The sequence below is a fragment of the Cryptotermes secundus genome, unplaced genomic scaffold (assembly GCF_002891405.2).
Source record: "Cryptotermes secundus unplaced genomic scaffold, Csec_1.0 scaffold97, whole genome shotgun sequence".
In the NCBI taxonomy this organism is placed as follows: Eukaryota; Metazoa; Arthropoda; class Insecta; order Blattodea; family Kalotermitidae; genus Cryptotermes; species Cryptotermes secundus.
In genome coordinates this window covers 1,797,187-1,867,186 of record NW_019720561.1, presented here as the reverse complement: position 1 = coordinate 1,867,186, position 70,000 = coordinate 1,797,187, and the positions used below count along the sequence as shown (strand labels likewise).

The 70,000-nt window shown below is 38.3% G+C and overlaps 3 protein-coding genes across 10 annotated transcripts in view; 1 reads left to right on the top strand and 2 right to left on the bottom strand.

Moving 5' to 3' along the window:
• Nucleotides 1-13,818: 13,818 nt before the first annotated feature.
• Nucleotides 13,819-42,258, bottom strand: LOC111868075 (eukaryotic translation initiation factor 3 subunit B). Its single transcript, XM_023858447.2, has 13 exons — nt 42,095-42,258; nt 36,191-36,386; nt 34,684-34,803; nt 33,832-34,018; nt 32,364-32,521; nt 30,607-30,808; nt 28,684-28,826; nt 27,108-27,249; nt 25,200-25,395; nt 23,788-24,005; nt 22,979-23,182; nt 18,755-18,863; nt 13,819-14,174 (listed from the first exon to the last, which is right to left on the bottom strand). Exons 1-13 carry the CDS (start codon nt 42,225-42,227, stop codon nt 14,080-14,082), a joined length of 2,103 nt encoding a protein of 700 aa, XP_023714215.1. The 5' UTR covers nt 42,228-42,258; the 3' UTR covers nt 13,819-14,079.
• A 4,717-nt stretch (nt 42,259-46,975) lies between these two features.
• On the top strand, nt 46,976-57,616 carry LOC111868050. Its single transcript, XM_023858409.2, has 8 exons — nt 46,976-47,207; nt 47,337-47,494; nt 47,821-47,971; nt 48,391-49,047; nt 50,249-50,386; nt 51,577-51,729; nt 53,173-53,281; nt 55,027-57,616. Exons 1-8 carry the CDS (start codon nt 47,126-47,128, stop codon nt 55,193-55,195), a joined length of 1,617 nt encoding a protein of 538 aa, XP_023714177.1. The 5' UTR covers nt 46,976-47,125; the 3' UTR covers nt 55,196-57,616.
• A 3,721-nt stretch (nt 57,617-61,337) lies between these two features.
• Nucleotides 61,338-70,000, bottom strand: part of LOC111868006 (NAD-dependent protein deacylase sirtuin-5, mitochondrial) — a 12,487-nt gene continuing 3,824 nt past the window's right edge. For 7 of the 8 annotated variants that reach the window (XM_023858370.2, XM_023858350.2, XM_023858331.2 and 4 more), the window contains exons 3-6: nt 68,113-68,327; nt 67,487-67,620; nt 64,867-65,017; nt 61,338-61,623 (exon numbers count right to left, since the gene is read on the bottom strand). In XM_023858370.2, coding sequence (XP_023714138.1) covers nt 61,569-61,623; nt 64,867-65,017; nt 67,487-67,620; nt 68,113-68,327 — 555 coding nt within the window. In that variant the 3' untranslated portion in view covers nt 61,338-61,568. Of the gene's footprint in view, nt 61,624-64,862; nt 65,018-67,486; nt 67,621-68,112; nt 68,328-70,000 lie in introns of all 8 variants that reach the window. The other variant, XM_023858384.2, reaches the window with a different exon arrangement.

The window sequence follows — 70,000 nt, the reverse complement described above, 5'->3', positions numbered from 1 at the left end:
GAGGAAGGAAAGTAGCTGGATTTATCGTCGCACTGGGGCTCACATTTCAAGCACCGTGCTCCACGGAGTGATTAAACTGAAGACAGAGCTATGTCCACAAAGCACTCTACCATACATTCGGTAAAGTAAAATAAAAGGTAAAGTTGCTCTGTGCTTAATTAATTAAACAGAACGCCATTAAAACGCATGGGGGAGTGGAGGTATAGCTGCAGTGTTCTTGATCTCCGCACTCGATGGAGGTGAGTGGTGAGTTTCATCCCTTCCTGCTTTATCTCAATTGTCCATTCGATAGCAGGTGGACCCCAAAGCCGATCTGTATTTGGTTGGTATTTACCGTAAATACCGTTGGTATTCACATACCAAGTTTCATGGGGATTAATGTTATTACGTCGACAATTTGAGAGGCTGCAGTGTTGGTGTTACTAATCGATAGGTTGTAGCAAACATTCCGAGAATTTATATGCTTTCAATTTATAATGTTAATTTATTATTGTCGTTTCATATATGCCTATTTGAACCTTTGCTGGTAGACGTCAATTTTTAGTATAACCTCAAATTTAAAAGCAGTCATCAAGCCAATTTGGACATGCGGAACCCAATTCTGGGGATGCGCCAGCAAACCAAATATAGATCTCATCCAAAGAACTCAATCAAAAATTCTTCGTCTCGTCGTAAACGCACCATGGTACGTGTCTAACCACGCCATTCACACCGACTTCAAAACACCATACGTCACAGAAGCCATCAAAGAACACAGCATCAACCACTTCAGCAAATTAGCTAACCACCCAAACCCACTGCTCCAACCACTCTTACTGCATCACAACCACAGAAGAACNTAACCACGCCATTCACACCGACTTCAAAACACCATACGTCACAGAAATCATCAAAGAACACAGCATCAGACACTTCAGCAAAACCCACTGCTCCAACCAATCTTACTGCATCACAACCACAGAAGAATTGGATGAAAGTGGTCAGAAGATCTAAAAAGCTGAGGGACGCGTCGATGGAAGTGACCCACTCAAACCACTGAAGTGTACAATTCTTAACTAACTGTACACAAGACAGCAAATTGACTGAAATATTGTAGTATCTGATTGTCAATAAGAGGAGATAATAAAAAAAATTCTCAAATTTTCTGGAACCTACAGAGGAACAAGACACGACACCTCTAGAATGATGGTCTCTGCATCGACTAAGAAACGAGTGGGGCTCCACCAAGCTGACTTGAATTTTTTTTTCCTTGGCACTAAAGCCCCAGTGGGCATAGGCCTACCTCCATGAACTTCTCCGTTAACTTCGGTTTTTCTAGATCTTACACATTCGGTAGGACATCCTTGGGCGGGTGATCGGCTCATCGCAAGGCCTCTACCTGTACGCAAACACGGAAAAATTCGAACCCACGATCCCGGTTTCCAAGCAAGCGAAGACAGTGCATGCCTTAGACCGCTCGGCTACCGTGACCGGCAGCTGACTTGTATTGTACACTTAAATACATGGAAATTTCAGAGAGGAAATTTTCCTGTAGGAAACCAAGCTAATGACATTTTAATATTTAGTCTTAATTGTCATTCATCTGGTTAGCATCTTGCATTTGGTATGTCATTAACCTGTTCTAATTACACTCTTGTCAGTAATCTGTAGGGCCAAAATGGCTGTAATTGACTTAGAAATTCCCTTCCTAAATGGGAGAAACGCTTTATTTATGCTTAGTTCCTTATAAGCTGCTTCTGAAAATATAAGTTATTTTCATAGGCGTCTTAGGATACCTTGACATAGATGGGAGTGTAATATTAAAACGTAAATAGCGCATCAAGATTAGATTTATGGGATTTGTGGTGGACAAAGTGGCGCTGGGACAGGTTTCCTCCGAGTACTTCGGTTTCCCCTGCCAATCTTCATTTCACCAATTGCTCCACAATCACCCTCACCTATCATCTGGGACTGGTACAATAGGCCAGAAGCGGCCGCAGTATAATGAATGTCCTATTGTTGCGTGCGTTCGCTTCCGTGGGGATATGTTTACCAGGTCGTTGCCTAGCAATGAGTCTATACGTCACAGTATACTTAGGTAATACTGCTATATTATAATGACAGAATAATCAGTTTAGTTCCGGTTTTTCTTGAAACCTGTTCCTCATTCAATAGACTCTGACATTTTAATTTACAGATATCATTAGGATGTACGAGTTCTGTCTCTAACATTTTACCGAATTAGTGAAAGTTTAATGATAAAACAAAAAAACATTCGTTCGTCCATATGCAGTACGATATGCATTAGCCTTCCAACAGTAGATTACATATTTGACGAAAGATGTATACTAATTGTGCAAGAGGTATGCAGAACTGCGAAGAAAATATCTGCAAGACATGCGTTATCCAATTCCAAAAAACATACCTACCCACTCTTGTCAGATGTAATGCTCTCACAGCGATGTTATGAACATAACTGTCTTGGGATATGATGCCATGTCGTCTGGTAGGAGATCCAACATGCTCATCTTCTTGGGTGGGGGGCTACTTATGCCTAAATTTCTGCTACACTACAAGGCATTACATCCCAGAAGGCGGTTATCATCATAGTCACCACCATGTGAACCTCAAATCTCGAATAGTTATCGTTTATGGGAAGGTTATTATACGTGTAAACTTTCAGTTATCGTTCATGATATGCTACTCTACGCCCCTACTATCCCGAAGATTGAGGCATTTCTACTGAAATATCAGTAAACTACCAGACCACACAGTGATGTATCCTGGAAGGCAGTTTTATGTTCTTCTTTATTCAGACATACGCCATTTGTGTCTATTTAGTTTATCTATCTATGACTCTACAGCCCTTTCTTGAGCCTTGTCTTTTTTCAGTTTCTTAATCCTGTACACAGCCGGTAGGATTCCTTGGATGGGGGATAACCCTGTCGCAAGGCCTCTACCTATACACAGGATAACACAAACACAGACATTCATGCCTCTAGTCGCATTGGAACCCACGATCCCAGTGTCCGAGCAGGCGAAGACAGTTCATGCCTTAGACCCCGCGGCCAATGTGGTCGGTGTCTATTCAATTTAAAAATCCATTACAGGGAGAGCAAGAAACAAACAATTGAAAATAATGCTGAAGAGACCCAGGGCCTTTCGTGATCCTAGCACATCACAGTGGAAAGAAAGGGGCTTTCGGCTACGATAGAATACTCACGAAATGAGTGGGAGTGAGAGTTCTAGGCTCAGCCACTTTCTCTGTCTAAATGGCTGCCCAATGTTGCTGGAGATAAGCACTTCAAAGGACGGTAATTGGTTTCTACCTCTTGTGTACAGAGCCGCTGGGGGAAATAATTAGTCAAATGGAGAACAACAGGATGTAGAGGCAATATAAGTTTCATTGCTCCTCTTAAGTTAAATTAATTGATCAACCAATGGGAAAACAGAATGCAATGTTGTGGGGAAACTGTTAATCCCTTATCATCCGACAGCTATCCGGATCTCTGGATGTGCAGAAGGAAACTGAGGAACGATATACCTGTATATAATCTCGGGCGGAAAACTGGCGAGAAATGACGCTGACAGTGACATTTCTTGTTCTTGGGTTCCATTCCTTTCAATGCTTGATATTTTATCGAAATACTGTTATTTCTTTCTATGCAGACAACAAAACACTGGCATATAATTTCCGTCTCCTATATGAAAAAGTAAATGCGAGATTTGAAATTTTCAAGGAGGTACCAGCATTACTGTCTTCTGGGATATGACACCCTGGAATTTGGTAGTCGAATTCCAAAGTTTTAGACGTACAACTGCCTTCGTCTTCAGAGTACATGCGATTGTGTACCGTGAAGATGGAGGCAATAGGTTTCTATCGGTATTTATTTACCAGACTATATGTCGTTACATCAATCGTACATACAACTTATCCATCTAAGTGGATTCTTTATGAAATTCATGAATTCCAAACAGTCAGAACAATTCTGGTAGAATCTGCATTTAAGTGGCCAAACTCTTGTTTGCGTCCGTAATCTTAAGAATGATATTGTCATGTGTAGGGTTGTACCTCGGAACTCAACTAAAAACTCTTCTGGACTCTCAACTGCCCTGAACTAATTCTGTCACTCCCTTCTCTTATAAGTATTCCGCACAGACCCCCACGGAAAACGCAGTCTCTATTGTAGATGACGTCACCGCTTTCATAGCACGGTCCGATATGCGGAAATGTGTCTACCCAGTTGCTCAGAAAATGATACAATTACGACTGTGACGAAATCTAAGCTCCCCCCCCCCAAAATAAATTAATTTTAAATTCACAAGTTTCTTTTCGCACTAAGCAAACGTCAGATACATTGACACTGTTTAACGTATGCTTCAAAGTCGCGTTGTAATAGAGCACCATTTCAAATGAATAAGTTAGATTTCATTATTTAACGCAATAAAAACTCAGTAAAATCTTTCTTGTATATTCTCTTAACTGCCCTTTTTTTTTAGGGAGGACGTAGTTGATTAGTGAATACGCAAGTTCGGAAACGTAGTCATGAATCCAATTTTAACTGTGCCGAACAGAGGAAGAGTTACGATGAAGTTCTGGATAGGAACATTTCTTTCCTCTCTATGGCGTTTGTTAGAAACATTTTTCTGTCGGACAGATATTTAGTGAGATACTTGGAGAAATTCATGTAGGTATTCAAGTAAAGCTATACTGTCCAGACTCATCTGAAATACGTACGACACTGTTCTTTATCTTCTCCAGTATCACACTGTATAAGACTGCGTCTCGTGGTTCTTGAGCTGCTTTATGCGTACATATGGATGGTCGGACGGATAGACAGAACGTAACAGGATCTCTACAAACTTGCTGACATACAAAGTTACTTGCCTGTCGGTCCGATAGGAAGCCTATAAATAACCCTACGTCCTTACAAAGACAAAACAACTCCGTTCAGTGTGACTATTTATGTTTTTACTACTTGAAAACTTAACAACCTTACATGTTTCAGTCCCTATAGACCATCATCAGAGGGACATCGATACTTTTTGGAAACTACTATCACAACGGGTGTTTTGAGTGGTAAAATACATTTACATACAATGTTTGTAATACACAATATATACAAAATCCAACTTGAAAAGTTTTAAAAACTTTAATATACCAAGAAAGCTGCTGTAGTTGTGGAAAAGTTAGATTTTACATATATAAAACTATTAATATCCCTTTATCATCTGTTTCAGGTGTAAGAGATCCTATAGTCTATACTGGCCAAGAAAGCAACCAGATTCGACCTAGCCCTTACTATCAGAGTGTCTTACTTTCTAAACTGACTTACTATGACACAAAACACTCAGATACGAGTACAAATAACTATCGAAACTTTCTAGTGCAGGGCAATGCTTACACATCTGGCTATAGGCGTGTGGGTTGCAAACCTCTTGCATATGACAGATCTCTTCATCATATTTTAGACCCTATAACTCAGCACGTTTGGATTTATCTGGCATTTCTTTGAACCCTGACACATCTAGGCAATTTTATGCTTCACAGTTTCATTCCCATTGGACACTACAAAACCTGGAACATTTCAGCCAGTTCCACACGTCGCGACCAAACCCTCATTACAAGGCAAATGAGCTCATATGACAGTTTAATCATTTCTACAATTCGATTGGAATCATATACAATAACTTTAACGATATTCGCAATGGACCAGTGATTATCCTAGCGAAGTCAAAGGAAAATCCGACCAAGCTTGTAGCTACTTCCGTAGAACAGGGACTCCAAACCTTAGGTAAGTGTTCCAGTTTGTATAAAAGAAATAATAATGCCAGACATTTTATATTGATCGACTAATGGAGGTTAACACGGCCAAGTCAGAAGCATTCATATGACACATATGTGTTTCCTCAGAATGGTGGATTACAAATGTAATGAAGCTATTAGAAAAAAATGTACATAATAAATATCAGTATAATAACAAAACAATGCCAGAATAAACAGCCAGATCATTAGGAAAGTATAACTATACATTCAATCCAAAAGCTGTCATGTCAACATAAACTGAAGGGCAGATAATGTTGGGGATGCTCAACAAGATGAGAGAAGGAACAGTTTCATTCCGATGATATTTCAGGTTTTGATGGCGGTAAGAATTTAGACTGTAATTCACTGGGGATACCAACGTTTCAAAGGAATCTACTGCTTGCATCTTCAAGTCAAAGTTTGTAGTGTCGCGTGAATCCTTGTGAATGAATAGGCCGTGAGCTTAATTCGTAATTTTTTTATTATGAAATCTTTGTGCAGTAATTCTGCGGTTTTCTCGGTAAAAATCTACTCCGCAGACCATGATGGGATAAGAGGGATGCCTACAGACAATATTATATCCTGCAGTGTCGTGATCTACTGCTCAGGTAATTTGCCACCATCTTCCTGGGAAATTCCTTGTGTCAGATTTCCGGACAGGATATCAGAACAGGTCTCATCCGTATCTTGAAATGCGAACCTTCATACGTTAACCTATTTGCAGATACTATCAGGTTGAGCAAACCAAGGAGAACTGGATGGACGATACACATAGCACGCATTAGAGGTGATGAATGTACGCAAAATTTTAGTCAGAAATCCCTAATAGAAGAAGTCACTAGGGAGACCTAGACATAGATAGAAAGATATTTACGTAATTCTTGGAGGTACAAGGTTTGAGGACTTGGAATGGAGTAATCTGGCTCATTAATGAGTTCGGTGGCAGTAATGAAGGCTTGGGTTCCATATGAGGCGGGAAAAATTTGAGCAGCTGAGCTACTATCAGTTTCTGAAGAAGGGTTCTGCTCTATGGAGTCAGTCATGGACGCTTTGAACACAAAAGTCAGCAAGTATATGACAAAGGTAACTGGGGCCAAAACTGTTGCCAACCCTTCTGAGAATTGCAGACGATGTTCCTACGACACTTCCAACTGTGCCACTTTTCCATATCTCCCAGAAATTTTTCGGTAGCTACAAATGGCGTTGAGCTATGCATCAGGAATTTGGGATGCAGAATCCTTAAAACACGTATATTTTTCTGTTTAATAAGTAAATACTTAAGTAACAGCCTGTTTATAATAATTATAAAACTGCTGCTTTCGCACTTTAAAATGGTGCGGGTGGGGGGAGGTGAGACACGAGTCATAATATATCACGTGCAAAAATGTAACGTCTTGCATAAATATAAACATCACTGTCCGGTCTAACTGAAACTAAGCTAGACTGACATGACAATCGAAAATTTCATAAACTACAGCAAAATAAACAAAAGTAAATCCCAGCATTAACATCAATCTTATTTGGATTCTGAGACAGGCCTATTTGCATACATACCTTCTGCAGGAACAACACAAATCTATGACTCCTAGTGTGACAATCTTCATCTGCCTGTTACGTGCCTGTGGAGATTCTTTCTCTATCCAGTAGGGTGTCAGAAGGATCACTATTACTCTGAGCAATATCAAAAACGCCTGCATAATAGGTTCACCCTTCCAACGAAAACCTGTCACGACTTTTCACAGTTCAACACACCCGTTATCATTCGCAAATCGGACACTAATGTTCGCGTTCCACTTCTTTAAAACGAACTCTCTCACCACCGTAGTCACCTTTCCACCCCAAGAAATACAATTTGGCAAAGTCTCTACAGTGCCACGACCCCGACAGTAAACAAGCGAAGTTATCGTACACACGTGAACCACGTAAAGGCGGCTAAACTGTTACTCATAAGTAAAACAAAAGCAGATCGAAAATATCTCGGCAATGAATATCGTTCGTCTACGTCGCGTTGGCGGCACTATGAGTATCTTTGACATTAAAGTTCACCACGGTGGCTGACAGATGCCACCTAGCACGCGCGTTTTTTTTTTACACAGTACAAGAATCGAACATCAGATATCGAGTTAACCTGTTGGTGGGCATTTCTGAGCGATTAGTGGAATGTAGATCTCGAACTACACTTCGCGAACAGCAGCAAATAAACTACTCGATCTCTTGCAGTATTTATTATTTACTTAAAGACCCTGTCAAGAGGCCCATATTATCGATAAATCTTGTATGAAGACTGCTTAAAATATTCAGAATTACTGGGTGTTTGGATTTTGTTCATAGTCCGGTATTATCATTTTTAGAATACCGGACGATTGACAAAGTCCAAAAAGCCATTCATTCTGAGTGTTATACGAGTGCACCATCGTCAGAAATACCAGTATAACAGTACTTGTTATATACCACAAATCCAGCATCAATAAACTTACACGCCAAAATTTTTTCACGCACGAGGGCGGAGGTTGTACCCTCTTTCTCCGATAAATTGAGCAGCATGCCGTGAAGACTTATATACCTTACATGTTCATAACTCAGGCATTGTTAAAGCATCCGCTTTACCCCATACCCACTGGATAAGAGTCTGAACGGCCCCAAGAGCCGGTGTGAATGCCGAGTAGAAAAATAGTTTTGCCCCTGAAGAGAATCGAACTCGGATTTCTTGACAGTCATCTCTTAGCCTAAGCACTACACCGAGAGATTTCCTTGAGTACCCAGAGAATTCAGTGAGTGCATCGTAAGCTAAATTCGCTTTATATATTACATTCATTGCTATTTCTTGCAGCTGCTATTTTATTAACTTATTTATTATTAAATGTCATTCTTGTCCAGAAGTCTAGCTATGGGTATATTCTGGAAGTGGAGGGAAACAAGTGACAATTTCATCAGTAGCTGTACAGCAATAAAAGCCATTCTATTCCATTCACAACTCTGACCCACATTTAATTGTACTATTACCAATGTTATATTTTAGCGTCCTGTTGCACTGATTTAAGTCCATGATTTATTTAATCCGTCTTGCAGTGCATACACTCATTTATTTCCTTCTCTCCCTCGCACTACATGTTTCGGCATAATAATGCCATCTTCAGGTGCTTACTTATCCACGTCAAACCAGTTCATTGCATGCCATGTTCACACATTAAAATAACTAAAATATGTATCTATCATATACATTGTCAAACGTTAAAAATATTAAAATTGTTCAGGATACCACATCGCTACGTCGCCCCTCACTACGTCAGTCACGCCCATTCTCCTTTGTTGGAGCACTCCTTCACTATCTTGTGTGTTGTGCTTTTGTTGTGTCGTGCTCCTGCGACTGCGTGTGTTATACTGTTCAGTATGGGCGTGACTGATGTAGTGAGGGGCGACGTAGCGATGTGGTATCCTGAACAATTTTAATATTTTTAACGTTTGACAATGTATATGATAGATACATATTTTAGTTATTTTAATGTGTGAACATGGCATGCAATGAACTGGTTTGACGTGGATAAGTAAGCACCTGAAGATGGCATTATTATGCCGAAACATGTAGTGCGAGGGAGAGAAGGAAATAAATGAGTGTATGCACTGCAAGACGGATTAAATAAATCATGTACTATTACCACTTGACAAAGCAGTCGCTGCTAACCGGAGGCTACAAATTATTTAGATATTCAGTGGAGTGGATTTCCATCGCATCATCTACAAAAACAAAATACTGATGATCAAGAAAATTATTTTCAATGTGAGTTTAACCCAAAGCATTCAGCTTGAGTGCCTTTTTTTGACTTCTTTAAGTGTTTACCTTTCACCTCCACATAGGTGTCTCAACTAAAGAGCAACGATCCAATGTAATCTTCCGCATAAAAGAATATAAAACATTACACGTTTATCTGATTTTTCATAGATATTCAAATTATTCAATAGCCTGCAGAAGTCAAATTACTCTGGTTTTCATTTACTTATCATCAATGTTTATTCATGTAAAAGGCTGTACTACATTGCACTGGCAAAGAACTGTTGTCCAATGAACTGTTCTGTAGCCATTTCATATTTCTGGCATCATCCAGGTACAATTTTGTGCCTGTTAGAAATAACATAAAAGGCCAAAATGAAAGTAAACAAATATGAATATTATTATAGTCAGTTCAATATTGTTGGGAACGTTTTTAACATTTCAGCTGGAAATTAGGCTAGTTCCAAACAAAAATTCAATATATTTCTTGGGCTGAGTCAAGGCATAACTGACGAAAAGTCTAAGAATAATGTTTTCATGTCATCTCTTATACCTGGCAAGAACAGACATTTCATGGTGGGAAGATTCTTTTAACACATCCAACAATTAATGGCAGGATTACTTAAATGTTGGTCAGTAAGCCATATGCAGCCCTCAAAGAAAATCTAGCATGGGGGAGGACGAAAATTATAGCTGCCAAGTAACAGTTTTACTGTATGAATATAATGCATTAAAATTGTACTCTGCATTTTCCTGCCTGCCTCTTTATTCAGATTTCATGGTTTATAGGTTTCAAAAATGAAGAATAAACATATCTGCACAATTTGAAAATTTGAGAAACACTACTGTAAATTTAAGTCATCATGCAAGGATCCATTTTCATGGCAGCACGCATCGACTGTGGAGACTGGATGTAGAGGAGGCCAAGGCTCACCCAGGGCTGTAGCGCCAAGTGGTAGGTAGGTACTGTAAATTTAATGCCTATTCTGTTTTCTCCCACATGAAGGAAACCAAACACAATACCTCTTCTTGAAGATATCGAAGCCAGCACTGGAATAAGGACAGCATTTCTATTCAATGCTATCAACACCCCAGAATCTTTACAAAAATTACCTATATCAGACTATATCACTCCTTCGGGTATGACAGTGGCACATGCAAATTTGGCAATCCAGGCTCCAAACACATCATTTCTACTTCTGAGTGATGATAATACACCTTCAAGCTCAGATAGAAAGTCTTTATATCAAACATCAAAATTGGCAGCCCTGTAAAGACAGACTGTTATTGTGATTCCTCAGCTCCCCATTCAGCCTGCAGTCCCCCTTGTGCAAACAGGATATTACAACCCACAGTTATTGGTCTCTTACCAATCCCCTGTTCCAACTTACCCCGCAAGAAGTTCCTTTCCATCATCCTCTGTTGCTTCAGAAGCAGCTGTTTCCCAAGCTGCATAAACTGCTTCAGAACACACTCCTCAAAACCCAAACCCCTACCAACCTGCAACTTCATATAATGGAGACACTCCTCAAAATCCACACCTTAACCAAGCTGATACTTCATATTATGCAGGAAACACTGCTCAAAACCCAAATCTTAACCAAACTGAAATTTCATCGACTGCAGGGAACACTGCTCAAAACCTGAACCTCAACCAACCTGCAACTTCATCTATTGCAGGAAACATTGCTCAAATCCTGAACCCCAACCTAGCTGCAACTTCATCTACTGCAGGAAACACTGCTCAAAACCTGAGCCTCAACCAAGTTGCAACTTCCTCTGTGGCAGAAAACAATCCTAGGAGCTCAAACTTCATCAAGCTAAAATCTTCATCGATTTCTGCTTCATCAACTATGGCAAATGGCCTTAATGCCAAGAGAGGCTAAGCCATATCACATTCTTCTGCTGTCTAGCACTGTAAGCACAAACTATATTCCAGTTACAATGAAGGTGCTACTACCAAAATTCATATCTCAGAATGCAATAGGAGAATGAATATGTTTTGTAGAAGAATATGCATTTTTGCATTTACTTAATATGAAGAGTAAACATTTTTTCTAACATAAGCAAGGTGTTTCAAATAGACCTTAACATAACCTTCTTGGGTACAGTAGTTACTTACCATAATGTAAACAAGCTGCTTTCCCAACAGACTGTAATTATGTGTTTTGTATCATTCTTACAATAAACTGTGATGATTTCCTTAATCAGCATTAATTGGTTTATTTTTATAATGGAGGTATAGTGTGTGTCCTGCAAGACAGATACTGAATCTCTGAACATTATTTTGAAGAAATTCACACTTCAGAGGTTAAAATAATGACACACTGACTGCAAGAGAAATAGTCACCTATCATAACGTTATTCATTTTGTCTGCCAGTACAGAAGTGTAGATTAAACTATAGTGTTTAACAATTGCTAATTAAAACACATTTTATGTTACATGCAGTCATTATTGAATTACATCTCTGTAAATGTAATTAACATCCAAAGAAAGTCATTTATATACTCCCAACTCTTTTTTTGTGTGTGTCAGGAAAGAAGGGCAGACATCTAAATACCTTCGAAAAGTATTACAGTTATAGAATCAGTAGGGATAACTTACATACAAACACAGAACACCCATAATAAGCTACACATGCTCAGCATATTTTGCATGTTGCAGATACTAACACCATATGAGCTATACAAATAACACCTCTTAAGTAAACAAATTTCATAATTTGTCAAAATATATAAAATTAATAATAATAAAAATAATTAACACATCACATATTACAGAAATGTTTCTTCCAGGTTCAACCATCGCATGTTTTAGGTTTTATATCCATTTGTGACTTATTTGCTGACTTTCCCTTTTATTCAATTACCTGTCCCCCTTTGGAAGTACATAGACATGGTAACAGTATATATAAAAATGACAGAACCATATTATTACCAGAATGTTTCCACACTCTGTTTTGATGTCTGTGTCTCAATTCTAGAAACTATCTACATTTTACTTTTTTAGTTAATGTCACATATTCATAAATGACAGTACAAACAAGGTTTGTTAAAACTTGATCTATTTGCTATATGACATATTCTATAGTGAACATGAAAGAATTTTCCACAATACATACTAAATTGTATACTCACAGAATGTGGATTAAAAGATATCCAAAAAAGAACAAACAAAAACACTAAGCAAAAATATCTGAAAGTGTTACAATTAATATAGTCATGACCCACCATTTTAGAGGAGTCAAGGAAGATCACAAACTGTACTATATGATTATATGCAGTAAAGAAAATACCAGTTATACCCAATGATTAATAGCCTTTAAGAGACGGGCCATTTTAATTCCGGTAATGGCGGCGGGCCGGAGTTAATTTAAATGCCCGCCATTGTAGAGTATTACAAATTGTAAGCATGTTACTGAAAATGCTGTGATTCCTACAATTTTTGTGATAAACGAACGAAATAAATGCTGCTTTTATCTAGAAAGAATATAGAATCAGATATTGAAATTTACAGATTTTAAAATTTGTAAAAATTGTTACACTGATTCCAAAAAAAAAATTTCCCAATTTTGAGCGTCTGCCCACAAATATGCATACAGTTTCTGCACAAAACGTTTCTGCAGTATAAATGCATGCTGCTGACATCCTGTCTTACTATGTCTTATCTGGCAAAAGGGGAGGAAGTGTGTGTTTGTATTGCACATTCTCCAGTTACATCGGAACCTTTCTGTATGCACGACTATGGTCAAAGTCTTATCGTACTTTGTCCTTCAGAAACTCTGACTGTGTATGTCTTGGACTAGCCACACAGAGGTACTGTTCTTGGAATAGCCCTGCACTGCCCCCTTGCTTCCTTGCCACTTTCAGAGTCGTCTGTACCCGCAGTCTGAATCGGTGTCATTTATACAAGCTGGAAAAATATCCTTCATCCCACGTTCGCCCCACGCACACTCAAGCATGGGAAGTGTATTATCAGCTGCCTCTCAATTTCGGCTTCTTCCATGCGAAATGAGGCCATGGTGGATGGTTGAAATTGCGATGTTTTATAAGCATTACGATTAGAGGAGGCCACTCGACATCACTGACCGACTTCCTCTAATACGAAACTGAGGTGTCGTGTGTGCTCTTTGCGTGGGAAATGGAGTTACATCCGGACAAAGTGCATGAACTGCGAGGTCGGGCTCTGCATTCAGTTAGATGACGCAGGAGGGAAGACTGTCTACTTATAAAGCGGGTGCCCAAAAATAATTTAAGTAGAACAAGAATTTCTATCTTAAAATTAGATTTTAAAACACTGTGCGCACGCATGGACTGTGCGTACCCATACGGTGTCGCACGGCTACTCGGCACAAAAGGTCTCCATACGGTGTTGCTAGGCTCTTAAAGGGTAGTAATATACACTGAAGAATCAGTTTAAAGTTTATTAATAACAGTAATTATATCTGATGTCCTTATTTATTCTCCTATGAAATAACTGCAGAGATTTCCAAGAACAAGTTGAATAACGCTACCACACATTTCCTACGAAATAACTGTTACCTCTTCCTTGATGAAAAATTCAACCACTTCCTCTTCAACATTCTTTGTGTCTGAATCCAGCTCATCTGTGTCAATGTCTGAAAAAGAAGATAATTTACAGTAATTCTCATGAAATACTTATACAGAACATATTCACATAAGTCATAATCTGTAAATGTCTGAAAAAGAAAGATAATTTACAGTAATTCTCAAGAAATACTTATACAGAACATATTCGCATAAAAGTCATAATCTGTAGATCACGTTCAACCAACTAAATACAAGAACTTCAAACCTTTTCTTTATGATAATGTACACAGTATTCATTCATTCTGTACTCCTCCAATGCATACAGGATTCCAAATTGTGTGTCTAATACATATCTGAGATCCTTATTCATACTACTCTTAAATCAGTGTTCTGCCATAATTATATGTTTCATCACAGACTGTCCGCATATGTACCATTCTTACAAAATATCATCAGTATCTGCACTGTAAAGATATTGCACATGAAAATCTACATATAAACTGGCAATATTGTTTCATTTACTATGTCACAAAGTATCTGTTAGTAAGGCCGCGCCATAGCTCAAGCGGTTAGTCACTGGCTTCCCACCGCGGCGGCCCGGGTTTGATCCCGGGTCTGCTCAAGTGGGATTTGTGGTGGACAAAGTGGCACTGGAGTAGGTTTTCTCTGAGTACTTCGGTTTCCCCTGCCAATCTTCATTCCACCAATTGCTCCACAATCACCCTCACCTATCATGTGGGGCTGGTACAAAAGGCCAGAAGTGGCGGCAGTATAAGGGACTTAATCCCACCCCACTAGCAATAAAAATAATAATAATAAAAAAATGTGTTAGTAACATCGATCATTTTTTCACATTTTAAATAAATGAAATATTCTTATGTTTATTGCCATCTGGAGGCAAAGTTGAGATCTGAGTTCTGGAAGGCAGAAATTGGTTTAGTAAATATGAAGATGTACACTTAACATGCACTGTAGTCAGATGCAAGGCAGTGGTAGAACTAACAAAAACAATGTCCACTTGGATTTATACATAATTATCAGTAGAATATGAAATATAAAATATATGACCACCTATAAGAAGTGTATAGGCATACAACAGGAAATTCATTTCTTCCGCTGCTGCTTTTGCAAGAACAAGAATACCATGGTAAAAACATAGAAGGTAAAGTTATCCGTGCTTAACTAATTCAGCACTAAGCCATGAGGGCATGTGGGGGGTGGATGTACAGATCCACGTTTCCTTGACCTCAGCACTAGTTGGAGGTGAGAGGTCAGCTTCACACCCTGGTCACTTTGCCCCTGGTACCCACTGGACAGGAGGTTGGGCAGAACCCAGAACAGGTCTCAACAATGCAGAGAAGTGAAAATTATTGACCTTACCAGGACTCAAACTCCGACCCCTTGGTCATCCAGCCTGTAGCCAGTTGTTATACCAACTATGCTATACAAAGCACAATAGACCACTGTAGGTCGCGGTGCAAGGGCCAAGAAGGCCCACCCCTAATACAATCATTCATACAATTATGCTATCCAAGGCTCCACAAGAATACCATGATAACAAAATAAACATCTGCAGATTGCATTAAGTGGTAAATTTTGGTAATATAAATCTGGGGGGCACTGTTTTATAAATACATTATCTGCACGTTTAGAACTCCAAGAATTATAGTCACAATTATAATTAAATTATAATACATCCCCACACTATATCAAAATGACTTCCTTGTTATTACATATTTTGAAAATAATGAAATTTTATTGCAGATAAAATAATAAGCAAGCAAATACAGCAATCCCTTGCCAACCATGGTTTTCCATCTGTATCCAGTTTTTCCAACTGCAAGACAGTAAACTCGCCACTATATAGTATGCACATAGGTCAGTCAAAAAGTTCCCGGAATTCCCCTGCAGATGGAGAACGAGCAATAAGATAGTGCACACACTGTTGTGGTGGGAAGCTCAGCATGTCTGCTCGCAGGCGCAACAGGTCTGGACAGGTTTCAGTATGCAGTGTCATTACTGTTCCGTTTGAATTAGACGTGAGTGTTGGTCATTCGGCGCAATGTCACAGTTTGAACAGCAACATCAAGTTCATCTGCAAATTGGGAAAATCTGCTTCAGAGACGCTATTGGCCCTGCAGCAAGTTTACGGTGATACTGCACTAAAGAAATCTGCAGTTTACAATTGGTTTTCCCAGTTTAAGAATGGGCAGGAGACGTTAGGGGATGACCAGCACAGCGGAAGACCTTCGACATCCAGAACTGAAGAAATGACCGGAAAGTGCGACAAGTTATTCGATGTGATTGAAGAATGACCATCGCAGAGTTGGCGCAAGAAGTTGGTACTGTTATTGGCCATTTCTACGTGCAAGTTTTGCAGAGGTTGCACAATGCAGTTCAGAGGAAGCAGCGCGACAAGTGGCAGGGACAGCAGTTTCTGCATCACGATAACACACTGAGCCACACATCACTTGTTGTGCAGCAATTCCTCGCCGAGAAAAACATTCCTGTCATCGCTCAACCACTGTACTCTCCAGATCTCGTTCTGAGTGACTTTTGGACGTTCCCTACTCTGAAAATGGGCCTCAAGGGGACACGTTTCCCAACCATGGTGGACATCAAATCAAATGCAACAGCTGAGCTCCGTAAGATTCCAAAAGAAGCCTTCCACCACTGCTTCCAACAATGGCATGATCGATAGAGCAAGTGAGTGCAGTCCAGGCACAAGGGTCCTACTTCGAAGGTGATTCCATAAGCGTTGCCGTATGTCCTACCATTAGAGTGCTGTACCACCATTCCGGGAACTTTTTGACTGACCCTCGTATGTGCAAAGAAGTGTGCCAGTGATGAGAAAAGTTCTTAACCCCCCCCCAAAAAAGAAAACAATGCAAAGTCAAAGTAACACATTTTTGCTTCAGTTCTTGCACAAAAGTTATCCTAGGCAGACTGATGGGTGAAAGACTTCATATATACATACCGTAACACAATCACAAATTCAACCAGCCTCTTTCGTAAAGGCGCCTGAATGAGGGAGGCCAATGGGTAATACCATTTGTGGTAGCTGGGGGAACTACTGTGTGGCAGGTGAATATTTATATGCTACAAATTTGTTTTTTAATAAATTTATAAAGATGCTATCACTTTTTTTTTTTAAATTTTGCTAGTTGAGTGAGTGTTTTACTACCCATTCACCCTTCAATTAACTGGCCCATTAAGAGATCCTGGAGAAAAAAATTGGTCATAATATTTGACTGGTGAGTCAATACTTTTCATTTTTAACAGGTACTTCTGCGGATCACACAAACAAGATACAATTTCCAGAGAATGTTATTACCATAAGCATAAAGCATAAATATGACGATAACCACCTTCTGGGATGAAACAACATTCTACCTGGTAGACAGTTACCAAAGCTGGAGGTACTTGCTACCTCCATCTTCAGGATAGAACCCACCAAAACACTAACAACCATCTAGCAAACAATACAGTATCATATCCCAGAAGACAATAATATTCATATTCACTGAACTGATAACCTCAAATTTCACAAAGGACAAACATGTATATTTCTCCACCCTTCTGTCTGCTTCACAAAAGAATGAAAGAAAGAGCTTTATATTCAGGGTTATGCAAAGAAACTTGTACATTACTTCATGATCATTTAAGTTTCCACAGAATTAGGTCAACAGACTGAATGACAAGACAAGACTAGCAAAAACCTGTATGCAAAAGTCCAGTCTTTCATAAACCCTTGCCACAGACAAGAACTGCTGTCTTGGTTGTTCTTGCAAGTATAGTTCCACCAAAGGACTAAGAGAATTCTCCAGTGTTTAGATACTTACAGACCAGATATATGAATCCACTTTCCTTCCGTAAACTTACAGAAAAATTAAATATGAAAATTAAAATCAGATTTCTTTGTATAATATAGCTATAGAATAAACATCTCTCATGAGTTTTCATTTCATGCATCCTGTTGTGTTATAATATATAATTTCTTTATTAAAACCATCACAACACAACTATATCAAGGTCAGTGCCAAGTCTGGCTCTGCTACATGTTTCGGCTACCAAAAGCCATCATCAGGCAAATACATGGCCAACATACATACACCACTGAACTGCAGTACTAGTAACACTGGATATAATAATATTGATTATCTTAAAATACTTGGCGTTAAGGTACAATAAATTAGATTATATAAAACGAAAGTCATAGTATAAAACAAGATTAAAATTCTTCAAGTGATGCTTTATATCATCGAGTCAGTCATCAGTTTTTGCAATTTTGTTCTGTTCCCATGGACAAATTGGAGTATTCTATATTTTGTGTATATATAATAAACTGTTTTGGAGGCTCGTGATGTAGATGTAGTAATATTAATGTTAATTATTCAGTCAGTGCCTCATCTTACAAAGTATTGTCCATTCTGTAGGGAATGTAAACAACAAGCCAAGTATTTCAATATAATTAATATTATTGTATCCAATTTTACTAGTACTGCATTTCAGTGGTGTATATATGTTGGCCATGTATTTGCCTGATGGCTTTTGGTAGCCAAAACATGTAGCAGAGCCAAACTTGGCACTGACCTTAATATAGCTGTGTTGTGACGGTTTTAATAAAGTGTATGTGCAATTTACTTACTGTTACGTAATTCAAGACGACGTGTCTTCTCTTTATGCCATTGTTCTAGACGCTTTGCCCGGTATTCTTGGAATTCCTTCATCAGCTTCGCACGCTTCTCAATCAATTCCTAAAATACATGAAACATATTCAACATTCTATGCCTATATTTATGAAAGTACTAATACCTCCATGCACGTAAGATGTACTTATGTAACACTTGAAATATTAACAATGATAGCAGGATTCAATGAAGCTGCAACACCCTTCACATTCAAAATAATGTTACTTTACCAGCTATAGGTACATTCTTCCGTCACTCGCACTATTAAAAAATAAAGGTAGATTATAAGTGGGCAATGTCGCAAACTGATAAATTTGGCAACAACAAACATCACCATTTTTACACAATATATACAGAAGACAATCAACCACTTCTTCAATAGGGTTTTATCTTGTACATGTGTGCTGCCATGTAATTATTATTTATAACTGAAGACTGAAAGCTGGCACTTTGTCCTTATATAGTAGACATGTGTAAGAAAGACTTCCAGTTCAGGATGAGACTGAGTTAGTACTGGGAAAAATTCTGAAAACTGAAATCAGAACAAGAATCTTCTCTAGTAAATCAATTTTTTCGCTATAATAATTTATGACACTAGTAATTTTTTCAGTGTGTTACCATATTAAACCAAATGGACGATGACCCTGCAGTATGAAATACATCTCCACAGAAAGAGTAATTTTATACCACTGCTGCAAACATGCAAAAGAAAATAAATAGTAGGAAACATATTACACATGAAATTTAACGAGTCAGCTTCCTTCTTGAGTTCACTAGCCTTTACTTAGCTACATCATCCTCACTCTGCCCACCATTCCTGTTGCCTGTCTCACATTCCCACATTCTTCCACCTCCATTTCATCAGATATACAACATTTCTTAAACCCTTTAACATCATTAATTGTGGGGTGTCTGATGTCATGGCCTTTATCCACTAGCACAGCAGTTCCACAAAGGGCCTCCTACTTCTCCCAGTGGTACTAGAATACAGTCCCTAACCAAATGCAGTTTCAAATGAGTCCTGAAAGGCTTATTCACTAAAACTTGTACTTCTGAAGTCATCCCTCTACAAACAATCACAAGGTCAGTATTTCCTGATTTTAGGTTATTGCAGTGGTTAATTAAATTACTGATGTTAATTCTGCTCTTGGGCTGTTACACTGTGTGGTTGTGGGCGATGTTGCTGATATCTTTAATGTATGTAATGTAATTTTTCAGGTAGAAGTGTGTAGACTGGTGAGTTTGTCTATATGTGGTATTCTGCTAAAGCAATTGGGGAAGTGGGGAGGGGGAAATACAACTGGGCAAGCATGCACAAACACACAGAGGCAATATTACTAGTGGTGATAACATGAGCATCCTTGTAAAATATTAGTTTCCTATATAAGCATTATTCAATAACAATAAAAAATAAATAAATAAATAAAAAGGAAGGAGGAGGAGAATGGTGACAAATTAATGTGTAACAATTAACTGTTTAGTCGCTGCCAATATTCTACGCAACATGTGCTATCAAGCGAAATTTCATGCTAGCTAAACTGATAACAGTAGCAGCGGTCAATGAAGTGTCTGAGCTGCTCAAACAAGTAGCCTCCTTCCCTTTGTTGAAGGTACATTTTAAAATCTCAATCTGCTGTATATGTTACATTCCAAATCAGAATTGTCCTTGCATTTGTGATGCCACTCAAACACCTTGGTCATGGGCCGTGTCTCTTAGCCATACACCACCCAGATCATCTACCATGTTTTGACCACCAATTTCCCAAATGGTAGCAAAATTTTCAATTTCTCCAATTTGAAAACCTGCACATACTGTACTCTGCTCTCCTCTGATAACTATCATATCTGCTAACAAATGAAGAGTTCTGTTAACTGTATGTTAGAGGCATGCATGAACTGGCTCCAGCCCACATTTCACAGTGCCAACGTGTATTCTCTTTGTTCCCACATACAGAAAAAATTTATATACATATCTTCAATGAACATAAAAACCCTATTGAGTAGTATGTTCTGTCAGCTTTAGAAATGTTAGTACAATATGAATATTCAGCATATTAACTCACAAAACCCTTTCAACCTTGGTGTTAATAGCATGACAGGATGTCTGAAGCCCATTAGTTTCAGAAACCAGAGCATGAAACATGTCGGAGGATACCAGGCAATGCCACGTCACCGCCTGTATATCAGTAATCACACAGACAACAGCACAAAATTTCTGGAGGCACTGTAGCCCCTGACAAGGGTGTAAGAGGGAGGAACATGCCAGACCGGGTGAGCAAGCCTGCTGCTACAAAGTGCCTAGGAACCAAAAAGATGAAGCTGGAGAAGATGATAAAGAGGTTACAAAAGGGGGAGCAAGAAGCAAGGGAAGCGAAATGGCTGAATGTAATCACATGCCTAATATAGTCCTCATTGGAACCCACAGAGTAGTCATTTCCAATGAAAGTACAGAGGTATTATGTGCCTAGAACATTTACAGTGTGTGTCACCACAAAAGATTGATGCATATCGTGGTGTCATTACCGGAAAGTTACTAGATCATATTTTCAGCAACCAATGTCTACCAAAAACACAGCACAATACCAAAGATCTTGTTGAACACACAGAATTCTTTACTTTATAATAGCCCACTCAAGGTAACAGTTCTGTAATCAGTACCAAGGGGTTCTTTTTCTACCATGGATTGTATCACTGAATAGGTGTGAGAATTCTGTCACATCCGTACTGTTCACATCATCAGAGAATGTCGTACTCTCAACATCTGACAGATGGCACTGATACAGTTGACTGTTGCTCTGTACAGGCATAAACTGAGAAATATCTATATTGTTTTAAAATAAGATAAATCAAAGTTATATTACACTCCAAAACTAACAAGAGTCTTGTTCTAAGCGTAAGTACGGTATTAATTTTTAATTGCATGTGTCAGTGCAGTATTTTTAGAGATTTACATTTGAAATTTAGAAAGTTTGGCTAAGGTGTGATATTTCCTTCAACTGTTTCAACACAAAGGAAAGGTGGAAGGTAGGGGGACAGGTATGATGCTAGAATGGACAAATAAAAGGGACTGAAACGGAATGACAGAAAAGCAGTAAGGCGACAGAGGTTCAAAAGTCTGTTAAGACTCTGCATTCCATTTTCAACGGGCAATACACTAGTTGTTGCAATACTGAAGACTTGGAGGCCATTCCATCACTCCTATTAACGCAGTTAACTCAACATAAGGTGAAAACATCACACCCCAAACTGTATTCCTTTCTGACACAGTTATCTCAGAGACCTTGCTCTAAACATTCCCTGTCTATTTGCAATGCTTACTGTGAAATTAAGGAACATGTGTATACTCTTCCCTTCCAACATTCTGATGCAGTAACTGTAATACTCAGAAAAGATTAAGCCATAATTGCCACCACATGTAATGTCTGGGCAAAATAAGTTGCTCATCATCGCACTACAGTATATTGCACTTATCTGAAGAGCCAGACGCTTGAGAGCAAATCTCATTCCAATGCAATCACAATAATCACACAAAGAAAGAGCATGTGATGATTCATATGTTATGAACTACAGGGTGAATCGTATAGAACCGGCCCAATGAATTTGCTAATAATTCCGCAGGTGATGCATATAACCGCTCACAATTGTGACATAATAATCCGTGGGCCGTGCTGAGTCGAATGGTGTGCTCATGATCCGGCAAGTGGCAGCCCTTATGCTGCAAGGTCAAGGACAATCCTGAAACGTGTCTGCAGTGTGCAGGAGACAGTCATGGAGTTCACTGTTGAACAGCGAGTGTTTCTAATGCCTACTTGAAAACAGGGGACACTTTCAACACCTGCTCTGATCACAGCACACAATCCAAGATAAGATATGTGTAAATTACTTTAATATCTGTATGGTATATTTTATATTACAGCTCATTTTGTCGGGCCGGTTCTATATGAATCACCCTGTACATCCATAGACAGTAAGACACCTTCAAACAAATACCTTCCCTTTAGTATTTAAATCATATGGATGGGAAAATTTGCTCCACACAGCAGAAAAGCTGAAGGGTAAAAGCCATGGCACTGCAAATTAATGCTGTGGATACAGAGAGATACTGAAGATGTTGACATGTGGTATGGGAAAACTTGTACAAGATTTTTACTACATATGTATACAAATTACACAGAACTTACTTTTGATGCCCTAGACAGACGCATGCGGTCCTTGCTTTCAAACTGGGCACTATATTTCTTTAAATTCTTCCGAATTTCTTGCTGCTGTTTTTGGCTAAGCAATGATTGAAGGCGAGGCCTCCATTGAAGTGCACAAAATGATTCACTATTAAATCGTTTCAAGATCTTCCCTTGGAACGACCAGATCCAAAAACCTGTATCAACCTGAAATGCAGACAAGAACCAGTAAAAGCTGCTATGTCAAATTTTAAATAAAAAGTATAATTATTAAATATGTGTATAATTGGAAAGGTACACAACTTCAAGACAATTATTGCAAGTATGGCCTTTCAGACAAGTGTGCAATAACAACTGCCTTTCTCCTAACAGCAAAACAGAATAAAATGGAAAGGGCCCAGTACAGTATCAAGAACATACGTGAAGGGTGTGAAGTCAGAGAAATCACTGTTCATAAGATGCAGACAAAAAAATCGAGTGGCAGAACCTCTGCACAACGTCAACGATGCTGACAAGAAGCTGTTAATCATGTAATGCAATTAGGAAGTACAGTGGAGCTCAAATTTAATGTTTTTACTCATTTAATGCTGAAGTTTTAAAGATACCTAGTCAATAACCTAGTGCCAAAGTATTTCAATTTTATTCCTTAGTTCATTCAGTCTTCAAATTCACTGCTCCCAAAAGAAACCTTAAATGGGAGTTTCACAGTCTGATTATGTAGTGTATGTACTTCTCGCCCCTTTACTGATCTTGTGTCTCCCTACTCTATATGAGGGGCAAAGCTCTTACTGTTCATGATTCAGTTGACTGACCTTTGCTTTCCAGCAGGAGACTACAGTGACCACATACCGACCAGTAGGATCCCACTCAACATCAGAGCATGAAAAATGTTCTGTTGAATTCATGATGCTGAAATCATTCGTGTCCACAAACTCCAATGTACCTTGAAGATTATGCAAGCCAGCCAATACAATAAACTGACCAGATGGTGACCAAAACAGTGAGTTGCAGGCTTTCTTCTCGAATCGCCCTGGATCATCAAAATACATCATAATGAATTATAAGACTACAGTACAAAGGTTATGACATGCATAAGAACACCCATTATGGTATACTACAAAACAATAGAGTCAGGTATATAATGCTCTGAGAGAGGAGGCAGGATAGTGCAGTCGGTATAGCAACTGGCTATGGGCTGGATGATCAAGGGGTCTGAGTTTGAGTCCCATTAGGGTCAAGAATTTTCTCTGGGTCCACCCAACCTCCTATCCAATGGGTGCCAGCAACTCTTTCTTCTGGGGCAAAGCGGCCAGGACGTGAACCTGACCACTCACCTCCAACTAGTGCCAAGATCAAGAAAATGTGGATCTATACATCCACTCCCCCACATGCCTTCATGCCATAGTGCTTAACTAGTTAAGCACAGGGACAACTTTACCTTATATAATGCTCTAAGAGATCAGGACGCATAGAATGAAAAGCAACTACATACATGAGATGCATACAAATTAAATTATACTTCCAATGCTCAAACTCCCTAGTATAAAGGCAATGAAAAAGAAACTCGGAAAACAGCCTGCCTAATGCTGCAAAAGCTGAGGCGTTATTTAAAAGATTTGTGTAATTCATTTTAATATAGAGTACTTACTTACTTGCTCATGGAGCTGAGCCCTTCTGGAGGAACCGCCAATTCTGCAGCCACTCAAGAATTTCCCAGCATTTTATGGAACCCAAAGGTTCATTACCCTGTTCACAAAAGCCCTCCACTGGTCCCTATCCTGAGCCAGATCAATCAAATTCACACCATCCCATCCGATATCCCTAAGATCTATTTTAATACTGTTCACCCCCTTATGCCTTGGTCTTCCAAGTGGTCTCTTTCCTTCTGGCTTTCCCACCAATATCGTACATGTACTCCTCTTCTCCCCCATTCATGCTACAGGCCCTGCCCACCTCATCCTCCTTGACTTGATCATTCTAATTATACTTGGAGAAGAGTACAAGTTATGAAGCTCCTCATTATGCAGTTTTCTCCAACCTCCTGTCATTTCATCTCTCTTTGGAATTACAATAATACCTTTTTTATTATATACTGCAGTGAAAAAAAAAATATATATGAACACGTTGTTTATTACTTATAAAACAGCACTCCATCCGTTTAATAGAACATTCCACTGAATATCACTGAATATCTTTGTTATGTCTGTTATAAAGACGTACTTACTGAGGAGGGTTGGTGTCTGGCCTGTCGTGACTCCATAGAAACTGACACTAATATTTGGGCCTTCGCCATGTATAATAGCAAACTTGAAACCAACAGGCTCCCAGGCAAACGCATGGATGGCCTCTTTTATTTCCACACTATCCACTGGGATCTGTTTTTCACGCATGTGGAAAATCTCAAAGTTGTAATACATGCCCTGAAATTTTATAATAGTATTGCACAATTACTATCACTAAAATATTCAATCTGAAATGAGACATAATCTTACAAAAACTTCTCAAAGATATATGTACACATGATAAAATACCAAAAATACTTCAGCATTTCAGTTTAAGTACAGGATAATTTTAATCTTTCCATACTTTATGCTTATCTTCCCATTTAACATTAAATCCAGCTAGAAGAATTAAGACATTGCTTAAAGTTAACAATAATAACATAATTATCTCATTGGCAAGCATAAAACAACAACATACAGAGCAGTTCATATGACAATTATAAAATTTTATTTGAACATAACTTGACCAATCTGCAGTCAGTGAGTCATGTGTTAACATAAACAGACTGTCTCAAAGACTTCCACCATAAGAAGCGAGAAATTTACTTCTGTGAATCACTGCATATTTGTTGAACTCCTGGTTATCCAATATCCAAGTATGTGAAATACTCATTCAACCAGCAAAAAAAATTTCAGACAAAAAATTATGATTTTTATAAAGTTACTTAAATAACCCCCTCGTTGGTGTCTCCACCTTATCATGGTGAGGGGGTTTGAGTATGCCAAGGACACTGAGAGCTATACCAGCGGTAGCATAGCTACTGGCAGGGCCTCCCTTGCTGGACAGGTCAAAGGGTAGGCATCAAACGAAGCGAGACACCAAAAACTGATGCCAGCAGCAGCGTCATCAGTAGCGACTTGAAGCACAGAGCAAATGATGCTCAAGATGGTTAAAGTTCGTATAGCAGCAGGCGTGACCAGAGTGGTTTGAACGGCTGTTGTACTGCGATGTGGAAAGCAAATGGAAAAACTACCACATTATCACTTTTCCTGGATAGTCTCTTTCCAAAAACAGAGATACCATGTATGCGAGATGTTTCCTCTGGAGGCAAAACAATCCGGAGGTAAACTACTCCCCCAATCAGCTCTCCGGGGGGGGGGAGTGTTTCTAGAGGAAATGTCATGCAGGCGTTACAACAAGAACTTAAATAACAAAGTAGCAATGCACATACATTCACCCATGACATGGAACTTCTCACAGCCACCATAAGCAGCACTACCCACTGTTCTCCCTTACGGGTACCATTACAGGAAAAAACAGATGAATTTCTGATGTCATAGCATATAGCATGTTGCTTTGACTTTATATTGGGTTTCTGTAAGGCATCCTTTCATGTAACTGGCAGACCCCTTTCCCCATTCACGCTGGATGGTGGGAAGTTTAATGTGATTTGATATGATGAATAAACGTAAGTATGTGGGGTTTGGAAGGACAGTCATGGCTTACAGGATAGCAGTATCCCTGCATTTACTCTGCACAATGAGAATGATAAACCTGTCAACAGAACTGAGCCACTGGCAAAAATTTTAACTCAAAACCTCCCAAACACCAATCATACTGCTGTGTCCATACACCTCATCACTACCATATATCAGAACTTTATGCATATATAAGACTGATGAGAAATTGTTTTTTATGTATTCTCTATACAAAGCTCATAAAATTAATGTATTATGGAGAGGTCTGCATGTTCTGTCTTGTATATACAACAGTCTGACTGTAATTTCAGCTGCAAAACTATTCTGTTGTATGAAAGTCAATGAAATCTGGTCATGACTTCTACACAAAAAGTTGTCAGGTTAATCTCGTGGTAAACAATACTCAAAAATTGAAATCTGTCTGGACTTACACTGTATTTGACCTCATTCTTTTCTTTCCGGATGATCTTGCTGTATCGATTGACATTCACACACAAGTAATCCCCCGACTTCTGCCAATGCATCTTGCAATCTGCTACACTGAACAAATTCTTGGCTCGGATTTCAATACGACTGGAACAACAAACGGCTCAATCAAGGACAGAAACAAGAAATGAACTTTCTATAAAGTATTAAGAAATGAACATGGGATAAGATCACAATATCAAGCAAGATCCACAAGCAGAAACACACAAAATAATAAGTTATGGACACACTAGTATGGACATGTGCTACCGGCAGACAACATTCCATGAAGAATGAAAATGTCAGATGAATGACCTTCAGAAAGACCGAGGATGAGGCAGAAAAAGAGGGATGCTTCAAGCTCTACTGACTGTGTCCAACTGAGTAGGCTTTACCTGAAGAAAGAGACAGAATCCAGTCTCCAAAACACTGTGCATCAAATAAAAACAGGGCAATGAATGTCCAAAAACTCAACAATTATAGTAACACAACAGCTGAAGTTTATCAAAATGATCAAATAAAAACAGGGCAATGAATGTCCAAAAACTCAACAATTATAGTAACACAACAGCTGAAGTTTATCAAAATGATGGTTGTAGTCTTGTAGTGTAATTTCTCATACCACTTGCACAACTCAAAGGAAGGATGATCACTCACTATAGCCTATTGCTTTTACATTAATATCCCCATCTGCCTCTGAAGACAAACTTTCTGGTGATGTGAGTATTCAGAGATCAGTCCAACTAACCCTCAGGTGCACCTTGTAGCTATCCAGCTTACTAACTAGCTTGTAGCTAGACCTACTAAGTCAACATTCAGTTCTCCCATGTACAGATTTCCTTAAAATTCCATACCCCACTAACAAGCATTCATCTGTTACGAATAAAATTATCCCACAGTAATTTGAACATACTCATACAAACAAGCAGTGCCTTGCATCACAAGGGTCAACAAAAACATGAAGCTGATATTCATAATTAACCATGCTGCAAAATATCGCTAAACCCATTACTGTTACAACAGTTAAATCATATAACATGCAGAATTAACCACTTCCTTGCCAGTGAAACAACTGTGACAACAAGGTGGGTTCTGCTGGCTCTGACACGATCTCTTGGAACTATTGAGCTTGTGAGTTTGATTTTGATGAAACAGCCTTGAATAAAGAAAAGGTAAAGCCATCCCTGAAACAGGCTGTGAAGACCCAAAGGGTTGTGAGACGTCAAGGTTCCCATATTTTCTAGACAATTGGCTCAGAGATGGCGGTAAGGTTGTCAGCTTTATGTGCCAGCCACCCTTTACAGCACAGGAAGGTTCCTGAAACTCATTTCTGTTAGAGGCTGAGTCGACTCCAGGGCCTAGTGCAGCTGGAAGAATTAGGTCAACTGAAAAAAATCCAATGACCTCTTCGGGAATCGAGCCCTTGACCTTCTGGCTTGTAACATAGTGTCTCAACCTACTACACTACCACATGCTCCTAAAAGCTTTGAATAGTCTGTACCAATATGTTTGATGATACAACAAACACACGACTGTAGTTACCTGGGTATTTCCAGCAGGGTTACTCTAGCAGGCACATCCTTATCCTCAGCAACCCAGTATGCCAATACATTATCAGTTGGTGACCAACTGAAATCGCGGATCCCCGGGATCTTGACACTCTTCTTGTCAAGCAAACCAAAAGACTGAAAATATAAACTGGTAATAAAACATCCACCATACTCTCGAGCAGTACAGTAAACCTTCTTCGTGTATGCCTCTTTTCCATACACAGCTAAAATGTGTACACACAAAACAGACATCGCTTTAAGAAACTGAAGATACACTGAAACCGTGACAGAACAAGTATGCCTTACAACAATGACTTCATTACAGATATAAAACTTATGGGAATCATCAACTTCTTTAGAGTGCACATATGGAAAACTATCAGATAAAAAAAAGAGCTTTTACCCGCATGTTCATCACAAGTGATCCATAATTATCTGCCTTGTAACCTTTGGTGTGACTGTATTTGTAGCTTTGCTTCCAATGTTATTTACAAATCACTTTACAAAGTTTTATATCCCTGAAGACAGAACTCTTCAATCTACCATAATTTAAAAACCACTGTTTTCTCATAGTTATATGCACATTCAGAATGTAATAGGCTATAACTTTCAGTCACAATGAAAACAGCCTGAGAAAAGCATCAAAGAAGCAGCCAAAAATATGGAGACCAAATACTTCAGACTGCTATTTTCATGGCTGTACACATACATTTTATGGAATTTTAACCCTCTGAAGCACAATGGTTCTTTTTTTATCGCTAGTGGGGTGGGACTAAGTCCCTTGTACTGCAGCCACTTCTGGCCTATTGTACCAGCCCCAGATGATAGGTGAGGGTGATTGTTGAGCAATTGGTGGAATGAAGATTGGCAGGGGAAACCTAAGTACTTGGAGAAAACCTGCCCCAGCGCCACTTTGTCCATCACAAATCCCACTAGACCAGACCAGGGATCAAACCCGGGCCGCCGCGGTGGGAAGCCAGTGACTAACCGCTTGAGCTATGGCGCGGCCCCAAGCACAATAGTTACTATATGTACCACATGATTTAACATTAAGAGACTCTGCATTTAGCCCCGATTGTATTTATGTGTTTAGTATGAGGATCAGGGCAAACAAGGAGTATTTGTCTAAACAGTATTACCATAACCAACTGATTTTTGTAATGGTGATGCAAATTCTATTCTCTGAGGTGGGAAATTAATTTCTAAATATTACTTAGACACAACTAAGGCTTCAAAGGGTTAACAGTTAGTAAAACCATATTCTTACATTATTCATACAAAAACAAACTCCGTGGTCTGTTTTCCGCAAATTAACTATACCGACCAAGCAACCGCCACTTGTTGGCGAAGTTAGTGGCAACTTTAGCATATAGAGGGTTTCATGTGGTCAGCGCAACAGGTCCCCAGGGCCGTTAATCTCAGTTTTCTAGACAAGAGTAGCTAGTTCTTTAAAATAGGTCCTCAGTTATCCTCATGAGGCCTGGTGGACCGTGCTCCAGACCCGCTACTTCTCAGAAAATCTGGTAGCACCGGGAATCGAACCCGGAACTTCTGGACCTGTAGCCAGGAACCCTGACCACTAGACTACAGAGGCGGTCGTAAATTATTCATGGACCAGATAAAATTATCTCACTCCATACCATATTACAGGGCACCAACTTTCGAGTTTTAGCACCCTCCAAATATTTAGGTCTAAATATTCAAGTAAAAACATACCTGTGCCTGTTGCCTTATCATGCCCATCCCTCCGCGAAAAGTCTTAAATTTTTATCTTAATATTTAACAATATAAAAAGGTGTTCAAAAATATTACACAGTAAAACATCATCACATCTGTCAAAGTTGTTTCTTAACCCACACAGTCAAACATCATTATCAACTGTCAAAAAATGAGATGAACAAATAGAAAAACATACTGGTGTCTCATAAACACTGAGAACATCTGTTCCAATGCGGGCAAAGAACCGATCATCCTGTGACCAGCGGAAGATGGGCCAGATTGCCGGTCCATCCGAAGAGAAGTTTCGTTTCTCAATGCCAGTACGAACATCCCAGATAATGAGTCTTTTTGTATCATTTGGGTGATCATCGGCATGTGGGGAGTACGTCACCAAATACCTAGCAAGCAAAATCAGTCACAATTCAATTGTTTTTCTAGCAGATGCTGCTGTTTATGTAGAGTACAGGCTAATAAAAAATTCAAAGATCCTCTCACATACCAAAACTCTACTACGTACATTTCAAAATTATTAATTATGATATCATTTATTTACAACACTAGAAAATTTCAAGGTAGATCTAATTTAAACTTTCGCTGTCACAGAAATTCACATTTACTAAAATGCCTTATATTTGCAGGGTCTGATGAATAATTAATCGTTCTTACTGTATATTTTTGTGTCAAAACAGCAAATTTGTATAGAAAACTTGTTACAATTGTGGGAAGTCTAGCAGCGTTTCTATTCAACCTTGACAAAAGTGCGCTTGTAGACATCTAATCTTATATTGCATGAAATTTACTACTGCTACACATTTTGGATGCATCATGCTGTAACATTTATTCAGCTCCTTATCCTGGATATCTAATTCTGAATGACTAACAGATTCTTGGCCTTATGAAGAATGAGTTTCCAACTGCTCAGGTTATGGAGTGTCAAAAAGTATTGTGGTGTACTTATGCCATGCAAGGACCACTGAGCCACAGAAATCTGTAAACACAGCAATTTCGCAGCAATAAGGAAAGCAGTGTTTTCTCTGTGCCGCACCGCGCTCATTACTAGGCAGCATTGCAGTAAATACATCTCAGCAGCAGCTAATCAATGCATTGCCTGGCAATGCTCTGTAAATGTGATGATTACAAAACAGAAGAGCAAGCTGTGTTTTCCGCACGTCGGTGCTAGGGTTTATAGGAGAAAATGGAATTCCTAAGAAGTCGGTGAGTTAGTCGGTTCTCAGTGAGAGACAGCCACGGGAGGTTCATAATGGAAGAAGACCTGAACGTGCGATTTGAAAGTTCTATGAGCACGATAGTCAGTGAGAGCTGAGATGTCAACCAGTGAAAACTTATTGTGTGAACTGAAAGCTTTATTTGGAGTGTGTGATTCGGTGAGACTGAAGACTAGTGCAGATAGAGTGAAGAGATTAGTGTGGAGGGATTGTGTATTGTGCAAAGCAGCAATAGTGTAATAATTAATTGTAGTTACAACCTGCAGGTTGTGAATAAATCCAATTGCCAATTCAAACCCCGTTTCCACTCACCCAAACAGTTGACAGTATGATACTTTTTAAAAATGAACAGAAAATAATACAGATGTGGTTAAGGTTTATTTTAAGGCATAAACCCAACATCTGTTTAGAGGGACTGACAAAAAACTACAGAATCTGAGTCTGGATAACCCAGTATCCAGCCCAAGATTTGAACCCAGAACTTCCTGAAAACATTTAAATCTGATACTAATATTCAATTAACCCCTGCAAGCTATCACAGCAAATTTTCTAATAAATAAATAAACAAACAGAAACAACTAAAATGTCCTTGCTGCTGAAGCTCACTATAGTGAATCACCACATATCCTCAGACACTTAAACAGGGAATGACAAATATTTCATATCAACAGGATCAATATAATGATGCTGACTGTACAACACTAATAAAACTGTTATTACTACTTACTTTTCACATGGTGAGAAATCAATAAACTGTACACCGGGATAAGTGAATCTCATTTTCTGGTTAAACTTAGGTCCACCCCACAGAGCAACGCCTTTCTTGTGGAATGTAGCAAGATACGAGCCGAGAGGTGACCACCGAACATACGTCTCTGACCATCTCTACAGAACAAACACATCACACTTTGAAAATATTTGCACTTCAACAGATTAAGACATATGAACACATTACAATGTACTCCACTAGAGTCTGGCAGACACATGTACCAATCAGATGCGCTGTTGCTGATCCAAGGAAGTAGCGGAGGGAGGAAGCATGTTTCATAGAAATTTTCTCCCGTCAATGTACAAAATCCTACAAAACGAGCAAATAGAGCCCTGAAATTCCAATTGTGGCTTCAGAGTTTGTGTTCAATTTTTGTCTTTGGAGGGAGGGGCAGGGGAATATGCATTAAAGACATTTCTAAGCAAAAATGTGATCAAAGAAACAAGTCCATTAGTTTTCTTATGCCTCACTCCACTGGTCCTTGGCTACGCAATGTAGGTTCACACTTTCTGATAGCATAGCAATATTCTTTCCAATACCACATGCTGCAGTAACTTGATCCTGACCTACTGGAAAGAGAGGGTGGTCCTTTGTATCCAGTCTCTCTCTTACAGTACTCATTAATATTGTATATTTGTTTGCAAGCTTGGCTATGAAAATCCATTGCTTTCTTCTCCATCACGAAACAAGGTTACAACACTATACAAGAAGAAGTGTGAACTCGCAATGAAGCATTTCAGCTGCCGATGCTTCATGGCTTTCGAAGAGACTGGATTTCTGCTTATCAGCAAAGCAACCTCTACAAAGATTAGTCATGTCTAGACAGCAAAATGACTCGGCTACCAATTCTGGTGAAAACCACTATAATTTTGTAACACAATCTTTGCCTTAAATGGAAGCATGTGTAAAGAGCTGAAGTTTCTAACAGTTCACAGACTCTGTATTTACACAAATTCAAATTAAAGAGTTTAAGAAAAGCACCCACTCTCATTCTACGTACACAAGGAAAATACTTCACTATGAAAGTAGTAACTTTCACAAAATCTAAAATTGGTGGACTCCAGATAAAGCCAAACATTTCAAAAGATAAAATTTCTGTTTCACAACAGACAATCTGCACCCTCAGTGCAAAACAACCCAAAATCTTGAATAATAATAAAAGAAACACACACATCCAAATGTTGACAACATTTAATATTTGCAATCCAATTAAGAAATGTGTCCAGAAACTAAATGTTAGATGTTGGAGAAATCTGATTCACTGATTTTATTGTCATTTTTCAGTTGCCCCTAATATTAAACTGCACCAGCTTCAAAATTCAATCCACTAACACATTATTACAACAAATACATGCCATATGAAAAAACCATCAATAAAATAAAAGTGATATGATACTCAAAACCTTCCATAACAAATCATCCTCACCGCTCTTTCTTCCAAGTTTGTTGGGTCTGGAGAAGTGTTCTGCCATATCTGAACAGTACTGCCCCCACCTGTCACAGTACAGTACTGATCATATGCATCAGGATCAAGCATGTAGTAATGAAGGTTACCCTGATCTACGTATGGCTGTGGCTGAGGCGGCTCCCACTCATCTGGTACGTCTTCATGCCTAATTACAGAGACAGTTGAAAAACCCGACAGATAACACTCATCAATAGGGTGACAATTACACACAACAAAACACAGTTCTTAAATTAATCCTGACATGCCAATTCCAAGCCTGGAACAAAAATTTTCAATTGCATAACAGTACTGTGTACTGGATTTTGAGCAAAAACGGGGTATTACTTTTAACTTTTGTACTTTTTCTTAGTATTCTTACTGTTTTTATTCCAATGCAGTTTTGAACTGCGTAATAAGTAGACATATATTCACATCTTGCATCTGAAATATAGAGGATTACAAAAAATAGGGGGCACGTTACAACTTTCTTGCCCATTTCTGTAATCAGCTCACCTGATCTATTCACAATAGTAAACAAAAAGCTAATTTCAAAATTGTTATCAAGAAAAGCAAAAACAGGTTGTCATGTGTAATTCAGGATTTAGCCTGATTTCCAAAAGAAAAAAAAAACTTGTACCACAATGATTATCTACCAGTCTTGCAGCCTTTTTTAACATTCTAGCAAAAAAAATGCATACACAACATACTTCAGTACTGGGAATACATTTTATACTGGCCCTACACAAGTTAAAATACTGTTAGTATCCTGTTCAAGTAACTAACCTATGGTAAAATCATCTTTCAATTAAGTGTTCACACTAGACCACTTACTTTTTAAAGTCCGTGAAGAGGTTCACGAGAAATGTATGCTGCCGATCAAGCTTATGATTATTTGCCAACTTTACAGCTTCCTGAGCATGTTTAGGGCTGCTATATTCCAAAAATATGTATCTGAAAGAAGGATATTAGATATATTTATTTAGGGGGTTCAATAAAAGATTGAATCCTCATTAGGTATTATTTCAAGACTGATGAATTCAACTGCACTGTTTACAGTCTGAAATTCAGCATAACACTTTTAAGACTTATTAAAACTAAAATTCTGGACTGTATCCATCGTCCCAGTCAGTTGAACCACGACGTTTCGGAAGCTGGATCTGCTACCGTCCTCAGGTGAGTAAAATGGAGATAAAAAGGAAAAAAATTGGGAAAGAATTAAAAGGTAAGGAGGGTTCTTATGTATCCTATGCAGTTGGGTCCCTTAGATCAAGCTAATCTCAATCACTGAGATTAGCTTGATCTAAGGGACCCAACTGCATAGGATACATAAGAACCCTCCTTACCTTTTAATTCTTTCCCAATTTTTTTCCTTTTTATCTCCATTTTACTCACCTGAGGACGGTAGCAGATCCAGCTTCCGAAACGTCGTGGTTCAACTGACTGGGACGATGGATACAGTCCAGAATTTTAGTTTTAATATCTATTCTCCATCGTCGGGATCCTTTAGCTCTTACTTTTAAGACTTACCTAGCTACAACATACATATGAAAGAATCATGTACAGCAAGAAACTTTACTACTTAAAACGCAGTACAAGCTGATGAAACAGCTGCACTAAACTAAGCTAACATTAACTCCAACATGACAGAACAACCAACTCCTCTGTAAAGTTTATGTATGGCAGAATGTTGGTGTGACTGAGTATCAACCTCAGATAGCCCCATCTTACCTCAGGGAGATGCCAGAACTAGAACCCTAAGCAACAGTGTACTTGTAAAGTCAACAAAGTTCAAATTTAGTTACAAGGCAAGTCAGAAAGTAAAATACTGGCACAACTGTCATTTGATAAAAGTTCTTTCAAGGGTTTAGCTGAACTAGACAGACAGGAAGAGTATTATGAAGAAAGCAGTCTTCTGGGATTTGCCACCGTGTATATGTGGTGTTAACCGACGTTTCGGAGGAACGTCTGCTTTTACCGGTTCTCACGGTCTCTTCGCTTTGCAGATTTCTTATATATTTTTTCTTCTACCCTGAAGATGCTTTACTTGGAGATTCTTGAAATCTGTATTTTGTATTTTTTTTAATGCTTGATTTTGAGTACATGAATTGGAGCACCAAAATGTTGCATTGTTTCACTAAATACCACAAGACTGAACCAGTCGTAAGCCGTGTACTAGTCAGGGTTTACACCTTACCATTTTCTGAACCAAACATCAGAAAAACACAGAGTGAGGACTCATGTCAGTGATGCTGCTTTTCTGATGGCTGCAACGTGAAAAATAAACTCTGACTGCCAGGAAACCAGTGGCTTAAGTTGTACTTTTACCGTATATTCTTACCCTTTGGTTTGTCCATTTTCATTTGTGGGGTAATACTCATTAACAATAGTACCAAACTTTGAAAATATCTTGTTAATTACTGTTGTCAGCTTCTCTAGACGTTCAGGTCCAACCTGAGGTACACCATCAACAACAATTACTGATTCAACACCATCAGTTTCACGAGGTTTCTGTTTAAGGAGGTCCCCAAGGAGTTCTGCAAGTAATGAGAACATGACAAATCACATTAGTGCGGAGAAAACATAAATTCATCTACAGAATAAAAGGAATGTTTCAGCAAAAAAGATTTTAATTCCTTTTTAAATGAGTTAAAATGTTCCTTTTGTTTTATTTGATGGGGACCTTATTATACAAACTAATTCCCATATTTATCACGCTCTTAAAAAGAGCTGCATTACAGTGCTGTATATGAAAATTTAATTTCCTTCATGTGTTATAATTATGAATGCCCAAATTTATTGCCATAAAAGCCTTGTATTTTTTGATAAAGCATGTCACCTTCAATATATACAGAGAAGGCAATGTTAAAACAGTGTAATCTTTAAAAATTTGTCTACATGACGTGCGACTACTAATACCACTAATCACTCGAAGAACCCGCTTTTGCAATTTAAAAATGCTTTTACTTTCTCCCTCCCCACCCCACAATAAGATACCATTTCTCATACATGACTCAAAATTCGAAAAATAAATAATTTTTAGCATATATGGACTCATTATTTCTTTTAATATTTTCACCATATAAATTACTTTGTATAGCTTTGCTTTTAGAAATCGAGCATGAGCGCACCATTTTAGGGTTTCTGTCATGTGAATTCCAAGAAATCTCAGTTCTGACTGATATACTATTTCTGTATTAAATACTATTTGTGGTCTTAACAGATCTTTCCACTGTTTTGAATGACATGGCAGATGTCTTTTTAGTATTTATTACTAGGTTATTTTTTTTAAACCATATTTCTAATTCTTTCATAACATTCATTATTTTATATTGAAGGTCCAGTTCATCTTTTCCAGTAATTAACAAATTGGCATCATCTGCATATAAAACCAGCTTTGCTCCTTGAACATTTTCTGTAGGATCATTAATGTACAGTAAAAATAAAAGTGGCCCCAACACTGATCCCTGTGGTATACCATACTTTACTTTCCTACATGATGAATTATAACTGGTTTTGACACTGCCATCAGTGTTTTTTATTTCTACATATTGGATTCTGTTTGACAGGTAAGACCTGAACCACATATTTGGCATGCCTCTTATGCCATATGAGTCTAGTTTCTCTAAAAGTATATCATGGTCTATTACATCATATGCCTTTGATAAATAAAAAAATAATCCTATGGCATATTGGCCATTACCTAAGGCCTCCTGTATACTTTCAATAAAAGACTGACTTGCTGTGTCAGTTGATTTATTCTTTCTGAAGCCATTTTGAGCCTCTGTTAATATATTATTTTGAATTAAAAATGGCATTAGCCTATTATACAGCGGTTTTTCTAATATTTTGGAAAATGCCAATAAAATGGATATTGGTCTATAGTTTTTAATATCATGATATTCCCCTTTTTTATGCAGAGGTATCATTTTAGCTAATTTTAATCTATCTGGGAAGGTGCCTGAGCTCAAAGAGGCATTGAAAATATGAGCCAGTGGTATAATTTATACATTTTTTAGCAAGCTATTCTGGTATCTCATCATATCCTTCATATAATTTACCTTTTAGACTATTTGTTACACACACTGTTTCATATTCAGTGACTGGATGGAAAAATATGGTATTAGGGCAACAGTTTATCCTTTGTTTCTGCCACTGTGTTTTTTTGTTATTATTGTTGTTCTGACTTAAAAGGTCATCAACTATTTTAACAAAGAAATTATTTAACATATCAAGAAATTATCTAAAATATGTTCATATCACAAGAAAAATTCAGAAATAACTACTACTATTACCCATCCAGCTTGTGACTAAGAATTCTTGAAGTGACACAAAACAGTTTCAGTTATATACAACACAGTCAGCTAAACAAACATGGCAAGTATTATACCATTAACAGATGCCAGAATGTGCTATTCACTTCTCTGATCATCTCTTATAGATGCTGAGCAACATTCTACGAAGATAAAATCTACATTTCTCATAATGGGGACATTCTGCCCAGATACGAGCAATGGAAAGGGTACATTAAAGCATTTACAAGTAGGTACCATGTAACTAAACAAATGTGTGTGAGTTTATGCAAGTGTGCCCAATACAACAGCATGTAAACCTTTAACTAATCTTATAACACTTGCACGGATGGTTCCTCTGCTCACCATTTGCTGTTCCACACTTGGCTAAACATATCCTGCTATGAGGATAATTTCTGGGAATCAGAGAGACGTGAAAATCATTACATAGAGACTGGTCTGATATCAAACTACTGAGCAGAGTGGAACCTTCACAAGGCATGCCCATATAGCCAGGTACCCACTGAAAGAACACTTCCCTACATCACGGAGGCGAAACACATGGCACAGCTGTGTAATATGATGTGTGGTCATAGAGACTGCAAGGCAGAAAACCTCTGTAGAGAAGGTGATCCCACTGCAATGCTTGCCAGATGAAGAGGAGGGCTTGGTAAATGGCACCAAGTCACTCTGATGTATAAATGCTGTTAAGTTTTATGAAGATGGCAGAAGGAAAGTAGGTCTTCACAGACAAATGCTTAACCAGTTGAACTGTGGGCACGTGACTCATCATTGCAAACAGCCATGTAGACCAGACATGTAGAAAGGAGTTCTGCAAACTGCAGAGATGGATATGGCAAATATGATGTCTCTCATATTTTAGGTAAGTTGATCAAACATCAGGCATAAGTTATGCCAAAATGGAATTAGAGGATCAATTAGGAATGATATGCGACAAGAATATACGAGTACAGATGCCTCTAAAAAATTAATGAAAACACACACACCCATAAACTTGAAGACTCATAATGTTCAAGAGAGTAGGGTGAAATACCACTCAGAGAGGGATGGGAAATGAGAGAGTTTGAAACTTCACCGGAGTTTCTTCCATAAGAAAAGCAGTTCATTAATTCCACATACAGGCATACAGGTGCCTGGTATGGAAGATTCCACTGGGTAGGCAAATTCCACTGTTGTGCAAGGTGCCAATGATGGACAACTCTGGCATAAATGTGTGCCTGTACAGGAAGCTGCCAGTCTTTTTCAGAGATGATGACGGAATGGTGACATCAGAGCATCTGTTTTCCATGACAAGGCATATAATGAGATAAAACATTTTAAAATATTCAGTGACTGTCGACATTCACTGCAAAGTGACATCATGCGAGATTCTAATTCATTGTCACAAAGACAAAAAACTTGACAGATGGAGCAAAAGGTAAGACATTATGAAAAAACTGAGAGGACTGAGGGTGTCTACCCTGCTGACCTGGTAAGTATACAAAATAAGTCTTTGGTGCAGAGAAAGAAAATCCCTTCTCCACAGACCTGTGTGACAAAGACAATCCAGAGCAATTTGCACTAGTGTTCAACTGAATCAGTACTGCAGAACCATGGATAACAGTGATGCCAATAACATACGATGATGAAATTGATAAACCAACTGTATTTTGGTGAATGCATATAAGTCAGTGCTTGGGTGCAAAAGACGGCACTGTAGTCAATCATATTGAGGCAAATGACTGTGTTTGCCATTCCAGTGATGATTATTGCAAACAAGGTGTCACACTGAACTGATATAAAGACATTCCATTTTTCTGAAGAGAATGTGCAGATATGACAATACCAAGATTAACACAGATATACCGGTCAGGATGGTGATGGGACACCACTATGAAGCTAATAAGATCTCTACTGGTGAAACTGTTATTCTGTTCATATACTGGACCTTAATGTCTACAAGATATACATAAAAAACTGAGGATGAAGAGATGTGGCAACCTCAATGATATGAATATGATGTGGTAGACGTTCAGCACGTAAGGCCGCACCATAGCTTAAGGGGTTAGTCACTGGCTTCCCACCGCTGCGGTCTAGTCAAGTGGGATTTGTGATGGACAAAGTGGCGCTGGGGCAGGTTTCCCCCCCCCCCCGAGTACTTTGGTTTCCCCTGCCAATCCTCATTCCATCAAATTCTCCATAAGCATTATCACAAGTACAGGTACACTAGGACATATGGAAACCGATGTGCCGAGGGGACCTAATATGGATTCAACCTCAAACTATATGAAATCTTAACTATTGTAATCTACTGTAAACAATTATAAGTGTTGTAATTTTATTCTCTTATTGTAATCAGTCAATGTACAGTAACTGACTTGTCCTATATCATATAACAATGATCTATAGAGACAAAATAAATAAAGTAAAATAATGCATCATGGCTGCAATTTAATGCCACCTCCAAACTATTAGAGAGAGAGTCGATCATAAACCGCCTCCTTTATACAGAATACATTCCATATTCATACTCACAGAACAAAAAATACATGCCGAAACAAAAGATTGCTCACTAGTTCATGAATTGCTACGTTACTTACGTTCGTTCAACACGTCAACACTCGACAACTCACTGCTAGGGTAACATGAAATTGCATGACAAATCTCATGCTTACAAAACGTTATATGTATATACAAGGATACGCAGATGGCACACACAAATGGCACGGGGAAAGATAACATGAAGGAAAACTTAAAAAGTACCCATTGCATCCCCCAGTGGGACACTGACCAACCTACCCTGATGGCTAGTTCTTCACATTTCGAAATTTACTCTTCAAGGAACCAACAACAATGTTTGGAAATAATTTTATGCACATACATTTAATAAGAAAGAATTTTTCCATATATAAAACATAGTAATCAAAGTAACATACTTACCAATCTCACCCAAAATATGATATACCGTATTTACGCATGTATAAGCCGCAGCACAATTTTCAGACAGAAATTATAGAAAAAATAATTTTCTTGAAATATTATTTCAGGAGTAGAACACCTTGTATTACTAATTATGAATATAATTTTTTTTTAAATGAAGTGTGATTTCGAATATAAGCCGCACCCCAGTTTTCCTCTTGAATTTTTGCCAAAAATGTGTGGCCTATACATGCATAAATATGGTATATCAATAAGTGAGGGATGCAGTTTACACACTTTAATAGGGGTTATCTTTCGCCATTTTCAAAGTTTAACTGAAGGTACACCAACAAATTAATTAATAAGGCATTTTGTATGCTGAAGTGCACACACATTTTTGGGCCCCTCTGTATATCAGAAATCACATAAGTAGCAGTGGTTTCAAATTACGATTTAAGTCGCAATGCAAATAGTGAATTTGCAAGCAGAGGCACCACCTGCTTCATGCTGGTTCTTTGCTTGGCTTAATCATCTACCTTAAAGATGGAGGCGACATAATCCTCCGAAACATCGGATGACCTTCTACGGACTACAAACCGTTAAGCTCTTCGCAACCACCGACTTAATAACCTCAAATCCAACTTACTGTGAATAACTATACCACACTAAAACCCTAACTGGGCCATTCTAACTTAATGAAAAACCAATGTTTAACGTAAGCAGATTGTTTGCACAGTCCAGGAAGCGTAACTATACCCCACCCACATGATTATTCCAATTTGGACTGTAAATTGACACTAGTACACAAATGACGAACCACATTCAGAGCCAATATCTCATAAATACATTTATCGCATATTGAGGATCTGCCACGTTTTATACATTCTTACTTCCCGATATTAATAGCTATGCAGGGTTGGAATCCGGCTTCGCTATAACCCAGCCACCGGACACGCAGGCAGTCTACCGTTTATTGCCCAGCAATATGTAATCATAACACGTATCCAGGCTTCCAAATTATGTACTTAAATTACCTTCATCTGAAATATTGTCAACAAAACCCTCAGGATCACTAAAATTCGGTTCCTCGTCGTTACTTTCGCTCTTGTCCTGCTTATTTCCTTCGCTGTTATGTAGGCTCTTCTCACCATCCTTCTTCTTCGCCATTTTGCTCGGCGCCGCAACGCTCGCAACACCCGTGCACGTTGCGGAAATAAAGGCCTAAACGTTAAGGCCGGGCGCACACCAAGGAAACTGGCAACCGCAACGCAACCGAGATTTCCGAGAAATATCGCCGATTTCAAGCAGGCAACTGGTTTCCAAATTAGAAGGCGCACACTGACTTGCTGTTGCTCACAAGATCTCAAGTGGGTGTGTTTGCCCGCCAGTTTCGTGCACTTCTCTTCTGCGATGTTCTTCCTGTAATGATATGGTGGTGGTTCAGACCGCGTAAGATAAGAATACAGGAGAAACGAAAACATTGGGTGCACCTGTTCTTTCTCTACAATTTAAACTCAGGTGTTTATATTGTTTCGAAATAATTTAATCAGGACACGGAACTGTGCAAATCATTTTACAGAATGATCATTGAAAGTTTTTCCTTATTAGTGGATATTGTAGGATCTCAAATTCGAAGACAAGATACAAATTTTCATACAGCTGTGTCAGCAGAACCATAGACAAAATTATAGTTTTGTATATTCTAATGTTTATGTTTTTGGGCAGCAGACAAGAAGACAAAAGGTTGACTGAATTGTACCAAGCATTACCCGAGTTCAATCTCTTAATTTCCTCCTGAATCACGTTTTCGTTTGTTGTCGTCGTTCCAAAATATTTTAACATAGATAGATAACATAAATAGATAACATCTGTTATCTATCTTTATGTCAGGATTTTGCTCCACATTTTGGTGACGAGACAGCAGTTTTCTCTGTGTTTACTTCTAGACCAACCTCCTTACTTGCGTCAAATAAAGTTTTTCTGTTTCTCTTTATGATATCTATATTATCGCCCAGTAGATTCACATCAGCATAGACCAACAGCCGATATGTCCCATTCAATTTCAGTCCCACCTGGTTTTCCTGGACCTTCCTAACGGCATATTCTAAAGCAAACTTGAAAAGGAGTGGTGATAAAGTATCTCCCTGGTTTAGATCATTCAGAATAGGGAAATTATCAGAAAAATATTTACCTATACAGACTTTACAATACTGTCACGTGTTGGGTGTATGTCACGCAACAAAGAACTTCACGTCGTTCTGGATCTAGTGAATTTATTCCACTAGCTCTTACGTTTACATTCAATCGATACACTCAACTCGGCGACTGCTAAACTTCAACTGACTCCGGCGTATGCTAGACTGCAACTGAATGGTAACTCTGTCTCTAGTAACTTGCTCAATACTTCCGCACTGACAACACAGAAAACAGTTACGTGATAGCTTTCACTGGTGCGTGATGTCGTGTTTACCGATTGCCTAGCAACAGTCGCTGCACGGGCTCCCCTGTTGAGTGACGCCGTGTTTACAAAGGCGTTGCTGGGCAACGCTGCTGAGAGTTGTTTATTGCTGCGTAGCAACCAGCGCACTTGGGCTCGGCTCACTTCGGCTCTATTCGGCACGGCATGGAGAAACACCGTTTTCCTTACTGTTGCTTCGTGCTGGCTTCTTCCTTGGCTTATTCTTCAACCCACAGTATGGAGTTGAAAATTTCCTTCGAAAAGTCGGTATGATTTCAATGAACTACATGGGGTTGGCAAGAAATAACTATCCATACAGGCCGCTGTGAGAACCTAAAGTACTATATAAGCTGGAAAATTTTCAACTTTAGGATCTGGTAGCAACGACTATGATCAGCACTGTTTTCTGGGATGCGGGGCCATGGAGTTCAGTAGAAGGCAAACTTCTGTTTCAGATTATAATATACACCAGGGAATATTGGATGTACAGTGGACACATTTTAAATTGAAATCATTTGCGCACTCTGAAATAGGTCCCGCAGGCAATATGTATCACGGCTCCCTTGCGTGATTTTGAAAACTTATCCGATTTTCACGAAACTCGGCACGAACGACATGCCATTGACGGAAATACCAAAGCGGTTGCTCTCAAGTTATATCAGCCAGTAATTATCTACATTACAGGCGCTCGAACTAGCGAGGTGGGAGGCAAATAATAATAATAATAATAATAATAAATAATTTGGATAAGTTTCAAACCAGTAACTCTGTATATGCGATTGGTACCAGTAGGAATGTCCACCTTCACATTCCTTCAACACATTTATCATCCTATCAGAGAGGGGTGTATTATTCAGGCGTCAAGCTATTTAACACTGCCGTCAACTATCACAGTTTAAAAAGAACGATAGAAAGCAATTTAGATTTGTTTTACAAAATTATTTCCAAAGTAACGTATTTTACTCCATTTATGAATTTGTCGAGCATGCAAGGGTCTCAAAAGTTAAAAGTTAACAAATGGTCTGTGTGCGTGAATTATATATTGTTGAGACTTGCTTGTTGTAAGTGTAGTAGTATGTATGACGTCTGGTTTTGTTATGAATTTTAATATTTTATAATGTAACTCTTTTAAAGATACGGTGTAACCGCTCACTTCCTTTGTGCCCTTTTCGTTGTGCGCCACTCCACCACCGCTCACTTCTTTGGGTTCTTTACTTTAATCAGTAGAGCTGAGTTCCTATCCCAGGGTCTTATAAGGGTCTGGCTCGGACAGGGCAGGAAGAACACTTCACTACAATCACCCACCTTTCGACGGTTGCACTTGGTAGTCCTTTAATACCTTCCGGCTTTCTGAATACAACTGAATTTCTTACTACTGTTGCTTTGTACTGTACTTATACTATTCTACGGAAGGGCCGTAGTGGTAAATTTAGTGTCCGACTTTGCCGAAAGTAGTATCAAGACTCTCCGAGGTGGAATGCCCTCTCTCTGAATTCTGAGGTCCACGAACCCCAGACTCCAAGAGAAATCCACTCCTCCACTTCTGCCATTGGTTAATTTTTCAAACTAGGAGGTTCCCTAAATTTTGAATTCCCAATCATGTTGCTCTGCTATGTGATTCTGGCAGATGCTGACCTGACGCTAAGGATGACAGCCCCTTGATGCATTACAGTCAGGGTGTGAGGCTCCGGCCGTCCCACTTCTAAGTTATCGCTGTCCCAAGCTGTCAGCTCTCATTTTCTCAAAGCCTTTCCGACGTTGCTGAAACTGCCAGAATTCTAGTAAAGTACCAGATGTTACTTCCTGTTCACATAGCAAAACTTGAACTATGTCCCTTCCGCGTGTAAGAGCTGGCTATCTGCCGGATCTCTTTGTTTGTAATATTGTTAATCTTAACTTAATACAAAATTTAATTTTCACACAACACTCCTCCAGTCAGAATGGACGGTTACAACGGCTTGCCAGTGTGTGTGGAATGGCAAGGCGTGAATTTGACAGTGGTTTTTCCACGACCAATGTGTGTTGTCCTGACAACTTCAGCTGTCTGTGAGAGGCCTGATTATACAGGGTATTTCATGACTTTAGGGCATAACTGCAGGAGGTGATTTCTTATGTCTTTATGATCAAAAAAGTTTATATAAACATATGTCCGATTTTGGACGGTTACGGAGTTATGACCATTTTAAACTCAGAAGAGAAGGTAACGATTACTGACAATAAACGGAACAAAATAATAAACCAGCATAATACATGATACATTTAAAGTATGAATGTAAAGTTAACTTCGTGAAATTACCTTTAATTTTAATTTATTGATGCTTGAAGCTGGTTTTCGAAAATGACACCGCCGGCCGCAACACAGGCTGCCGCTCGGTTGTGAACCGCGCCGGGACATACCAAGCCACCCCGCCTTAGGTACCTCTCAAGGGTCGAGATAACGAGAACTCTCTGTCTGCAGCTGGCTAAAAATAGCGACCCGCCAGCTGACAGACGCGGTTCACACGAGGGCGTGTACTGGAATGAAAAAACGGTCATAACTCCGTAACCGTCCAAAATCGGACACATGTTTATCTAAACTTTTTTGATCACAAAGACCTAGAAAATCACTTCCTACAGTTATGCCCTAAAGTCGTGAAACACTCTGTATATGTTACTGGACCAAGGACGAATGAAATGTAGTCATCATGAATTTGTAATATGTGACACGTTTTATATCCAGCCCTACGGGGAGATGATTGGATCCATGAAGTGAAAATGAATGTAAATGCAGCAATGAATTTGGAGGAACACACCACTGCGCTTCCACTTATTCCTGTTAGCACAGTTGGTCGGTTGCGTCCGACAGCGTTAGATTCTGTTAAGCCGTGTTAATTTTGATTGTATTGACGTATCCCACCAACTCTTAACGAATAGAGCGTGAAACTGGGCCTCATCATTTTGAAGAGTTTACATGGTAATTTCTACCTTCGATATTTCTCGTCAGGTATTAAAATATTTTCAAACTTCTGAGAAAATATATTTTTTAAAATTCTACCAGTTTTTAGATATTCCAAGATTTCAAAATTTAGGTGGATATCGGTTTGAAATTCTTAAAATTCTTTAAACATTTTCAATAGTTCCTTTATTCGGTATAAATACATTTTGAAATGTTTAAAATATGCAAAGTATTTAAACATTCGACAACTTAAATTCGTTTATTTTATAATAAATAATTAAATTTATCGAAAAATTCCAACATTCTCAAAACTTGAAGAATTCCTCATATTCTCAAAACAAAATTCGACACACATCACTACCGCTTAGCTGGTGAACGTCACGGGAATTCTGTCGGATTCCAGTGATCTTGTGAGGCGAAAGATATTCCTTCCATGTAAATAGAATCAAATATTTACTGTAGGCGATATTTATGATAAAGAATATCTAAATATGCAAACTGTCAATGTACTTCTTCGAATGTATATTAATCTGTTAGCTATTACGAAAGTTCAGAATAAATTTCTTACCCCTGTTTCGAACGTCTGTGACATCCAGGTTTTAAAATCTGGTCAGAACGGACAATTCTACTAAATCCGACGGTCACATTGGCAATAGCAACGGGAGGGTGGTAATGGTTGTTTTTCGAGGAGTCATAATGACAGGTGTTAGGATAAATTTTTCCATCTTATGTTTATTGCTTCATGTATGCACTGGTAAGTTATTTGAACTGAGTTTATATAACCCTATTTTACAATTACAAAACAATGTCATTAGTCTACGAAGTATACCAAGTCTGTTTATCATTTAATATGCATATGAAAATGAGTCATTGTCTTTTCCAGGTGAGAGTTATTTTGTAACACTTTCCGATAACGGGCCAGTGGTATTAGGTGCAAATATCACATTTAAAGCAGAATTGTTTACTTCTTATGGAACATCGCCATCAGGAACATTTCGTTTTCGATGGAGGGACAATGCCATACCTGCACATTTTAGTGAGGTTAGCTGCCACATTTGTTTTGTTCTTTTAATGTACGTTTACATTTTTTTATGTTTTGAGCACAGTCTAAAGAATCTACAGCTTAAACAAAATAAGATTGTCAGTACATACATGTTTCTACAATCACAGATTTATAATCATGTATCTAATGTAATGAAGTTAGTTGGCATTGTTTAAGTAAGGTATAGTAACAGTAATTAAAATAATAAACCAGAGTCATGCTGTAGTATTGTGAAGTTGTTCCTGATTTGTAATCCTGTCCAAGTAATGTGCCAGTCACTTCTTTCTGTTCCTTCTGATCAGGCTTTTTCTTTTTAATTCTGCAGAGTGAGGGACCAGAAATAGTTGCATTTTGGAATGTGTCATATCCTGCACATTCATATGGACCAGGACCTTATGAAGTTGAAGTTATAGTAGACAAATCTACCATTTTCTTTTTTCCAATTAGTAGCCAGAGAATCAATTTTAATATTACAGGTAAGGTGTTAAATAATTAAGGTCTGTTTATGCATTGATAACGTTAAGACTTTTCTAATTAATTTAGTTTTAAAGGCACTGAACCAACATAACTATTAAGTAATACTGAATAAAACACTGTTGCTTCAGAAGGGATTGTATTACTTTGGTGTGGAGGTAAGGACTATCTGTCAGTTGGCCCAAACTTATTAGGCCTATTACCTGAGGATGGAGGCAAAGTCCAGTGTCCGAAACGTTTTGAATAAAAAATGAGGTGATGGGAAATGGCCAGAAAGTCAATAATTGTATGATATTAATTGTTGAAATACTAGTTAGCTGTGAATATGTAAGAGTGGTAGGTTTTTGTTGCTCTTAATAATAACACATGCTTGCATACAGATTAATCATTTTGGTAACCATGTATTTAATTTTGTTTGTAGCTCTACTCAATGGACAGATGTCACTGATACAGTCACAACATCTGAGGGAGACTGAATATGTATCTAGCGGAGAAGAAGTATCTCACCGTGTTGATCTGACAGAGGCAGATGGTGCATTCCTTAAACACAGTGCTACAAGTATTTTGACATACTGGTTTGTGGACTGCATTTACTATGGCCAGACACCAGGATATGTATTCAACTTCAACTATACTCAGCCTGGAAAAATGCATCATGTTGAAGCGCTTGTAGTAGCCTCATATGAACCTCCAATCACAACTACAACCCCTACCACAACAACTACAAGTACTACCACTACTCCCATTTCCCCTAATACTACTGCTGTTCCACCATCAATGAAAACAACAACGACAGTTTTTCCTACTACCAGAACAGCATCAAGTACTGTTACTACTGCAGCTCCTGGGAAAAATAACACATTTGAAATAAATTCCAATGAAATCAGCAGTGCTATGCACATGTTCCCTGTTCAGAACTCAAGTGTTATGCCAGTTCCAGCTCCTGCTGTTAATCAGCCTAATAGAACACTGGCAAATTACACGTTTTTTGTTCCCTATGTGTGCCTCAATTCATCCATTGTACCTCCTGATCCAAATAAAACATATGGCTACTTCCACAGGCGTCTAGTTGTCAAGGGTAAGTGGTGAGATTCCTATATGTTTTATTGTCAGTATTCAACTTTAATGAAAATGCTTAACGTTCACGAGCATGGGCATCAGAGTTTCTCCATTTGTTAGGTACAAAACAGTAAATGTCAATAGACTAGGAACCTGTCTCCATGCATTTTCTGCAAAATGTGCATAAAATTAATGCATATAGTGGATGACATATCTGTTTGCCCCTCTGTCTGCAGAATGAAGAAAAGTATCATTATTTCTCAAGCAAATGAGGCATATGGCCTATTAGTACAGATAACTTCACAGATGTTATTTTGATATGACAGTAATTTTCTCATTTGTAAAATATGCTCAAGAGTATATGAAATAAATGCATAATGAGGAAATCATGTCTCATCTTAAAAACTTCTAAGTAGATTTGGATGACTTCTGTTGTTGGAAGACAGTGTACTAAGAGTTACTGTAAAGCAAGTAAAGCTATCCTTGTGACATGCCGTTGAGGCCCATAGGGTTTTTGAGACATCAAGGCTTTCACATTTTCTAGACACTCAGCTCACAGATGGCAGTGAGATCAGCCTTATGCACCGGCCACCCTTTACCCCCAGGAATATTCCTGATACTCATTTCTGTTAAAGGCTGAGGGCCCAAGGACCAGAGTATGACTGGAAAGATTAGGTCAGTAGAAAAATGTAATGACCTCATCAGGAATTGAACCCACTACTTTCTGGCCTGTAGCATAGTGCCTCAACCAACTACACTATCACGAGCCCCTACTAGAACTTACCTGGAAGTTTTAATAATAGTAACATCTACTTTACATGAAGCCAAAACTAAACATTGTAAAATTTCCTAAATATGGCTCTTGAGGTAGAATGTAGACCTTACCAAGACCAACAGTGTTTATTTGAAATGTTCTCAATATATCAGGGTAATTTATTACATGTATACATCTATAATCAAAAGGACTATTTCCACATCCTAGGACCTTTGCTTGTATGGATATATGGAAAATAAAGGAAATGAATTAATGAATAATGAAATAACACAGTTGTGTTTGCAGTAAGTGAAAATCAATGGAAATGAGTTATGGAAGATAGGGTAGAACATGGCAGTAACTGGAAAATACTCGCACATGTATTTCTTCAGAGTACAACTTTCCATTCTTGTTATGTTTTTTCTGTGTTCAAGAAATTAAATGTTGGTGTCTTTTGTTGCTGCAGCTCCAGTAGCAAATGTTTCTGTGTCGGGTTCAAGTTGGCTACAGCATGGAGATATGCTAAACCTTCAGGTGCAGTGCAATGGTTCTGCAATGATTGAGTACTGCATCAGAATTTTACCTGGCTCATATAATGTCACAGGTAGATCAACTTTTTCTTTTATATAAAACTTGAAACCTTAGGTCTGATGCATAGTTTTTGAATGTCAGAATTTATGGTAGTGTGAAGACCTAATACTGTAATATCATAATTCTGAGTTGTGATTGTTCTTTAACTTGAAAGAATAAGAATAAGTAATACTGTAGTACTGTACTTTATTGTTAAGAGTTGTGATATTTTCATTTTCTGTACACTGAATTTGCAAGAATTCATTAACTGTGTACTTGTGCAGGCAAATGTAAACCTAGTTTGAATTGTCTGTTGTGGGGGGGGGCATTTCTACTTGGTTGAGCAGAAACAAAGATGCTAGAAAGAAGAAACCATGCCTGATGAATGTTGTAAAATATATCTCAAAAGCAGAGCCACTAGGCAACAGCTATCGGCTTCAGAAATTTAAACTGGAATAAATTGGATCTGAGTGTTATGTTAACAATAATGAAAATCTGAAAAATCAGATAGTTCAGTTGATCCTCTCTCACACAAATTTAAATTTGTGTTTGGTTTTTATTTTCATCTGAATGTATAGTGTGATCCCATGCTTTTAAATGAAGAGAAAGAACCTTATAGTATAATTCTATACTAGTAATATTCATTCTGTAAACCAAGTTGTTGTATATATAGAGTTTTAAATAAAGAACTCACATTATTATCTAGAAACTTGACATCTCTAATTTCGTAGTAAACTTTAAAAATTATGTTCACATCTGTATTGCCAGCCAATGTAACTGTGTAGCAGAGACAAATATGAATAAAAACCTGTCACTTAAAGCTCACCAAGCTTCTGTTTACAAACCGAATTGCTCAATAGTTCAGAATGTTTTGCATCAATTAGAAATACAATAAACATGAAAACATTCATAAAATTTAACATTCTGATATTAGGACCCAGAGATTCAATTAGTAATTCAATTAGAAATACAATAAACATGAAAACATTCATAAAATTTAATATTCTGATATTAGGACCCAGAGATTCAATTAGTACAGTTAACTTCTGATTACAGAACCTACTGAAATTTATAAACTTTCTCTGTATTTCTCCTCCACACTAAGAGTATCATACTAGATGTGATGTATAGCCATGTGATGATGCATTTTGTTAGTTTGATCTTAAAAGTCATATGTAATCGCAGTCTTGATATGCATAACTCTGAAGTTCTTGTTTGTTGCAGGTAATGAGACTTGCCCATCTTATGCATCGAGGTCACATTGCCAGTTCCTAGTAATGCATTATTTTCGTGAACCATCACTGTATACTGTCTTAATCATTATCAGAAATGATGTGTCCAAGATTGTCACAAAAGTTGGAATCAATGTCTATGAAGGTGAGAGGCTTCTGCTTTTGTTTCTGCAGCTATCACTTTGTTCATATATCTTTTTTCTGGAGTTTTGAATTTTACATATTGCTGCTTGACATGTGTTTAAGGACCTCTTTTGCAGTTACTGAAAATATAATGAATGTGATTTTATTATAGGGATGTCACTTTGGCCTTCATTTATTCACTGTGTATATTGATCACCTGAAAGGAAATGATCCTGGTTTAAAATTTTATACAGACACTTCCTTCTGCAAATGACCAAATATATTTTCGAGATAGCAGTTCATGAATTGCATCAGAATATACCTATATTTTTATCAGATAATGTACAAGTAATTTCCCAATTTTTGTAAGAGAACTAATGTAATTGTGTTCAAAGGTTATGTTTCACTTCAGCGTGAAGTATATAGTTGGCTAGCAGGAAACTAGGTGAATGACTGTATAAGAAAACTGATGGACACAGCTCTGAAACATAATATGTACTACTAGTTATGAGCACAGCATAATCTGTGAATATTCTGGAAAGGACAGACTCTGATGAAGTGGATGAACATCTTGGGTGACAATTCTATAAGTATAATATAAACTCCATCGTAAATGTAACACTTTATTGTAGTTCTTGTCCCCCTTCTTTCACACTGCATCTTTCGGCCACTATCAGCCATCATCAGGTGTATTTCACTTCATGTAGCTGTCACACTGCACCCAATATTAACACACGTGAGCGGCCTCCGTAGTCTAGGGGTAATGTTCCCACCTCATGACTCAAGGTACGTGGGTTCAAAACCGGTGGAGGTCGTGGAATTTTTAAGGGCGGAAAAATTCAGGGAACAAGTCCTCTGGGAGGGACTTTAAGCCGTGGGTCCCGTGTCCTAGATTTACGGCACGTAAAAGAACCTCATGTCTCTAGGAGACCTCTGAGCTAAATTTGGCAAAAAGTTTCCTGCCCAAAGTAGTTTCCAATGCCTCCGGTAGATGGGGAAGTATTAGGTACCACTGCCAGAGGAGGGGGGACCTCTCTGACAGAAAGGGGCTAATAGTGAGCACCAGTACTGGTAGGGTATGGAGACAGTAGAAATTAAAAGGGGGACGCACAGTGGACCAATAACTGGTCTAAGTGCATGGGGAAACCCACCCCCTCAATACTGAATACTGAACATACATGAAGTGAAATACACCCGATGATGGCCGATAGCAGTCGAAACATAGTGTGAAAGAAGGGGGACAAGAACTACAATAAAGTGTTACGTTTACGACGGAGTTTATATTATACATATAGAAGTGTGGAATGTAACAGGATGCTTAAATATAATATTGGGTGACAAGTTTTTTGAACTTATTCCACAGCCTTTATACCACTGATTCCTCCTGTGCATGCTGTTACATAATTTACTGTTCAGTAGTCAGCTGTATATATCTGAGGAATCAAGTATTCCTTTCTTGTTACAGTAACAAAGCGTGCTCAGCTGTCCGTAATAGTGGTTCCAGTGTCCTGCAGTCTTATAGCAGTGATCCTCATTGTGTTTGGTGTGGCATACTATGTTCAGAGCAAAAACAGGCAAGTACAGTAAAACCAGGTGAAGAGTCTAACATTCAAATTATTGGCTCCCAGAAATGCCCCCTAAAGACTTTTTATTGTTGTGGGAACTGCACAGTGAGGTCACGTTTAGTGGCTTGCGTGTGTTTCTCATGCCATCAAGAATGTTTGGGAAATTGATCAGCTGACAAAGCAGAGTGAGACGGCCCTAAAAACTTTCATTTGCCTCTAAAAGGAGTAGGTGGCAAGCTAGTGAGTTTTCAGTTAAGTGCGGTACAGGAAAGTTTTGTGGAGCTCAGTGCAGTGCAGAGAAGTTCAACAGAATTTGCTAAAAGTGAGTGTAATGCTGTAGAGTAGTGAGCAGAGAACTGATGTGACGGCATACGTGGTTGCTACATAAATTGATGTTACAGTTGGTGTCAGAAGTTGGTTTGAAGATGAATCCAGCATTACAAGTAATTTGATGCAGTTAAAGTAGTTGAGTGGCAATAAATAACTAAAAAAGGGACATGAAAATTATTGGTCAAGAATGACTCAGAAGTTAAATTAGTATATACAACAAGGCTGGCCAGAGCAGATATGAAGGGATAACTGACACCCTAGACAATTAGTTGGAACTTGTCATGGCAGAAGTTAAACAGCAGGCTAAGAATCTTTGGGAGAAGATCAGTAATGGGCTGTAGGTGACCTGACATGACCTGGAAGCTACACATCAGGTGTTTGGGATGCTGTTAATGGTAGTAGCAACCTGAATGTCATGGAGGCAGTGGGAACATGGACCAGCACCGTTATGGCGAAGCCACTGAAAGTTGACAATTTAACATCTTGGACAGTATTTCACTACATGTTTGAGGCTATGACCGATCACATGGGTGACTGCACCATGAGAAGGCCACACATCTATTCGCCATTTTGTAAGGGAAAAATGTTTACCTCTTAAGTATTGCTCCAGCTGGAGTGGTGTATGGAAACATCATCAAGGCAGTGAAGGGTCATATCCCGAATGGAAGGGCATCACTGACTGCAATCCCTTCTACAAGAGCTACTAAGCTCAGTGGGACACACACATAGTGAGAAACAGCATACTGGAGGGCCACTGGAAGTTGGCCAACAGATGGTTCAAGACCGCCCAAATAATTATTCCCTGGAGCAAGGTGATGGAAGTTGAGCTGTGTGGAGAATTTTCAGGACATCTACAGTGGTATTTTGTAATGTATTTAACTCTTAATATTAGGCTTATGCAAGTCTCAAATTCTTTTAGAAGAAAAACATTCTTGATTCAACTTTTATCTCAGTCTCTTGCATGAAGCATACAGAATACAGGCAGTAGCTCTTGTTAAGCTAGTGAACTCTGTGAGGCTATGATGGGTAGGACCAGGAGTACACACAGAATTTTGGAGGATTCTGTTGGGAACCATCCACTTTGAAGATGAGGAGGTGGAAGGATGGCTTTCAGATAGATTTTAGGGATGTAGATGGTGAGGGTATAAGCACTTTGTCCAGTGGCAGGCATTGGTAAATGGTGTTGAACCTTTGGAACTATTACCAGTTATGTTTGTAATATACTAACTGTTTAGGTAAGAATCTGACAGCCATATCGTTTGTTCACCATCTTACAGATATGAATCAGTGGAACCAACATAAACAGTATCTTTGGTTCTTTTCCACCCTGAGTGTTATATGTTTTTTTTAAGTGCACACTGTAAAGGTGTCAATGTATCTCATACGTAGGGTATCTTTTCAATATATCTTTTCGTCCCTTACAGGTACACCATAGAGGTAGCAGATTTTGATTTTGGACAAGCAAATGATATGGAATACAAAACATTTAGAGAGAGGCTTCGAGAATCCATGTCCAATGCCGTGAACCGTTCTGATTTACCAGAACCTGGTGGTTCATGGTCACCAAGTCGCAAGTATGGTCCAATGAACTGAGAAGGCAAGTATATTCTCAGTGCTAGTGTTACTTGTTATGAAGTGAAATGAAATGATTGAATGTGATATCATTGATATTAAAAGACCATGTTTGTTTTGTATATATTCAATTTGGAGTGCTGTGAAATATTAACTGTTGTACAGCTTTAAATAGTTGTGTTTTTTTTAGTTTTAGTTATTATCTCAGTATTTTTTCAATGAAGTACATTATGATGTACTCCTCTCGAATACTATCGGAAAAATAAAATGAACTTCGTCTTGTGATGATAATGTGTTGTGGTTTTATTGTATTTCATGGGTTCTGTGGTAATGTTTTATACAAGCTCAATGTTGTCAGCTCTGAAGATAGTTTATTTAGCTTTATGTGATGTACTGTATAAGAACTGGATTAAAACCAGTATGAATTAATTCTGCACTTAATGAACATAGAAAATTAGACACTTCCTTTATGTTTGTGTTGTGAAACTTTAGAAGCATGTTAGCACATAAATTCATGAACTTCTGATGCACTGTAATAAAGAAAAGTAGTTTTATTGTATACTATACACTGAACTGAGTGATCTTGATTGCTGGTGTAATACAGCATGGCGATTAGCATAAATGTGTTTTGTGAAATGAATTATGTGCTTTTGATTAGAAGAAAATTTACAATTGGTACTGGATTAGTTGAACTTCTACCTCTGCATCTGTCAGAACTGTTACATCATTCTGAGTGACAGTATATCCCTAAAAACTCACCTTGTTATCTTTCAGACCTAGTAAACTTAGTGTTAAAATATGAATTGTAAAATTGAGAAATAGAGAAATGCCTATTAGAGCAAAAGACTATAGAATAGTTGAGAAAAGGTATTTTGTTCATATGGACCCTAGTTCAAACAGTTCACCATTTTTGAATTACAGAATCTACTTATAATATTGTTGCATATACACCTATTGCTAGGCAAAGACCTTGAAGCAAACAATGAGTACAGCCATTGCTGTGCAATAGGCAAATAAACAAAGGGCCATTTCTGAGCATGGCTCAGTAAACACATTCCTGCGGAAACAATATCCAGGCTATCGCTAGGCATCTACCCATAACAACAATTGAGGGACTGTTGGAGGTGGTGTTTTCTGTTAGGTCTGCTCAAGGCTATATAGTGAGGACCCCAGGCTGACTGGGAGAGTTGAGTTGAGATATATTCACTGGATAGTAAGAACTGAAGAATCTCCACTGTTAGAAGCTGTTGGTAGGGAATGGTTGTGGGAGAGACAGCAGGCTGGATAAAGACTTGGCATGTAGCAATTTGTGAAGTGTGGAGATCAGCGATAGCGCTGTAATTGTCATTCTACTGTTACCCCAAACACGTAACAATGTATAATAAAAATAAGTTGCATACCCACGTTTGTGACTGTACTAATACTGTTCCTGACTTGTGTCAAATAATATATAGTGTTTTTATTGTATGTACCTCATTCTACATTAAGCATATTTATGATACTTAAGTTGAAGAATGCTATCGCTGTAATCATACTTCAGTGTTTCCATCAAGATAGGTCATCACATGATGTGGTCTTTTCCATTTTCTCTGTCCTCTCACATGTAGTCCTCTTGTATGTGTTCTCTTATTTATATTATGCCTTACTTTGCTTCTCTGCCTTGTTCTTAATCCCTGCAGTGATTCTTCTGTAAAGATATTCATTTATGTGCTGTACATTAATTTGTAATTCTCTTCAGTGTTTAACCATTGTCATTTAGTCATATTTTATGCATATAGAAGTTGTTTTATGAATAAAATTTTTTGAGCTTAAACATGTAATATAAATATACAGAATCAAGTACTGCATGACACATAATTTTGTAGCGTTATTTGCTGCTATGTAATATATGAGAAAATATGCATTGCGATGTGTACATATTCATTTCATGACAACATTTTTAACTTTATGCTTAGAACAATGTAACAGAAAACCTGGCACTTAAATGCATATGATATGGCAATACATATATCCCTAGATCTGCAAACGTAATTCATTCAATGAAGACTGTAAGGTGTAAATCAGATTTTTGTAAAATGAGGGATACCTGTATTTGAGGAAAGAAAAAATTTAATGGGCACAAGGTTTAGTAGAAATTTCATCTTCAAAAAGTTATCTTCCTTGAATAATGCTTGTTCTGGGAAACATACTTCAAATTTTACCCGTAATATATATTGATTTAAATTTTACAGGGGACACTGTGTAGTTAATTTTTGATTACATTTTTCACTTCACTGGAAACACCAAGGAATAAAAATGTTAATATGAAAATCATAAATTTAATAGAATGATGCTTAAATCCAAAAGTGTTAGTATTACGTTGAACTGATATGTGCCTCACCACTGTATCCTGTCAGTATCAGACCCATTAAGTGCCCTATACACTTAAATATGGTATGCTACTCTTAGCACATAAAAGGTGAAGTTGGCCCTGTGCTTAATTAAGCTACATGCCATGAGGTGTACGATGGAGTAGAGGTATAGCTTCACACAATCGTGACAGGCATTCGGTAGGAATGAGGGGTCAGACTCATGCCCTTGCCACCTGATCCAAAGAAATAACCCCTGGTACCCAATGGAGCGGAAGCTGAGTAGGGTCCAGAGCCAGTCTGGACACCGTGGGGAAAAGAAAAATCTCTTACCCCTGCTGGGAATTCAATCCAAATTCCTAGGCTGTACAGCTTACAACCAGTTGCTGTACTGGCACTCAGCAAGGGGGAAGTAATTTTACTACATTGCACTATGATGTAACTTGGATTGAGCTCAGTGGAGTAAACCGAGGGGATTTCTGTTACTGTACAATTCAGATACTTCATCTTCTTGCTTAAGTCCCATGACAACAATTTGTACCCACGGTTTTGTAGGATTTTGAAAATATTAAAGAGTAATTAAATCATGAAGGGAAAAACAGGTACAGCAAAATAGACTACATCGAAGACCAAGGAATAGGTGGGATCATAATGTAGTGTGTTCAGTACAAGGAAATCTTACGGCAGGAAAACTCTTCACATCACCTTATAGTTTTTAATATGAGGGGAGTTGAGTAAATAGGTCACAAATGGAAGTAAAACAACTGCAATGGATGTAATAGGTTCCCTATGTGTATCAGTAGGTAGCAGCACAATCCAGCTTTGTAACAGTCTAGGTAGCAGATGCAAATGTTCAGAGGCTGGTTTTAGTAGTCAAAATGGTGACTGCTTCAGGAGTATTCTACCGAAGAGCAGCATGCTGTTGTGTTTTCTATGGGCAAAAGGATTCAATGCAAAGGATATTCATNGTAGTCAAAATGGTGACTGCTTCAGGAGTATTCTACCGAAGAGCAGAATTCTGTTGTGTTTTCTATGGGCAAAAGGATTCAGTGCAAAGGATATTCATAAAAAAATGTTTCCTGTTTATGGTGGGAAGTGTTTGTCATGTAAAGCAGTTCACAACTGGATCAAGTAGTTCTCTCAGAAATGTTTGAAAGTCGCAGATGATGTCCGACCAGGTGCGGAAGTGCCTGAGACAACAGTCAAAAGACTTCTATGGTGTGGGTTTTGATGTATGGGTAAAGTGGTGGGACAGTGTACCAATGTTGGTGGAGGATATGTTGAGAAATAAACGTTTTGTCCATGTTCAAATATCAAATATTTTACTTTTTATATCCATTTGTGACATATTTACTGACTACCTCATAGAATGGAAAAAGCTGTTCAGTTTTTGAGTGCATGTTGCAGCCTGCACTGGAATGCAATCACCATGTAATTTAAATACCGTGTGCAGAACTGGAAACACTTATTTCAGTTGTACTGTGCACCATAAACATACATCACTCGTATTCTGATAAAAAGTAACAACTAGTGGAATATGTAAATAAGATCTAAAAGTTTGTGATGATGGAACATTAATACAAATATTATGATTCTGGACATTATCCATCTTTATCCAGAACACCATCCTGTTTTTATTAAAAAACAACGTTTTGGACACTGGATTCTGGCTCCGTCTTCAGGTAAAACCTACTCAGTTGGGCCCAATCGATAGAGCTAGTCCCTATTTCCAGACTAGCTGTATCAATTGGATCCACCTTAAGATGGAGGCAGAATTCAGTCTCTGAAACATTTTTAAATAAAAAGAGAATGATGGATAATGTCCAGAAACATAATATTTATAGTGGAATATGTATTTAGTCATCATTTCTATACAATGTTAAAATTTATATTATAGATTTTGGCTTGAAAAGCCATATCCAGTCCTTTCAAAACTGTTTAAACTTGCCAACACGGAATTTTTGATTCACTGAACTATGACAGTCTTTTCTGAAGACACATCGCAGAAATTATTATTTACACTTTACCAGTTATTTCATTACAGACTTGGAACATACACTGATTTGATAGATATGCTGATATACATTAAAATTTGCAGTTAAATGTTAAAATATGCACAATACAGCAGCGGTAAATGTTGAACGCACTGTTCATTAAAGTGTTTATATTGCTTAATTTTTTTATTGGTTCATGGGTTCATACCATACCTGACTTGTATTAGTTTCTATATTGTCTGTCATGTAGTTACATAATGAGATTGTTGAACTATATTTATACATTAATCACAGATGATTACTTTTGTATGTTTGGAATATGTTGGCTAAAAGGCCATACATATATTATAGCCTGTACACACTGTTGTCAATAGAGAAACACGTAATGGGAAAAAAAAACACGTATGCATATATAATTAGTTAATACCAATCAAGATTCTACACTGTAGCCATCTCTGTACAATATTTATTATATTTCTGTTATGCCAACATGAACAATAAAATTGTCTTTACTGAAACACTTTTCATTCATTTTTTTATTTACTCAGTTGTTTGTTTATCTACAACTGTTTACAATAAACATAAATCTGATTTCTTTTTGTTAAATTTTGAACATGTCCATAGTATCTTAAGTTGTCACATATAAATAATGCTGAGAATGTCTTCACAGCAGCAGTTCTCAGGCAAGAATATCCAGTGGCAGGATTTAAGTTAAAGGAACATGTGTTGCCACATAAGTTATAACACATACATTTTTTTTGTAAAACAAATCCTGTAACGAACGTTGCTATTAATTTACAATTTGTAATGGTGAAGAAAATGTGATGACCGCCTCTGTGGTCTAGTGGTCGGAGTTCCTTGCTACAGATCCAGAGGTCCGGGTTTATATTCCTGGCACTACCAGATTTTCTGAGAAGTAGTGGGTCTGGAACGGGATCCACTCAGCCAGTTTCAAGGAAATAGTGGCTCCGGTCTAGAAAACCGAGAATGGCCGTGGGGATCCGTTGTGCTGACCACATGACACCCTCTATCGTCAAAAGTCGGCACTAACTTCGCCGACAAATGGCGGTCGCTCGGTCGATATAGTTTGCTTGCAGACTACAGGCCACAGAGTTTGTTTTTGTTTGTTTGAAGAAAATGTGATTAACATAGTTTATAGCAGCTTATTAAATAAAAACATTCTCACTAGACTCTCTTCCACAGCTGATTTTATTCAGTTCATGTTGTATTTCTTTTTCAATTAATTTATAGGAGAAATGAAGAGAACTCATCCGAAGACTAGATAAAGATATTCAACAAGCAATTTACTTATTATTGTGAGGAATCTGAAGTTCGCACAACAGTGGTTCTGAAAAGTTTTATCTTCAGAGCTATAATGCCATGTAGTCTGTTGAAAGTCAGTATTTTGGAAGCACATACTGCCTCAGTCTTCAGGGTTGATGAGTAAAGAATATAAGAAACAAGCATGATGCAGGCAGCAAGAAGAGAATGTGACTCCTGTTCTTCCCTGCACTGTCTCACTCTTCTTATTCTCAACTAGATGCATACAATCTACATCCATGACTTCTGTACTCTGTGCTCCCATGTATGCCATAAAAACTGAATGTTTGCATGCTGGTCTTCATTGGTGCATTGGGCCATGTTAACCAGTCAAGTGGTTCCTTACTGTGTTCTTATCCCTCCCATAGTGGCACATTAAATTCCCCTGGACATTTAAATTTGTCACTGCGGAGTTTAATTTTATAATTTTTACTCCTCCTTTAAAATGTGATATCACGTGTAATTAAAAAATTATGAAACAAAAAGCCTCTGAAAGACCAATTATCAGACTTCATGAATCTGTATTTTCATTTCTATAGCCATTACATTTTTAGTAAAATCCTGCACTTTTGGCTTTATTCTCAAAAAATCTGCCACTGTCGCCAGTGTTTTTAGTTGGGCTTGTGATCTGTTACTAAATTCCAACAACAAAAATTACATTTGTGACAGATTTACAGTACTTCATTAGTACACACACGACTAAACACTTTTATGATGCTGTGGTCTCCTCTCTCAAACTGCCAGTGCATCTGGTACTGTTATTCCGCTTGGACCTTCAAAATGGAATCTGCAACAAAATGCACAATTACAGCTTAGCACTGACTTTCATTACTGTATGATATGGCATAAACAAAAACTGGCTGGTCACAGGTTGGACAGTTATGATCTAATTCCCAGAAGAGACAGAATTCTTTCTCCAGCACCCTGACTAGACTGGCTCTGGGACCTATGCAGCCCCTTTTGCAATGAGTAACTAGTATTCTCTTGCCAGGGATAGAATGGTGAGAGCATGAAGCTAGTGACTCACATCCATCTAATACTAAGATTTAAAAAGCATGGAGCTTTACTTATATGCCCTCAATACGCTTCCATATTGTGGGGCTTAAGCATGGAGCCAACTTTACCTTTAACTACCAGGATATGCATATGACTTCTAGTAATAATTATAAATATGAATTTATCCTTAAGGAATACTAGTGAGACTCTTCTAGAATCATCCACAGTTTGTTCCTTTCAAACCCTAATAAATTATAGTAAGCTAAATATCTGTGGCCGGGCCACAGCTCAAGCGGTTAGTCGTTGGCTTCCCACTATGGTGGCCTGGGTTTGATCAAGTGGGATTTGTGGTGGACAAAGTGGCGCTGGGGCAGGTTTTCTCCGGGTACTTAGGTTTCCCCTGCCAATCTTCATTCCACCAATTGCTCCACAATCACCCTCACCTATCATCTGGGGCTGGTACAATAGGCCACATGTGGCCGCAGTACAAGGGACTTAGTCCCACCCCATTAGCAATAAAAAAGAAAAAAAAAAAGCTAAATATCTAGGAAGGATGATTTCCTGAACTATAAGAATATGGAGACAGCAAAAGGACATCAAGTTAATTTGAAGTGGTGGTTATGAAGAGTTCTATCTTCTGGGATATAATCTGTTGAAAGCCAACTGAGTTCTCTCTGAGATGTTGGTTGACTTTCAACGGACTACAGTGTTATATTCCAGAAGACGGAACTCTTCACAACCACCGCTGAGAGCACTTCAAATCTCATATGAAGTTAATTTGTTTCTCTTTGTTTTCCCCATAATTTCTTTCTTTTCTGTATTCATTATGTTTCTTTTGTCCTTTCTTTCATCCCCCTTTCCATATTATTTAGCATTTTTTCAGTCAAACTTTCTATGGTGAGTCTGTACATTTGTTGACGGAAAAAGACTGTGGTCTAGTGGTCAGAGTTCCTGGCTACTGATCCAGAGATTCCAGGTTCGACTGCTGGCGCTGCCAGATTTTTTGAGAAGTAGTGGGTCTGGTATGGGGTCCTCAACCTCATGAGGATAATTGAGGATTTATTTCAAGGAAATAGCAGCTCCGGTCTAGAAAACCGAGATTAATGGCCATGGGGATCCGTTGCGCTAACCACGAGATACCATCTATCTGCAAAAAGTTGGCACTAACTTCGCCGACAAACTGGTGGTCTCTCAGTCGGTATAGTTCACTTGCGGACTGCAGGCCATTGAGTTTGTTTTTGTTGATGAGTCACAGACAGCTTAGTTGTATTCCTCTCCAAAAAATCTGCAGGTGTTAACAAGGCTTCATCCTACATTACCAGTTCAAGATGAGTATTTGGGAAAATGAGAAGGTAAAAGGTAACGTCCTTGTGTTTAATTAACCACCACACCATGAAAACATATGAAGGAGCTCAGGTATAGCTCCATCATTCTTGACCTCAATGCATGATGGAGGTGAGTGGTCAGCTTCACACCCTGGCCGTTTTACACCTGGGGAAACACTCCCCAGTACCCTCTGAATAGGCTGGGAGAGTCCAAGAGTAGGTATGCTTGCTGTGACATAGAGAAAATCTCTTGCCCCTACAGCAAATAGAACTCTGGCAGTCCAGCCCATAGCCTGTTACACTGCCTGAACTATCCTGGCTCCCGCATCAAGATCAGAACAACAACTTTCTCTACTAAACCAGTTTTTTATTTCACTGCAATCACAGATTATAACACTAGTCACTTTTTCATAATGTACTAAAGTGTAATACTTGTCCCATTTGAAATAACATCATTTTTCAATGAAAAATTTTCATATATCACTGTATTTAAACAATTCTAGGACCATGTCCTTCACCATGGACAAAAGGATGTGGAGAGACATTTTGTGACAACTGTTAGTTTCTGTTTGATAAAAAATCTGTAGTGCAAGGGAGCTGGTCAGGTGTCTTTTTATTTGAATGTTCTGAAAGGTCTAACGGATGACAGAAGGAATATGAAAAACATGTTGCGCTTGGGTTTTGCACCATAACAACGCACTACTTCACTCTGCGGTCTCCATAAGGGGATAACAGTTCAAGCACTGCATTCCGCTGCTTCTACACTCATCAAATTTGGTCACTTCAGCACCTACTGACTTTTTCTGTCTTACAAACTGAAAGGTAGCAAAAGGGAAAGTGCAGTGCCAGAGACTGTCCAAAGTGTGACACAGGAACTGAACAATATCCCCAATAAAAGAGTACCATATGTTCTTCAACAATTGGCAAGACCAGTACAATCACTCTGTTCAGAAAGGAAGGAGCTACTCTGAAGGGGATAAATCTGAATATTACTGTCTTCTGAGAAATGATGCTGCGCAGATAAGTACATAAGTACTAATGCTTCAGAGGATATGTACTACCTCCATTTTCAAGGGAGAAAACTGAGCAGTATATCTGTCTAAAATGGTACCTATCTACCAACTATACAGCATCACACCCAAGGACAGTATCTTCCTAGTCACTGCTGCAAGGACCTCAAATATCATGGAATAAATCTGATCCACCTTGTAAAATTTATTACGTTTCATTCCATGCAGTATATCTGTATTGTTGACTTCTGATTAGCAATGGAACAATATTTTCAACTATTAATGAGATATGTAAAAGATGAAAGAACACTACTGTTCAGATCATGGTCTTCCATCTTATGATACCATGTAGTTTGAGACGGGTACCATGTTCTGGAGGAAACTGCTGTGTTCACCCTCACTTCTACCCTGTAAAGGCAGCAGAAGGTTCCTTTGAAATACTGCTAACCATCCAGCAGACTATACGCTGTCATAAGTAAAAAAACTCCACATTCTAAATTTTCACCACTGGGAAAACCTGAGAACTTCTACAATAAAGATCATATTAAAAAAAATATTTACTTCAAACAGAAGTATGTGCTGTATATCTTTCTACTCTTGTTTACATCTGCAATGAGGTGTGATTCTGAAAGTCAGTTCACGGATGCATAATTTTCCATTCTGCAATATGAAAAAAGGCAATAAAATGAGCTTACATACTGAAAGTTATAAGTTTCTGGTGTTTTCTCAAGGTTGAATTCTGCAACCGGTATCCCTCGCCGAGCCACCGTAGGAGCAAACATTGCAGCTGGGTACACTACAGATGATGTCCCAATTACAAGGCATATGTCACAACTCTCCAGTGCATCTTCTGTCAGCATTATAAAATATGTTATATTCTTGGAAGTCAGTATCTTATATTGAATGTTACAGTCTTTTATGATTCAGAACTTGACTCTTCTTCAACATCTGACCTCCAATATTCTTAATCCTTTGAAGGTCACAAAGCAGATAATGCACCTGTCATGATCTGACATTACTGGCTGTTTTATCAGACCAAAAATTGTCCATGAATTTTCTATAACATGGACTACATTAAATGTTGGCTGCATTTTAAACTACTAGACTAAAGTCTTCACCAAGAGACAGAATTCATTTTTCCCAAAACCAATGGAATATGCAGCCACTACTGTATATTCTATTACCTATTAATATTGCATACCCTGCAGAAGTGAGGGAAATCTCAATTTGTAACCGTTTCCTTTTTGCCATAACCTACAAGAAACAACATGCAGAGATGCAAACAGCTGTTATCTCTAAGGCCGTGCCATAGCCATGGTTAGTCACTGGCTTCCCACCACTGCGGTCTAGTCAAGTGGGATTTGTGATGGACAAAGTGGTGCTGGGGCAGGTTCCCCCCCCCCACCCCCCCCCCAAGTACTTCGGTTTCCCCTGCCAATCCTCATTCCATCAGATTCTCCATAAGCATAATCACAGTACTGGTACAATAGGGCATATGGAGGCCGATGTACCGAGGGGACCTAATATGGATTCCACCTCACACTATACAAACTCTAACTATTGTCATCTACTGCAATCTATTGTAAACAGTTGTAAGTATTGTAACTTTACTCTCTTATTGTAATCCGCCAATGTACAGTAACTGACTTGTCCTATATCATGTAACAATGATCTATAGAGATGAAATAAATAAATAAACAAACATGAATATGAAATTTAATATGCCATAAAAACCCACTGACCAAGTAAGGTAAAACTAAATAAAATGTAACAATTATTAACATCCTGTTCTTCACACAGAAATCATTAATAATCTGAATTGTGTGATGACCTAAGAAATTCAGGTACCAGAGAAACAAGCTGGGCTGATTACTATTACTACTTTGTCTTTTTCCCTCTAACATATATATGGCAAAGACTATACAGAGGGAGATGGATATTTATGTGTTTACTGAATACTGTATGATGCCGTATCAACTGCAGAGTTACACAACAGTGGATAAAAATGATAATCTGGTCATGAATGATGAATCAGAAAGGATGTGACCAGAACAGGCAGATTAAAACTAAGAAAAACCTGTCAGTATAGCTAGGATTTGAATTAGGTACATACCAAATGCAAATATGTTCCATTACTATTGACTTAACCCATCCAGTAACATTCATGTGATAAATATGATATGTGATCATTTATAACACCTTCCCAACCTAATTCAATGCTATATAATGTATGAATCAACGGATATAAACTCTCCTGTAGGATTTGGGCATCTGAGGAGAAATTTCCTCTCTCTATAATCATATATGTAAATGCACTGTATGTCAGACTTACCTAGAAAAGTTTATTTATTTTTAAAATATATCTGTTATGTTATAAAATTATATTTTCATGAAACTTAGTATAAACATAATGATACTTAAGACCCCATCACATTTGTAACATCTAATTTCCTGTCATCAATGTCAACATAGCAGCCAAGTGGATTTCTGAGATTGGAGCAAGATATTTTCCCTTTAATGCAGGATCCTATTATTATTATTGGAGGGGGTGGGTTTCCCCATGCACGGCGACCAGTTGTTGATCTATTGTACGTCCCCCTTTGATATTCTACCAGTCTCCATATCCTACCGGTACTGGTGTGTGCTATCAGCCCCGTTGAGCCAACGAGGTCGGCCCATGGTACCTTGATACTTCCCCCATCTACCAGAGGCATTAGAAACTACTTGGGCGGGAAATTGTTGCCTAATTTAGCTCAGAGGTCTCCTAGAGACATGAGGTTCTTCTACGTGCCGTAAATCTACGACAAGGGACACATGGCTTAAAGTCCCTCCTGGAGGACTTGTTCCCTGAATTTTTCCGCCCTTAAAAATTCCATGACCTATGCCGGGTTTGAACCCGCATACCTTGAGTCATGAGGTGGAAATGTTACCCCTAGACTACGGAGGCCGCTATGCAGGATCCAAAGTTTTGTGAACAACATTTTTCAGAATACAGAACATCACATCTGCCACATTAAGTTTATATTTAGCTTTCTGATAGCAGTATCCAATGAACTGTTGCACCCAGACATGTCAAATATTGTAGGGATATATATCATAAATGGTTTCACACATCAACGATTACAAAAATGACGACAGTAAGCAGCTCTGAGACTATATGTGGCTGGCATATTTAATATAATTAGAATCTTTATAGGTAGAAAATATTCACAAAAATACTAAATTTTTGTAACTATTAATTTACAGCCCCATGGTAATTGAAGCATTTAAAGAGAAACTGGCATATAATTTCTTCACAACTTATTATTGTTCAAGGTACCTGCTTCATTTAGCACTGCAGTGTCTAGGCTCTCTCCAAACCACACCACATGCGGTCTTAGCAAACTTCCACAGTGGCACTGTGGCAACTCAGACACAGGTATCCGGGCCGCTGTGGCCTGTGGATCTGGCGCTCTGTGTAAAATGAAAACTAGTTTCAACCGAGTGCATGCAACAGAGGTTATATCCTTCTGTCCATCTATTCACATCTCATAAACACTAGTAAATGGATTTTGAATAACTTTGGTATGTATGGAGGCTGACACTAAAGGAAAGCAGGCAAATTTGTTTCATCCTGGTCCATTATAATACCTACTTTCCATTACGCTAAAATCAAGCAGCACCGATTTTCTGAAAGATATACCATAAAAACTATATGCATGATAATATTATTCTTGTTAGGATTTTCATCATGTATTTGAAACATTTCTCTGATATGGTGAATATTTTGTTAAATACAAGAACAAGTATCTTCTTGCCCTGTGCAGTGGTAGTGCAATTAGCTTTGCAACAGATTTAAATCTACAATAAATGAACCTGAAGGACAATGAGGTGTCAAAAATTGCAAAGAACACATTTGGAAAACAAGTGTACTCTGCTGGAAGACCCCTAGTTTAATTCCCATACCCTTTCCCTGCCAAAGCAGGACATATTGGACTGTTCCTGTTGTCTGCCACCTCTCCACACTCCGTGCAGCGAGTCTTGAACAGAGAACCATGCAATTCTATGACATTCTGCGATCCAGCTCTTTGATGCAGACCATCAATATTCTGTGTAATCAAGGACAACTTTCTGCCATTAACTTCCAAATTCTTCTCAAATTCTGAGAGTGCCAAATGAGCCTAAAAAAGAGAAATATGATTTATGTATCACTTACATCCAAAATCTATAATATTAATTATGAAGGAAAATCTGCATCTCTTAAGTACAGAATGTTCAGAAGAAAAATTATGAGTTCAAATTAATTATATTAAAAGAAAACACTGAAGTAGAGGAACCAGAAGGTTCACCACTGCTAACATCACCAGTGAACAAAATTCGGAGATAATTCTATCTCCCATACTCTCAACCCATCTCCGTAACATCCATCATAATATTATCATTATATAAACAACAAACTCATGGGTATCTGGTAACCAAGCTTATGAATGTCTCAACCAAACAGCAAAAACTTCAAAGAAAGTTTACCATTTTTTATAGTTATTCAAAAACAAATTTGCAACATGCATGTGTTCAGTTGCCACACAGTAAGTGCCCTAGCCGCCATCTGCAGTGCTATCTGCTGCCCTATCTCACATACATGCCATTACATTAGAAGCTAGTTCAATTTGTGATGCATTACAGTGTATGTATCAAGAATCTTCCACCATAATTCTGCTATGTCACCAAGGAACACTCCCACACAAGAACCAATGAGAAGCTGTTTTGTTTTAGACTTTGTATTGGCTTTCTCATGCAACTAGCAGATTCATGTAACTGACACAACCCATTCCTCATACATTCCAGATAATGGGGAGTTCACTGTAATTCTTTGTTTTCCAAATGGCTGTACCATAAAACGAGGTTAGCGATAAGTGATGTATAAATTGGGAAGAAATGGCCCCTAATAACCAAAAGATGGTATCCTGAGAATCATCTGACACAATATACTGTACAGCTAACTTTCTAAACAACATACATATTTAGTCTACTTTCCTTCCTTAAAACGCAGTAGCATAGTTGGTTGAGGCACTATGCTACAAGCTGGAAGGTCATGGGTTCAAGTCCCAATGAGGTCATTGGATTTTTTTCAATTGACCTAATCCTTCCAGCCACATTATGGCCCTGGGGTCGACTCAGCCTGACAGAAATGAGTACCAGGAATATTCTTGGGGATAAAGGGTGGCCGGCGCGTAGGGCTGACCTTGCCGCCATCTATGAACCTACTGTCTAGAAAATGTGGAAACATCAACATCTCACAACCCTATGGGCCTCCATGGCCTGTTACAGGGATAGCTTTACTTGATGTTTCTACTTCCTTCCTTAGAAAGGGGAAAAAGCAGGATTATGAGTTCACCATGCCGTGTTACCATTTCAACTCTGAACCAGCTGACCTATTTTCATAAAATCTGGCATAGCCATTATGCCATTAGGGGTCACACAAATGCAGTATCTTATAACTTCCTACAGTTGGTAATAACATTATGACAGACACATAAACTTATGAGGTGGGAATGTTTTTAGCATCACTTATTTTGGGTCCCTGAATGATGTACAATAACAGATCTTTAAAAACTGCAGTCTTGGTAACATATTTGGGAACTGTAGAACAACAAAAATGGTGGCTGCATAATATGTATACTTAGTTTCTGATGTGACTGTGATAATTAATTAACTTCTGGAGCTAGTAAAACTAGGTATGAAATTTGGCACAGGCAGATATTGATAAAATGACTTGCAGTAACTGATTAATTCCCAAAATTCAATACGTGCACTCCAAGTCTGAAATGTTAAACTGAAGAGAAATCTTTTTTTA

Coding starts and splice junctions, on each gene's coding strand:
- LOC111868075 (XM_023858447.2), bottom strand. CDS start 42,227: ATGGCGAAGAAGAAGGATGGTGAGAAGAGCCTACATAACAGCGAAGGA. Junction 25,396..27,107: donor AGAATGAGGTCAAATACAGT/GTAAGTCCAGAC, acceptor ATAAAATTTCAG/GGCATGTATTACAACTTTGA. Junction 24,006..25,199: donor CCAGACACCAACCCTCCTCA/GTAAGTACGTCT, acceptor TTGATGATCCAG/GGCGATTCGAGAAGAAAGCC.
- LOC111868050 (XM_023858409.2), top strand. CDS start 47,126: ATGGTTGTTTTTCGAGGAGTCATAATGACAGGTGTTAGGATAAATTTT. Junction 47,208..47,336: donor ATTGCTTCATGTATGCACTG/GTAAGTTATTTG, acceptor TGTCTTTTCCAG/GTGAGAGTTATTTTGTAACA. Junction 47,495..47,820: donor TACCTGCACATTTTAGTGAG/GTTAGCTGCCAC, acceptor TTAATTCTGCAG/AGTGAGGGACCAGAAATAGT.